General features: G+C 44.1%; 1 protein-coding gene across 2 annotated transcripts; it reads right to left on the reverse strand.

The window, feature by feature from the left end:
* Positions 1-9,591: 9,591 nt before the first annotated feature.
* Positions 9,592-58,323, reverse strand: LOC121578976 (fibroblast growth factor 11-like). 2 transcript variants are annotated; one of them, XM_045224409.1, is made up of 6 exons: positions 57,345-58,323; positions 43,671-43,712; positions 26,019-26,129; positions 23,835-23,938; positions 14,495-14,693; positions 9,592-14,336 (listed from the first exon to the last, which is right to left on the reverse strand). In XM_045224409.1, exons 1-6 carry the CDS (start codon positions 57,499-57,501, stop codon positions 14,128-14,130), a joined length of 822 nt encoding a protein of 273 aa, XP_045080344.1. In that variant the 5' UTR covers positions 57,502-58,323; the 3' UTR covers positions 9,592-14,127. The 2 variants fall into 2 exon arrangements, with proteins under 2 accessions (XP_045080344.1, XP_041749197.2); XM_041893263.2 differs by lacking the exon at positions 43,671-43,712 and having other exon boundaries at positions 57,309-58,323.
* Between the last annotated feature and the right edge of the window lie 13,766 nt (positions 58,324-72,089).

Here is a 72,089-nt window from a genome sequence, read left to right on the forward strand (position 1 = left end):
TTCACGTTTCGTTTTGTTATTGTTAATAGTACTCAATAAAAGATGTACGCATTTCACGCTGCGCCTTGGTCCACTCATTACGACGATCGTGACATCAGTCTGGAGTTGCACATGTGTCAGGGCAGCAGCAACACAGGTAGTGTAGACTCGAGCTAACCACCATATACTAAAATATCCACACAAGCCACTAGCCAGCCAGCCATATATCATGAGTTAGAAGATTATGAATATTATGAAGTTATTATTTAAGAGCAATGAAGATAAATCGCAATCAGTAAAAAATCAATATTGAGCTAGCTAACTAGTAGATTTACATCAACATCAATGATCAGCTGATACCCCACCCTCCAATCATGTCTTTAGGAGGCACTGTAACTAGCTTGCTTACCATTTGTGATGAGTGAGTGTGTTGTTGCAGAAATAAATAGGCCTATGCTCAATTTTTTTAAATGTTTCACTACAAAGGCAGTTAGTGTGTTATGAATTTCGAGAAATGAATTATGAAGGTCGATTGATGAAAGTCGGTGGGTGCCCTTTTTTCATTTTGAGCACCTACCCCCTACTAAGTCTGTGCATGGCCCTGTGTGTGTGGTGTGTGTGTGTGGGATATGTGGCAGAGAGAACACTGCCATGTTTTTACTGCTCTGTCATTTGTAAAACTGCTGCTGTTATCACATCTCTGAATTCCTAACATCATTAAGGTGTCCATGAGCTGTAACCCCCCTCTCTCCTCTCTCTTTCTCTCTTTCTCTCTCTCTCTCTCTCTCTCTCTCTCTCTCTCTCTCTCTCTCTCTCTCTCTCTCTCTCTCTCTCTCTCTCTCTCTCTCTCTCTCTCTCCCCTCCGTCAGTCAGTCAATAAAGAAAATGTACATCCTAATGAGAACATGAGCTGAAATAAGGAGAATGAGACAGGAGAGGAGAACTAGAGTGTGTTAGAGAGAGATAAAGGTGAAATGAACAGTGACACATTTGTCAGGGACAGAGAGGAGAGGGTGAGCAAGCACAATGAGGATGAGTACTGCATGCTAACTGTGTGTGTGTGTGTGTGTGTCCAGGTTGTTCTGTATTTTTGGTAAGCTACTGTTGATGTGGCAGTGGGACACTTAGAACTCATAACTGAATATCTTCGGGAAATTGGTTCTCAATACTGGAGACTGTCCATGAACCGGTAATGCTTAAGACTGTCCAATTAAGACATGCTCCGGACATTTGGCACTACTAAGTAGTTTTTAAACCTCCCGCTTTGGGCTGTATGTGTCAATGTGTAGTTCATACATTCATAATCTATGAGCGGAATTACTGTTTTACCTCAATTAGCCACGAAATCCCTAGTTTGAAAGCGACTGTTTTTCTGGAAGCAGTGTTTCCCTCCATTTTACCCGACGGGGGCCAGCCCCCTAACAATTAGAGTTCTAGCCAATGAGCTTCAGCCCTTCGCCATTTGAGTGACAGCTAGCAAGATGCACACACAGCAAAGCGAGAGAGAGAGCAATGACTTGGTGCACATATCTGCACATATGTGACATAGTAAGCAATTTTCGGGGACCTCTTTTGGCTCGTGAGCACTACTTTCAGAACTACTGGCTAAAAAGTATACAAAAGTACCTGAGAATCTCTTTCAACGTCTTTCAACCTTGACTGCAGTGATTGACCAAGAGTGCTGGTTTCTGAACAAACTGATGATGTGCTTATAAATTCAGCAGAGGGCAGCAGAAGGCACCAATATAGGAGTTAATCGATCTCATTAAAAGGATGAGCAACTGCAGTATGGACCTTGTGGTGTGCGTGTGCATGTGCGTGTGCGTCCATGTATGTGTGTGTGTGTTACATGGAGAGATATTACCCTTCTGAGACAGATAGTCTGTGTCCTCAGCCTCAGTGTATGTCAAGGTCAAGAGATGAGGACATCTGTGAGGGGGAGAGGTAGAGATGAGGTGTGTAAATGGTTTGAGGTGGCCAGAGAGTGTGAGAATCAGGGTTGGGGAGTAACTGATTACATGTATAAAAATGTAACTGTAACTTACTGTGTAATCTGTACCTGTGACCTCCTGAGTGGCGCAGTGGTCTAAGGCACTGCATCGCAGTGCTAGCTGTGCCACTAGAGATCCTGGTTCGTATCCAGGCTCTGTCGTAGCCGGCCGCGACCGGGAGACCCATGGGGCGGCGCACAAGTTGTCCAGGGTAGGGGAGGGAATGGCCGGCAGGGATGTAGCTCAGTTGGTAGAGCATGGCGTTTGCAACGCAAGGGTTGTAGGTTCGATTCCCACGGGGGGCCAGTATGAAAAATAAAAAAATTATGTATGGATAAGAGCGTCTGCTAAATGACGTAAATGTAATCAGTTACGTTACCATTAAAAAAACAATCAGATTACAGATACTTTTGAAAAACTAGATGATTGCTTATTGGATTACTTGTAAATCCAGAAAGGATGTTTGCGAATTTAAAATAAACTTTTGACACCTTTCTGTTCTCTCACTGACATTCAATTCAGCATTTAAAAAAGGCACACGTTTAAGTTTGTTCCACCTGAGCGAGTCTGACCACAAGTCAAATGTGTTTGATGGATCTTTTTTGTTTTCTTCTAATGATTAGCAGAAAATGCTAATATCGGTACCAGGACTTGAATGGGATTTGTGCCAAAAATGCTAAAAAGTTAGCATATGGAACTAGTGTCAGGAAAACTAAACCAAAGCATGGATTGCTGTCATACCTTGTCCATAGACTGCTTACAGACTAAGGAAATCAATGTGTAATTTTGTAATTTGCGTGGACTATCCCTTTTAAAGGGAAAGTAATCGAAAAGTAACAGAAAGTCATCAGAGAACATTACTGTGTTTGGATAATCCAAAAGTTATGTTACTGATTACAATTTTGGACAGGTAATTAGTAACTGTAACTTATTACATTTAGAAAGTAACCTACCCAACCCTGGTGAGAATGTGTGTAGCGTGTGTGTGGAGGAATGTTTGTGTGGAAGAATGTGTGTGTGGAGGAATGTGTGATGTTTTAATGAATGGTTTGTGAGGGGAATCCCAGCTCTGGCTCCAGATGGTAAATGTAATGAGGAAACTCAACAGCGTGCAAGGTGCATCTCCTGACACCAACGTCCCCCTCCCCTACCTCCTGGGAGGAATTATGAATAATTTATGAATGAATCATTACTTTTAACAGATCGTTTTCCTCTACAGTGAAAACAGCCAGCGGAAGGAAAAACCACTATGTATTTATGTCTCAGTGTGTATTTATGTAGATGGAATTACTTAGATCTGCAAAAGTACGACTTAAAGCTTGCATAGCATTATTGTTATGGCTTTGCTCTGAAGGGCACATGTTATCTGCAGATGACTATTTCTGGTAATGGGTTACCTCAAATACAGTATGACCATTGCCTCATATGTCTGATGAAATGCCTGAATCCATATTCGCTGTTTTAATCTACCGTAGCAGAAAATTGATTACATCTGTTGAAACATAGCTACTGCATTGAGGGTATATTTGTCCCATTGTAGTGCCTGTGCTCTACCCAGCAGTCACCTGGTTAGCTGACACCAGAGGAAAGCTGACCTTGACAGAGGTCAAAAGGTCAGCGGCCATTTTCAGTATTTCTGAAAGTCATTGACAGTCATGACTTGTAAAAATCCAACTGAATATCCTGCCTAGATCCCCAACCGGGGCTGCCAGATACCTAGAAGCATAATTCATGTTTCTCCCACTGCTTCTAATCCGTCATCCGGTTAGCATGGTTATCACTGAGAGACTGGGCCGTCTCATCAACCCTGGAGTGGCCAAAGATAAATAATTGCTGCTATTGATCTCTCTGATGTGTTTCTTAATAATCTGCAGGCTTTTGAAATGCAGGCTGATTATAAAGTCGATCTGATGGAGATGAGTGTGTGTTTAATCTCAGCCCTGAGGATCCTCTCGCACTTTGAATTTTATTTTTTACGACAGCGGATTAGTGATAATTTACTCATCTCTCATGCATTAAACACTGCATGATTGTTTGTGTCACAAAACATTCTCACTCTAAATCGTTCATTTAAACAGTCAATCACATCCAAAACATACATGGTTTACCACGCCAAGACTCATTAAGCATTTCTGTACTTTGTGGGTTATATGTGGGTAATTAGTTTGAATGGCAATTAAATGAATGTCTTGCCATCATACTGCTGACTGAAGGCCTTGGGAGGGTTTTGGACTTTGGGCTGCTGTGTGTGAGAGCTGTGGTGAATGTAGTATATTATGGAGGTAAGGCAATAAATAGGCCATAGTGCAAAATAGTTACAATTTCGTATTAACACTGGAATGATAGATGTGCAAAAGATGATGTGCAAATAGAGATACTGGGGTGCAAATTAGCAAAATAGATAACAATATGGGGATGAGGTAGTTGGATGGGGTAATTACAGATGGGCTGTGTACAGGTGCAGTGATCGGTAAGCTGCTCTGACAACTGACGCCTAAAGGTAGTGAGGGAGATAAGAGTCTCCAGCTTCAGAGATTTTTGCAGTTCGTTCCAGTCATTGGCAGCAGAGAACTGGAAGGAATGGCGGCCAAAGGAGGTGTTGGCTTTGGGGATGACCAGTGAGATATACCTGCTGGAGCGCAGACTACAGGTGGGTGTTGTTATGGTGACCAGTGAGCTAAAATAAGACGGGGATTTAACTGGCAGTGATTTATAGATGACCTGGAGCCAGTGGGTTTGGCAACGAATATGTAGTGAGGGCCAGCCAACAAGAGAGTACAGGTCACAATGGTGGGTAGTATATGGGGCTTTGGTGACAAAACGGATGGCACTGTGATAGACTGCATCCAATTTGCTGAGTAGAGTGTTGGAGGCTATTTTGTAAATGACATCGCTGAAGTCAAGGATCGGTAGGATAGTCAGTTTTACGAGGGCATGTTTGGCAGCATGAGTGAAGGAGGCTTTGTTGCAAAATAGGAAGCCGATTCTAGAGCTAACTTTTGATTGGAGATGCTTAATGTGAGTCTGGAAGGAGAGTTTACAGTCTAACACCTAGGTATTTGTAGTTGTCCACATATTCTAGGTCAGACCCGCCGAGAGTAGTAATTCTAGTCGGGTGGGCGGGTGCAAGCTGCGTTCGGTTGAAGAGCATGCATTTAGTTTTACTAGTGTTTAAGAGCAGATGGAGGCTACGGAAGGAGTGTTGTATGGAGTTGAAGCTCGTTTGGAGGTTTGTTAACACAGTGTCCAATGAAGGGCCAGATGTATACAAAATGGTGTCGTCCGCATAGTGGTGGATCCGAGCGTCACCAGCAGCAAGAGCAACATCATTGATATACACAAAGAATAGAGTCGGCCTGAGAATTGAACCCTGTGGCACCCCCATAGAGACTGCCAGAGGTCCAGACAACAGGTCCTCCGATTTGACACATTGAACTCTATCTGAGAAGTAGTTGGTGAACCAAGCGAGGCAGTCATTTGAGAAACCAAGGCTATTTAGTCTGCCAATAAGAATGCGGTGGTTGACAGAGTCGAAAGCCTTGGCCAGGTCGATGAAGGCGGCTGCGCAGTACTGTCCTTTATCGATCACGGTTATAATATCGTTTAGGACCTTGAGCATGGCTGAGGTGCACCCATGACCAGCTCGGAAACTGGATTGCATAGCGGAGAAGGTACGGTGGGATTCGAAATGGTCGGTGATCTGTTTGTTAACTTGGCTTTCAAAAACTTTCAAAAGGCAGGGCAGGATGGATATAGGTCTGTAACAGTTAGAATCTAGAGTGTCACCCCCTTTGAAGAGGGGGATGACCGCGGCAGCTTTCCAATCTCTGGGGATCTCAGATGTTACGAAAGAGAGGTTGAACAGGCTAGTAATAGGGGTTTCGACAATTTCGGCGGCTAATTTTAGAAAGAAAGGGTCCAGATTGTCTAGCCCAGCTGATTTGTAGGGGTCCAGATTTTGCAGCTCTTTCAGAACATCAGCTGTCTGAATTTGTGTAAAGGAGAAGCGGGGGGGGTATGCGCAAGTTGCAGCGGAGGGTGCAGAGCTGGTGGCCGGGGTAGTGGTAGCCAGGTGGAAAGCATGGCCAGCCATAGCAAAATGCTTGTTGAAATTCTCGATTATTGTGGATTTATCAATGGTGACAGTGTTTCCTAGCCTCAGTGCAGTGGGCAGTTGGGAGGAGGTGCTCTTATTCTCCATGGACTTTACAGTGTCCCAAAACCTTTTGGAGTTAGTGCTACAGGATGCAAATTTATGTTTGAAAAAGCTAGCCTTTGCTTTCCTAACTGATTGTGTATATTGGTTCCTGACTTCCCTGAAATGTTGCATTTCGCGGGGGCTGTTCGATGCTAATGCAGTACGCCACAGGATGTTTTTGTGCTGGTCAAGGGCAGTCAAGTCTGAGGAGAACCAGGGGCTATATCTGTTCTTATTTCTGAATTTCTTGAATGGGGCATGCTTACTTAAGATTGAGAGGAAAGCACTTTCAAAGAACAATGATGTTGCTCTTGCTGATGGTGACGCTCGGATCCACCTCTATGCGGACGACACCATTAGAATTAGTGTTAGGGTTAGAATTAGGTTTAGGGTTAGGGTTAGGGTTAGGAGATAGGGATAGTTTTAGGGTTAGGAGCTAGGGTTAGGTTTAGGGTTAGAGTTAAGGTTAGGTTTTTGGGTTAAGGTTAGGGTTAGGGTTAGGGTTAGGGGTTAGGGAAAATAGTATTTTCAATGGAACTGAATTGTATGTCCCCACAAGGTTAGCTGTACAAGATTGTGTGTGTGCGTGTGTGTGTGTGTGCATGTGTGTGTGTGGACGTGTTTAACTATACTATAGACCAGAAGTCCCCACAAGAACAGTAAACCAAGAGAAAAATGGCCAACTGGGGACATTGTGTTGGTCCTCACGAGGTCACATGCTATTTCTAGGGAGTGTATGGTTAAGGTTAGAATTAGTGTTAGGGTTAGAATTAGGGTTAGGGTTAGGAGATAGGGATAGTTTTAGGGTTAGGGTTAGGAGCAAGGTTTAGCGTCAGAGTTAAGGTTAGGTTTTTGGGTTAAGGTTAGGGTTAGGGGCTAGGGAAAATATAATTTTCAATGGAACTGAATTGTATGTCCCCACAAGGTTAGCTGTACTGATTGTGTGTGTGTGTGTATGTGTGTGTGTGTGTGTGTGTGTGTGTATGTGTGTGTGTGTGAGAGAGAGAGAGAGACAGTAGGGTGATGATGCGTCACATGGTTTCCAGGAGGAGCCAGGAACGTCTTTCACCTGTCTCTCTCCACTCACCTGTGATCACCTGCAGCTGTCAATACCATCTGGAACACACACATAAACAGACACACATTCGTGATTTGATTAGGTATGAGTGTCTGTGTTTTCTTCACCTTGAGGTCTTGAAGTTCCGCTGGTCAGTAGTCACACATAACTAGAACCTGTAATCACTTAGCTATAAGTAATTTTGCACATCACATAATCAAAAACACATGTCATCATATTACCTCTTTTGACCAGAGCATGAGTCATTACAAGAATCACCAAGGGACAATACATACAATCATACAAATATATCTGTTTGTTTTATTGAATAATATTCCATAATGAGACATCTCCCCTTGAGTCAGGTGTGAGTTACTATAGAAATGTACACAGGTCTGTGTCAAACTCAGAGAGAGGGTGAGGGGAGGGGCCTGTGTGTCTCTAGTTACTGAAGAGGAGGAGTCATCCCTTATCATGAGAGTTGGTAAATGGTGGTGCATGCATGCTTTGCAAAAATTCTCATGTCAACCTGGACATGTTGTCCTTATTGCGGCCTGCTGGACTGTTTTGCAGCTTGTTCGTCCTCCTTGCTAACTGTTAATCCTTGTTGAAGACTGTTTGTCTGGTTGTCCCCATTGCAGATTGTTAGTCCTCGCTGCATTGTTCATACTTTCTAGTTTCAGTTTTTGTTGTGGCTGGAGAGTTAGTAGACCCACCTGGTAAGTAATAACACTGTATTCATTGGCCCCCGATAACAGTGGGAGGGGCCAAAGGAGTCATCCCTTCTTTCATTGGCTCCATCAGTGCAAAGCCCAGTGTTATAAGTTATGGCTCTTGTTGGAAGACGTCTGTTTTTTTTGGAAGACGAGAGGAAAGGTAAGGAGATAAACCATGAGCCGAGAGGAGAAAGGAGAGGGCGTGGTTCGTTTTTGGAAGACTTGTGTGACCATAACGCTGAGCCCAGCGGGTGCTGGGGAAGTCTGGTCATTGCTGGGAAAGGTCATAACTGACTGACAGACAGGTGTTGGCTTTAGGAGGACAGATCTGGCCCTTTGCATGTTTCCACATGCTCTTTTGCACTTTGACAACATTTACAGTTTAGGGTTAAATCTCTGGCATACTGTAACTCATTCACACTGTAGGATTTCTTTTGGGTGGAAGCTCACACTGCATCATTTAGCATTCTGTGGGAACGATGAACCAGTGCCCTTACCACTTCACCCCACCATAACACTGTTGTTCACCTACAAAACCACATTGAAGGGAGGATTGGTATGATGAGAGAAAAATATTCCCTCCCAAGAGTCTGCATCAGAAAAACCTGACAAAGCAGAACAAAGTAAAACACAACAAGAAAAATGCTCACCACCGATTCTTGGAGATATTTTCTGAAAAATATCAATACAACACCTCACACACATATCACATATATTATTTATATATGGACATAGCTATATAGTAATATTTCTATGAAACAATGAGCCAGAAAAGCACCAACAAATGCTAGGTTTGTTGTCCATCCAAACAATTTCCCTGGGCTTTAGTTGTGTACAGTAGACTGACAGCCCTATACATTAAACTTTGCCGTTAAATCACACTTAAACAGTCAAAAAGGCTAAGCCAGACTTTGGTCTTGGCAGTACCGTCACATCCCTTCATAAGAACCCTATAAATATTCATTATTATTATTATTATTATTATTATTATTATTATTATTATTATTGTAACATTTTAACCCCTCTTTTCTCTTTGTATTATGATAGGGGTGCTCCCTGTTTGACCCCAGTTTGACCATAACCTAAGACCAAAGTCCTTCAAACAGAGTGCACTCTAATGGAGTTCTACAGCATTGTCCCCAGAGTCTCAGAAAAGGACGGTAAAGGACAGAAACCCAAGTAGCTCAGTACATGGTCACATCACACTGGCCAGTTGTTTGGGGCTGTTGATCTCTAAAGTGTGCCATAAGACGGGAGAAATATCTACCCCCACATTTGTTGTGAAATAGGCCACTTTGTCCAGTTTACACATTGGAATGGAACAACACTGCTCTGAGTTCATTATCAACAAACATGGGTTGCTCCCCCACTGCACCTAAGGGACATTACTGCTCTCAACGCTATACTATTGCTCTCCACTTTTGCTTTTATTGAGTCTATTGATCGTCTCTTTCTTTCTTTCTTTCTTTCTTTCTTTCTTTCTTTCTTTCTTTCTTTCTTTCTTTCTTTCTTTCTTTCTTTCTTTCTTTCTTTCTTTCTTTCTTTCTTTCTTTCTTTCTTTCTTTCTTTCTTTCTTCCTTTCCCCCTCTCTCTTTCTCTCCTTTTTCTCTCTCACACACTCACACACTCATACAGGTAGGTCATTACACTCACTCAGTCACTCTTTCACACACCCACACAGACACACATGTGCAAACGAACGCACACACACATACAAGCACACAGTGTGTAGAGGGAAGGTTAATGGGCAGTAGACTTATAGGACACTGTTTGGGGAGATTGGGCAGGAAATGGAATGTGACTTCAAAGCGGACATGAGCGGGCGTGTGTGAACCACATCCGTCTTTGTATTCTCAACATCACTACCCCTCCCCCTCCCCTCGTGGGACCTGCTCTGCCTTAAATTCTGCTCTAATTAAGAAAAGAGCTCTCTTTGCCTTACTTTATGATAGCCAATACATTATTTCTCCCTCAACCAGGTAAAGATCTCTCTGGCGTACTCTCAATATCAGAACCAAAGAGTCCTGCTTCACATTTAATATAACTTTTAATATCAGAACTAGTGAACTTTCACTGCCTCACATTCAACTAGTGAACTTTGCCTCACATTCTATTCCAGAACTAGTGAACCACTTTGTCTCACATTCTACCTCAAAACTAGTGAACTTTCTCTGCCTCACATTGTTTCTCAGAACTAGTAAACTTTCTCTGCCTCACATTCTATCTCATAACATTCTCTGCCTCACATTCTTTCTCAGAACTAGTGAACTTTCTCTGCCTCACATTCTATCTCATAACTTTCTCTGCCTCACATTCTTTCTCAGAACTAGTGAACTTTCTCTGCCTCACATTCTATCTCATAACTTTCTCTGCCTCACATTCTTTCTCAGAACTAGTGAACTTTCTCTGCCTTACATTCTATTTCAGAACTAGTGAACCTCTGTTTCACATTCTTTCTCAGAAATAGTGAACTTTCTTTGCCTTACATTCTATCTCAGAACTTTCTCTGCCTCACATTATTTCTTAGAACTTTCTCTGTCCAACATTCTTTTTCAGAACTAGTGAACTTTCTCTGCATCACATTCTATCTCAGAACTATTTAACTTCCTTTGGCTCTAAGTGACTTCCTCTTTCTCTGCTTCACTTTCTATCACAAAACGTGTTAACTTTTTCTGCCTCACATTGTATTTAAAAACGATTTAACTTTCTTTGACTCTCATTGACTTCCTCTTTCTGATAGTAAACTTTATCTGCCTCACATTCTATCTCAGAACAATTGAACTTCCTTTGTCTTACTTTCTTTCTCAGAACTAGTGCACTTTCTCTGTCTCACATTCTATCTCAGAACTTTATCTGCCTCACATTATTTCTTAGAACTTTCTCTGCCTCACATTCTATCTCAGAACTATTGAAATTCCTTTGATACTAAGTGACTTCCTCTTTCTCTGCCTCACATTCTATTTCAAAACTATTGAACTTAATTTGACTCTCATTGACTTCCTCTTTCTCATAGTAAACCTTCTCTGCCTCACATTCTTTCTCAGAACTTGCTAACTTTCTCTGCCTTACATTCTATCTCAGAACTAGTGAAGTTTCCTCCTCATACATTAGAACTCAGCAAGGAACCCTCATTCCCTAATATTAAGTCTAACCAAAAAATCTTCTCAGATAATCTACATCCCCAAAAACAGGCTTGATAATTTAAAACATGACTGTATCTCAACAACTGCCTACATACTCATACCCTCTTAGAACATTCTCTAGACCATCTCAGACATACTCTCATCCTCAATAACATGCCAAAAACATCCTTCCCACATTCTGCACATTTTGGGAACATGTAACATTCTCATTATGTATTCTCCCTCTCTGTGTTTTTTCCTCATCTTCTGTAATGTTGTGTAACATATTTACAAGTAGTCCACTGCTATTGCGTTTTTCTTATAGCGGAGCTCTCTAAGGGACTACAAGCTCACTTGTGTTGCCATCCCCTCTCAGTGACCCACTAGACAGGACAGGAGCTGGTCACACAGAGCACCCCTGCTATCTCACTCTGACAGCACAGCCGCCATGGCAGGAACAAGCTACGCATCAATGCCTTTGGGCATTTTACTGCACACATCCCCATGCTTAGAAAAGCAGCCTTCTGTACACCAGGATGTTCCTGTGTATGTTGTACTGTTATGTCCATGATTTGTTTCAGATGTTATTGCCCATTGCTATCTGCAGCACTCTCAGGCCAATAACAATGCAGTGGCAGTGCTGTGTTTGAAAGGTGGCCACTTGTCACCCAAATGTAATCTCCTCAGAGAAGGACATCACTAAGACACCCCTCACAGTGCCACTTGTCCAGTATGAAGGACATTGTAGAAGTCACCTCCCACTCAACACATAGAAACACACACTTGCACAAACACGGACACACACACTATGCACTCCCGAAATAAACTCACATATTCCCACAAACATCCATACACTGGGAGAAGAACACAATCACAAACAGCCACGCACACAAAGACATCCATATTTGCGAGTAGATTCCTCTGTGGTGATTTGATAACTCTGGTGAGTGGATAAGCAGTGAGATGTCTTTAGAATAGCAAGTAGGTGCTCCAGCTGTGTCTTATAAAAACTCATCCAGACTATCAGAAAGTCTCATATATCTGTGTGCTCCAGCTCAGAGCCTCCTCAGGCTTTGATGTTAGCTTTAAACTCTGCTTTATGTCGACAACAGTTGCCAAGCAAAGGATACACTCAGCGGTCACTAGCACTATCTTTCAGGTGACAGAGAATTTAATCAGATCTAGCAGTAACACTTCTTTAGGTCCAATCCTTATCTGAAATAGTTTAGTGAATTATGAGCACCACAAGGTGAGTTAGGGAGACTGGCAATTGGGAGTTTTTTAAGCATGAACATTCATAACCCCTGTCACTATCTCACTCACTTGTATAAAATGCTGACTGTTTCTTTTTTAACACAGCCCAGCTCTGACGGAGACTCAAACCTGTACAAACCATGTTAAAACATTTTACATAAATTTAAGCTAATAATTTAAGCAATTATGGCTGTATTCCATAAAATCCCCTGGAAAGAACCTTCAAAGAGTTGCGTCATAACAATATAGCCTCATTTTGGGGATAGAGGGCATTTAGCTCCATCACTCTGTCACATGCTCAGAGTCAGCCTGCTGAGCCCAATCTGAAATCATCTCTGTCAGGCTACTGTTATGTGGGCCACACATGGCAGTCATGTACCAGTCAGGCTACTGTTATGTGGGCCACACATGGCAGTCATGTACCAGTCAGGCTACTGTTATGTGGGCCACACATGGCAGTCATGTACCAGTCAGGCTACTGTTATGTGGGCCACACATGGCAGTCATGTACCAGTCAGGCTACTGTTATGTGGGCCACACATGGCAGTCATGTACCAGTCAGGCTACTGTTATGTGGGCCACACATGGCAGTCATGTACCAGTCAGGCTACTGTTATGTGGGCCACACATGGCAGTCATGTACCAGTCAGGCTACTGTTATGTGGGCCACACATGGCAGTCATGTACCAGTCAGGCTACTGTTATGTGGGCCACACATAGCAGTCATGTACCAGTCAGGGTTCTAATAGTCATTTGGACTTGGTGCTTTCATGGCTCCCGAAGGGCAAATGGCTATCAGCTTCAGATATTGGAATACCCTGAAATGTCTGTCTCCTTATTTTGTCTGTGAGCTTATTGCAAAGATATACAGTAGTTGAATCATTATTATCACCATAATCACCGTAACCATCATAATTGTCATCATCATTATCATCATCATTATCATTGTCCTCATTATCATCCTTTCCATCATCCTCATGATTTAATATTATAAACTTCTTCAGTTCCCTCCATTACCTTCCTCATTGTGATTGATCAAAGGAGAAATGGACTATGAAAGAGTGAGATAGAAAAGGCTGCTCACTGAAAAAGTTAGCCTGTAGCCTGTAAATATCTCTGATCCCAAAAGAGCTTGCTTGACTTTTCTCTTTCACCAGAAAATTTGGCCTTTTTGAAATTGATTGGCTGACTGCAGTTCAACAGACAGCCCTACTATCAAATATCAATAGATCCCCCTGATGTTGTCCAATAAAACATAATTTTGATGGCCCACGTCCAGCTGTGGAGTGTTTGATTTGCAGGTGGGCAGATGGTGATTGCCATTACATAAAGTGATTAGTGTTACACACTTTTTCTCAAACATACACACACACAATCGCACGCACATACATCAAAATACACTGATTAGAAATTACTGTGTGTGGGCGAGGGCAGGTGATTTCTGAAAATTGAGACAGGTGATGGAGGGCAGTAGATCAATTACAGAGATATGACACAGGCTGTGCTTTTGGTAGTGAGTGTAATAGAGGAGGAGGGATAGAGGTGATTGACAAGAAGGAAGGGTGGTGATGCTTACTCGGGCCCTGGTCCATCTCTCTTTCTGGTGACAGGTGAGAGGAATCCCTCCCAGAACCAGAACTGGTGAGCTGTTGACCCCTGACCCTTCAGCATGGTGCAGCCCAGTGCACTTCTGGTAAAGGGGGCCTATGAGGGCCAATCCTCCAGCCAGCCCAAGTGCATGATCGGTGATTGAGTCCCCATTGAGTTGTCAGTGTCACTGCTGCTCTTCCCCTCCCCTAGGTCCCCTATGCTACGAGGCGTCAGCCTTGGGGGCTTTTTTCTCTTTCCTGCAGTTCTTGATGGAGAATGTTATTTCGTGATGTTCTTCTGACATCTTCACTGTCTTCCGGGAAGGGCTGTCTTTATCTCTTTCTTTCTCTTTTTCTTTCTCTTTTTCCTTGTCTTTTTCTTTCTGTTCGTTGACTAGCTCGTGTAGCGATGGTTCCTTATACATGGCAACTGTGGAGCAGAAGAGAGAAACAGTTGAAGAGTGTCCAGTGGTGAACATAAGCCTCATGCGACGTCTATGATAACTTAATACGTTTCTGATATAGCCCTGTCTTATTTGTTCCTCTCAAAAATTCAGCCCAGCTTGGACAGGAGGGCACGTGACCAACCTTCTATAACTTTAGGCAGGAAGTGTGCGGCTCCTTTGGTCTTCTTCACCCGGTTGCCCTTCATAACCTGTCCGTCGCGGTTGATACCGATATACCAGGAGCGGCCCGACTGGCTCTGGCGGTAGAGCATGGAGGAGTAGGTCACGTAGTAGTTCTCAAACACACTCTCCTTGAATTTACACTCTGGAGTGAAGTGTTCCTAAAGAGAACAAACAAAACAAACATCATGAGAGGAACTACTATACCCATTAAGCCAACCCAGAAACACAAACAGACATTCCAATGTATGCATAGTATGTGCTCACACATACTGTAGGCACACACACGCTCAGTGAAAAACATATTCATTAAGAGAGTTGTGTCTAAAGGGAATGGAAGGGGTGGTATAAACTTAACACAGCCCTCTAAGGTACAGTGGAAGAAAGAAACCACTGGGAAACTCTCCCACATAAACAAAAGATTGACACATACCTACAAATACACGCACATAGTATGCAAATCAATAAATACACACACAAAAACACACATGCAGTTATTTTGGAAATACATGAAAGCACGGAGGCGGAATAAATGGTTCAGATGGAAGTCCCTTTCAACCTTCAAATTTAAAATGAAATACAGAGCACTCACACACTCTAATACTCGCTGAAAGTGAATGCACATAGCAGCACCCACCCCCTCCAAAGTTGGAGCTTATCCAACAGTTATGTTGCACCTCCACCTAAGACTTACCCCACACCAGTGTGTCCCCAGTGTCTTATGTTAATGTTAGCTCTAGTGTTATGGTGTTTCCTTGGGGCGACCAGAAACTTGGGGCGAGCAGAATCAACAACTACTGTTGCTTTGTGAGAAGGTGTCTCCAAGTTAGAGCAGGTCCGCCGAAGCCATGGCCCAGTGAGACACGGTAGATGGAAACAGAAAAGTCTGAGCCTTTTGGGTAAAACACTGGGGTAAATCTCAGATGGAAACTCGACATTAGAACCCAGTTATTGGCTTTTAGAACATCTCCCCAGTCCCCACATCAGTGTTTAACCCCCCTACCTCCAGCACTAACATAAGGACCACTAAACCCTGCATAATGTTGCCTGGTGATTGTAACCACTAGCGACAGGTATACATCTCTCTTAGTCACCGTCAGCCTCCTTCCCCTGTCAGAAAGCAAACCCAATCTTCACGATTTATTTAGTGAGAGCAGCAGGGCAGAAACAGCTGACTGGAGACTTTCTCTGGTGGAGGACTGGAGGAGGACGAGTCGGCAATAAGAGGGGCATTAAGGAGTCAGTAGTGGACTCGTTAGGGATGAAGGAGCTCCATGGTCACACGCTCACAGATCATCACCTCTCACCTTCAAGGTGCTGTGCATGTCTGGGAAAGTCAATCACATGCTGCATCTCCACGTGGTACCATACCTCCACCTCGCTCCGCCACGCTCTCATAGCCTTTCTCAGTTTCCCTCAACCCGTTTTCTCCATCGTACCTCCGGACCACCCGACCTGTGTTCTCTATCGTGCCTCCGGACCACCTGAGCCACCCTCTATAGGTAAATTCCACCCCCAGCCCTCCAGATAACAGAGTTATTTATAGGTCTTCTGTCAGGTTTGATATCTTAAGCTGTTCTTTCACACACACAGGAGATTGATAGATGATCTGCTTCATTCATTATTAATCAGGCTGGAGAGGGAGAGAGGAATAGAGAGGGTTTTTGGTATTTTATTAGGATCCCCATTAGCTGTTGCGAAAGCCACAGCTACTCTTCCTGTGGTCTACACAGAACAGGAAACATTACATAATACAGAACATTAATAGACAAGAACAGCTCAAGGACAGAACTACATACATTTAAAAACGGCACACATAGCCTACATATCAATACATACACACAAAATATCTAGGTCAAATATGGGAGAGGCGTTGTGCCGTGAGGTGTTGCTGTATCTGTTTTTTGAAACCAGGACTGCTGTTCATTTGAGCAATATGAGATGGAAGGGAGTTCCATTCAATAATGGCTCTATATAATTCTGTACAATTTCTTGAAATTGTTCTAGATAACCCATTACTAAGACCTAGATAACCTTCTATTCTGAAATGACCCTCATGATAACACAACTTGCTCTCTGAAATTATACCCTCACGAAAACCCACCAGTTGACTTCTGAAATGACCCTGACGATAATCCACATATAATCCTCAATAGATCCTGTGGAATGAGCCAAATTATAACTCACATCCTCATTATGACGTCTATCTAACAGCATATGTTAGCAGGATGTCTCCTGATGTTTCCTGGAAAGACGTCAGCAGAGAGGAAGTACCCTCATCATAACCCACCGCTAAACCCCTGAACTAATCATCCTGATAACATCCAACTCAGCTACCATGGCTGCTATAACTAATCTCACACAACCTAGCTTCTGTAATTACCATGCCTTTAATCCATGAGTCAGCCTCAAGGACTCAGGTAATCTACTATCTATCTCTGTAGAATGGAAGAACACCCCCCCCACAAAGTGACCTTTGAACTTCCACTGAATATTAGCCCCTACATTTGAGTCCACCTTTAGAACCACCAGTGGAGTAAACAATTGCTGAGTGTGTGTGGAACATGATAGGGAGGGTCATCCTTTTTAAGCGTAGAAGGGGGGACATTTTCATTTAAAGATGAATGCTTATATAAAATGAAATAAAAATCTCATCCTTCACTGGTGACTTATTGACTGACTCGGGCAGCCTCCTTTCCCTGCATCTGCAGCCAGAATGAATTCTAATGAAAGCTGGCGAGAGAGGTAATATCCAGTGTCCGTGCAGAGAATCCTGAGGACGGGAAGAACCTCTTTATCATGCAGAGCAGTGTCCTGACCTTCTCCTCACCCCTCCTCCCCCACTCCTTTCTCCTCCTCCTCCTCCTCCTCCCTCAGTGTCTGATTACATCTATTCTACCTGCTCCAGGAAGCTTAACTCCTAGCGCCACCATACATTTCGCTACGTGGCTCTCCTCTCCACTAGTCAGTCCAAGGACTCAGGCCAGGGGCTAGCACACCAGTTAGCTACTAGCTAAACTCAACAATGTTTACACAACCTTTCAGAAACATTGGTGTAACTGGTACCTCTTCCTCACCCATCAGCCATTCATGCAGTCAGGGCTATTCATGCAGATTCATAAGGAGAGTCTCAATGGCATATTCCTCTCTCCTCGCCTCCTTCTCAAAACCCATTGGATGAGAAAGCCAGAGGTCCCGCCTCTCTGACCTTCTCCTCCCATGGGCTTTGAGAAGGTGGTGGGGAGAGAGGGCAGAAGACGCGAGGAGTATGCAATTGAGATTCTCACTTTCAAACCTCCTTCTTTCACATGACAAAATGTAATCTTTATCACTTCCTGCCACCTCTGCTTTGTCTGTTCTTCTCTGATAAGTAAATCACCTCTTGCACTAGTGCAAATGCTTAGTAAATATGATGGGAGAGTAAAATACAGTATGTGTTGGGCTCATAGTGAGACCGAGGTCCTGTTTCCTTGGTGTAGTGCTCTCTATTGCCAGCAGGGGTCGTAATGACACATTAGGCAGCCCTGCCTGGGTCTGTTGACCATCCCCAGCAGTCCCGGGTAATCTAGGAGGTGCTGTGAAATCTGCCTAGCTGCAGTAATCCCACCATATTTCCATGGTGCTGCATTAACGCTGTAGCAGCAACCCCCTCAAAACTTTCACTGACGCTCCTATTAGGTATTTCCTCTGTGTGTGTGTGTGTGTGTGTGTCGGGTTGTATGTGTGTTTCGGAGTGTGCAGAGGCGGGGGACACCAGCACACGTTGTTAATGTTTTTAGAACCAGGTGCAGATGTTCTGTGCCATGGCCCATTACATAAGTTAAGAAGGCATACAGTGCTGTGAAAAAGTATTTGCCCCCTTTCTAATTTTCTCTACTTTTGCATATTTTTGATACTGAATGTTATCAAATCTTCAACCAAAACCTATATACTTATTTCATTTATTTCATAAACAAATGTATGCAACACCCAATGCCCCTGTGTGAAATAGTAATTGCCCCTTTATGCTCAATAACTGGTTGTGCCACCTTTAGCTGCAATGACTCCAACCAAAAGATTCCTGTAGTTGTTGATCAGTTTCTCACGTCGCTGGGGAGGAATTTTGGCCCACTGCTCTATGCAGAACTGCAGTGTTTGGTTTTCGCCAGGCATAATGGGACCCATATCATCCAAAAAGTGTAACTTTTGACTCATCTGTCCATAGAACATTCTTCCAAGTCTTGATGATCATCCAGGTGCTTCCAGGTGTTTTTTGGGAAACTTTTGAGTCAACATTTGGGACGAGATGGATCCCATTATGTCTGGCGAAAACCAAACCCTGCATTCCACATTAAGAACCTCATACCAAAGACCAAGCATGGTGGTGGTAGTGTGATGGTTTGGGGATGCTTTGCTGCCTCAGGACCGGGACGACTTGCCTTAATAGAAGGAACCATGAATTCTGCTCTGTATCAAATCATTCTACAGGAGAATGTCAGGCCATCCGTCTGTAAGATGAAGCTGAAGCGCAGCTGGGTCATGCAGCAAGACAATGATCCAAAACACAGAATCAAGTCTACATGAAAATGGTTAAAAAGCAACAATTTAGAAGTTTTGGAATGGCCTAGTCAAAGTCCAGACCTAATCTCAATTGAGATGTTGTGGCAGGACTTGAAACGAGCAGTTCATGCTTGAAAACCCACTAATGTCGCTGAGGTAAAGCAGTTCTGCATGCAAGAGTGGGCCAAAATTCCTCCACAGTGATGTGAGAGACTGATCAACAACTACAGGAGGCATTTGGTTGCAGTCATTGCAGCTAAAGGTGGCACAACCAGTTATTGAGTGTAAGGGGGCAATTACTTTTTCACACAGAGGAATTGGGTGTTGCATAACTTAGTTAATATATAAAAAAATATATTTATATATATTTTTTAGTTGTTTTTAAACTCAGGTTCCCTTTATCTAATATTAGGTTTTGGTTGAAGATCTGATAACATTCAGTATCAAAAATACGCAAAAATAAATACAATAAGAAAGGGGGCAAATTATTTTCATGGCCCTTAAAGAGAGGGGTTAACAGGGGTCACGTTGCATGCACGAGCGTTGCAAAATACATTTACACATACATGTTGTTCAATCATTTCACCCACACCACTCGCGCGCATGAACGAGCGTCTGCGTAGCCAGCGCTAAAATAGAGCTTGTTTCTATTTGAGATGTGCCACATGCTGCAAGTCCCCTCCTAATTGGTTATCAGGAAGATACAAACCCACGTGGATGCTTGAAAGACAAATGAGGAGAGATGAATTAAAGATAAATAACTAAAAACAAACTAGGTTTCCCTTTTTATCTGTGGATTAATCATTTTGTATGACTCCGGGTCAAAATTCTACAAAGAACCAGCTAAAAAGAGGACCATATGCATGTTAGGTAAAATAACAACCCAATGTTCATCTCCCAGGACAAGCTAGCTAAATATCCATGAATGTTTCATGTGTGTTTCGACCTGCCCCAAAATTAATATAGGTGATTCACAGTTGATTTTGGTATTTTAACCTGCGTGCCCAGATCGCGTCTGGTGTGGATGGACAAAATCAACATGCAAGCGATGGCACACGCACACGCGTGGCCTGTGTAGTCAGCATGTGAGCCATGCAGATGGTCCTCTGTCACCATAACTACATGGCCCTTCTCTATGGTTTATGATGCCACAGCCTGGTATGATGTCATATTGTGTGAGTGATAGCTAGGAGCAGAGTGAGTTGGGGCTAGGGGATGTGTAGTGGAGTCTACTGCCTACTGTACACTCATCTCTCGGTTGATTGACAGTCTCTGTTGATGTGATTCACATGCAGGGGAGCAACAGAGGTGACCAACCATCCACCTCTCATCCCTTCATACCTCAATTTGTCATCCCCCTTTCAATATCCACTTCATAGGAGAGAGAGAATGGAGGGAGATAGTGTACTTGTGATGTCTCTGTGTGTCATTAGATCAGCAGTGGTCTTTCTCGTAGGCTCAGGTAAATTACACAGCCGTGATACATCTGTCAAAACAAAGCTCTTTGTTCACAACACACCCAATACACATACAGAGATGTACACACTATCTCATGCTGGATGGCTGGAAAGACTACAACAACAGTCACTGGTGCTGCAACCAAGTCTACATCTCTTACTTATTAGTACCATCTTAGCAGAGAGCCTTGGTGCTGGGCTAATGATAAATGAGTAGAAAGAAGGAACCCTGCCTGCACACAGTATTACTTCCCCTAAGTGCACTTAACTGCCTGGCTGGCAACTTATCTCCCTTGTATCATTCCATTCCATTTCTCTCTACCGCATCCCTTCTTTCTCTATCCCTGCCGTTTTGCCCCATTACTCTTCTCTTCTTCCCCTTTCCTGTTTTCCAGATCTCTCCTGTTCTCTCTCCCCCATTGTGATGAAGGTGATGCTATCTGGCCGGCTGTGTTGTCCTGCATCTCAATGCAACCCTCACAGGTGGAGAATGGACTACCCAGCCATTCATCAGGAAAGGTCTCTCTCTCTCTCTCTCTCTCTCTCTCTCTCTCTCTCTCTCTCTCTCTCTCTCTCCACTCACTCACTCACTCACTCACTCACTCCCACTCACTCACTCACTCACTCACTCACACACACACACACACACACACACACACACACACACACACACACACACACACACACACAGATGCATGCACACAGACAAACACACACACACATACAGCACCACATACATATTACAGTGATTTATATGTATAACCTCACAACCAATTAAACACAGACAATAACAATTACTCATACAAGCAAAGACACCATACACAAACACAATTATTCACTCAAATATACACAACCACATGTGTAAAACCTGCCCACACACACATCAACCACTACACAAATACACAAAAGCACTGAACATATATTACATCAAAGACATTATAATTCAAGGTATGCATACATCCATCAACACACCCATTAAATATGCAATCATTGCGGTTCATTTCAGAGGCCTGATTGGCATGCATTAAAACTGCATCTGTGAAATCTAGTCTCTCAATTGTGCCACTTCCCACCCACCATACTATCTGTCTTTCTCTCACTCACTAACTTTTGCACACACACGAGCATGCACACACACACACACACACACACACACACACACAATCGGCCCCCTTCTCTCACACATCTCCCCCCTCTCATGGCCCAGGAGGGTTTTCCAGAGAACACAGATGATAAAATGGGTCAGGACAGAGCTGAGCACTATTTTTACTAGGAAGGAAGCCATTTTCCTGGAGTCTCCTACAGGTATAGGCTAGCTTAGGCTGAGGCTCATGGCAGAGACAACAGAGCTGTGACACGGAGTTCCCCCTTGTCATTAGCTCCTTACTGCCCTCCTGGGCTCTGTGCACTTCACTAGCCTGACAAAGCTGGCTGATCAGGTTTTACTGCAATGCACAGCCGACTTGAAAAGAGGAGGACAAAGAATCAAAGTCAGAGAGAGAGAGAGAGGCGAGAGAGAGAGAGAGAGAGAGAGAGAGAGAGAGAGAGAGAGAGAGAGAGAGAGAGAGAGAGAGAGAGAGAGAGAGAGAGAGAGAGAGAGAGAGAGAGAGAGAGAGAGAGAGAGAGAGAGAGAGAGAAAGAGTGAGAGAGAGCCCTGCAGAGGTTTTCCCCAATGGCAGTGTCCTCTGTGTCTCTTGTTGTCACTCACCTCAGCCTCTCTGAGTGACAGTGATGAACTTGTTTGTCACCGGTGAGAACATTTGTCTGCACTGTCATGTACCCCCCCTCCAACTGTTACACACACACACAGACATGCTCACACGCATGCACACAGTCACTCAACAGAATACATGCATCCGCACTCACAAACAACAGCTTACCAGTGTGTGACTGTAACACACACCACACACACAAGGTTACACATCATCAGCATAACATTACACACTCATGAAACAGTTGCATGAAAACACTACTTGTATAAAAGACACCCAGACACATCAGACATGTCAAGGTTAAATAGACATCTGTCTCTCTCTTTGTGTTTGTGGTTATCTATTCCAAGGGAAGAAACTCTGTCTGTCTGCTTGCAGGGATGTACAGAGCCATAGAAGGCCTCTGTGAGTTACTGAGGGTTTTGAATGTGTTCCCTTTGAACCCTATACTCCTATTGACTTCTGTGGAGAAAATCCCTTTCTCTCTCTGTTCACACAGAGGCAAGAGACAAAAGCCTTCTCATTGCAGAATGCTAATCTTCAGCTCAGGGATATTCTCTCTCTCTCTCTCTCTCTCTCTCTCTCTCTCTCTCTCTCTCTCTCTCTCTCTCTCTCTCTCTCTCTCTCTCTCTCTCTCTCTCACACTCTCACACTCTCTCACACACACACACACACACACACACACACACACACACACACACACACAGTGGTGTAGCTGCTACAACCTTACACCAATGCTCCAACGACTAATAAATGATTGTTCTCCGTGACTCTCCAAACGTTCATGCGTCAGCCCTATATGCACTGTATGCTGACAGACTTTATGTATGAAGTATCGCTGTGATTTAAAAAATGCATGCTGTGACATGCACACGCACGCTCACGGGTGCACACACACACACAGTGAGAGTGAGTGAATGTTCCACCACTCTGTAATGCTATTACTCTATGTCCTTTACTGTAGCACCAAACACAGTGTAGGTAATTGGTCACACAGTGGCTAATCCCTTGTTGTTATTCTGCTGTTTTTATGTTGTGTGGCAATCTAGACGCTCAGGGCACAGTAACCTTCCATCCTTAATCACACACAGAGCTTACACCCCATTACCTCAGCTCGGTAAAGAGACTCAACACTGAACAGTACATCCTCAGTGCAGACACTGTACTATAGCTGCACACTGTCCTCAACCCCCACAAAATTGTACATTGCAGATTCAACGCAAATGTATGCCTGCAGGCCAAAAAAAATATATATATATTTCTAAGTGGCTGAACTGCACCGCCGAATCAAAGCCCATGGAACAGGATGTGCAACTCCAGATTGAAGTCCATTTCAGCACCACAGACAGCAACAACAGATCATAATTGAGGAGATTTAGCAACAGCAGTCCACTCTTGATATGGCTGTTCCAGCCGTTGCATGGTCATTATAACTGTCATTTAGAGAATCAAAGCTTCAATGCGCTTCTCTATTGCTGGCGCTGGCCTATTGCCACACAGTCATTTCCCCCAGGTTTACTCAGAAACATAACTATAAAAGACATATTGTCCAATGTTGCTACTGGTTTATGTATTGTTGAGCATGTGGACTCACAGAGGTGTAGAGGTACCCCTCGCTGTTCATGCCCAAGTAGAGCCCTGTCTTCGCCCCCTGGATCGCCACGATCCTCAGACCCACAGGAATCAAGTTGAACTGTGCTGCAGAGAGACAGAAAGAGGGAGGAGAGAGAAACATTAGAACATCAGACTGACATTAGACCAATCCAGAGAGCAGCAAACAAGAGCTTCCCAGGCTGTCTTCTATAGGAAGTAATATGGCTGCTGTGTCACCTCTGAATAACCTACCAGGCACAAAGGTCACAACCTCACTGAGCCTAAGCCAGGGTGACATGAGCGAGATATGGAGTGGTGATGGAGTGAGGTGCTATCATCACGTCACCTCAGGTTTGTCATACTCTTGCTCTACTCTGGGTGCAACACCTCACTAAAGACGGCTAAGAGGACTGGTGAAACACAAAGGAAGAGAATGAAAGCATATGAGAGAGATAGTGGGAGAAAACAAGGGAGAATGTCACTGAGATGAAAGAGAGCGTGAACCACAGAGAGGATGGAGTGACAAAAAGATGACAGAAATAGATGGAAGGGGCAGAGACGGGAGGAAGGAAGAGAAAGGACAAGTCCATCCTCTATCTCTCCTGTCTCTTCTCACTCTCTCTGGGGTGTGCCGGGTTTCAGGTGTGTTACTGAGCTCTTCTACATAGAAACCAATGCAACCATCAGTACAGGACAACAGAGTGGAGAAAGTAGAAGACAGATCGGGTGGAAAAGAGAAAGTAGAGATGAGAGAAGTAAAAAAACAATTATTTATTCCATAGACTTTAAATGTGCCAACTAAATATCATTATCAAATCCACATCCATTCTGAAACCTATACCCGTTGCAATAAGAAGCACAACGTCTTTGTCAACATGTGATTGTGTAGTCTGTTTATTTGCAGACCTTGCTGTATGTGAGGGGGCATCTGGCTTTCCCAATCTCTAAATATATTTGAATAAGATCTTTGTCAAATACCTTGTGTATTTTCACTGTTGACAGTTTCCAAAGGTGCTTTTGGGAATCAAATAAGATTAATATTGAAAGTCAATACATACATCCAATCCATATTAGAAGTCAATAAACAATTCAATTAAACAATGAACCTGCAAAGTGAGTGGTACTTGAGGATCTCAAGTGGTTATTTATTTATTATTTTACAATGATGTCATCATATGTCAAGAAAGTAGGCATATCTATAAGTCTCCGATGTGCACTCCCCATTCTCTCCCTCACCATGCTGCTGTCAACTCTCTTTCCTATTCATCACTCTGTAGTGTCATAGTCACCCTGCACCAAACCCTCTGACAACCTCCAGCCCAATCAAAGAGCAGTCAATCTGTTCCACATGCTCCTCTCTGCTCCTCACACAGACAGACAGCTGGGCCAGAGGAGGAGAGCTGAGGACAGGCCCAGTCATCTCACACCACACACACACACCACACACACACACACACACACACACACACACACACACACACACACACACACACACACACACACACACACACACACATCCCTCTCTCTCCCCCTTCCTTCTCCCTCTTTCTGATCAATTCTCTCCCTTCCATCTCTCTTTCTCTATTTCTTTATTGCTCTATTGCTCCATCTCTCTCTCTATTTCTCCACTTCTCCCTCTCTCTTCTCTTCACATGACGTCACTATATGAAGGATTTCATGGATGAGGGAGTTTTTTGCACCTTGTCATGTTAGGCTTGTCATGCATTGTGTATAACACTGAATACTTCAGTGTTTCAAATTGTGTGTTTAGTGTCGTTTTGTGTTCTGTTGCCATGACCTGATCTGAATTGGTGTTAATGGTGATTGAGTTGTGTGTTGCGTATAGGTGTAGTTATTTCAGTAGGCTCAGTATACCAGTATCTAGTATCCACCTATACTGGAAAAGCATAGGCTCCAGTACCTCAGCCACAGACCAATAGCCTGATCAGCGGTTGTTGAATGAGCAATCAACTGGTGCCAGTGACCAGACACTGACAGAAGTATACAATACCTGGCTACTAGCCAGACTGGCAGGCCATGTGCCAAAACACAAACACACACACATAGACACCATACACCACACACAGACACACACACACACACACACACACATACATACACACACACACACACACACACACACACACACACACACACACACACACACACACACACACACACTTACAGAAGGAGCTGCCTTCGTCCCTTGTGCCGTCCATGGTGCCATCCGGCTGCATCTGCAGGTAGTATCCGTGCTGACTGTACAGCCTGGTAACGATGCCTTTCAACTGGGGCTCTGCAGAGGAAACAGTCAGCACACAGCTTTATTAGACAGGGCACATGGACAGGGACAGGTGGAATAGTAATGTAATAGATATTTAGGGTTGAGAGGAACTTGGAGTTGAATAGAATGGGTTAATAGGAGATTGTTAGTTAGGAAGGCAGGAAATACTTGTAATAGTCTGAGTTAACAACACACAACTACATTTGGCTTTTAGAAGGTTAAACAAATTATTTATTTGTCAATGCAATACATATTTGCAACATTATCTAATAATGATGAATAATAGTTGAATAACAGTTAATGACAAAAATAGACAAACTGATGTCATGAACAGTGGCTAATGGCTAGCTTTTAGAACTTGCCAGCACCTTATCTCTCTCTCCCATTATCATTGCCATTGGTATTTTAAGCAACGTTTTGGGTCATTGGAGGATTAAGTAAAGTGAGAGAGAGCGAGTCTGTCTTCTGCTCCATAAAAGATACATCAGCATCACACATTTATTTGTGATGGGCAAGAGAAGAGGAGGACGAGAAGTAGGAGGAATAAAATAAATTAATGTTTCATGAGCAGGGTCCCTGCCGTCTACATTGTGTTAATTTAAGAAACAGACAGATAACGAATCCTTGCAGCTCGGAGGCATGCAGCCACTGAGTCTGGTCCGGTTCACTCCAACAACCTTCCTCACTTTCGCTCTACCTGCTCTGTGGAGCTCCTAGTTGACAGTCCGCCAACAGGAGGCTGCAGGTGCCGTGGTACCGTGGCTTAATGCTCAGTCACTCTCAGTTAGAGAGGGAGGTGAAACATGGATGAGAGAGCAGTTTGTGAGGAACCCTCTGGAGGACTAAGGGTCAGATGTTAGTTCCCATGCCTATAACCTCCTCCTACTCTGCCCTCTCCTCTCTCAGCCTCCCCTGAGAGCCAGGCAGGCAGGGCGCTGTGCCATTCACTCGCCTTTTTTCTTCACATTGAGGACCAGCGCAGGATCCCGATCGATACACAGATCCTGATGAAGGACCCGGGATGGTCTCTCTCTAAGTGTTTGTGTGTGTGTGTGTGTGTGTGTGTGCGTGTGTGTGTACTCACTATGCGGGTGTGTGATTTGAAGGGCTATTTCCCATAAGGTCTGTAAAAATGTGACAGAGACTCCCATATTTACAACGTGTATCTACAACACTCCCTCTTTCCCCCTCTCTCCCTCTAATCTCTCTCCCTCTTTCTCTACTTCCCTTCCTTGCTTTCTGTCTTTTTCTCTTTATCACTCCCTATTCTCTCTCTCTCTCTCTCTCTCCTCTCTCTCTCTCATTCTCATATATTTTGAGTTATGTGGTATTCATCCTGCCCAATAACACCATACATCACCCAATCAGAGCAGGGAAGCCATTCATTACATGTCCTGCGGATGTCTGTGTGAGAGAGGGAGAGCAGGGAGACAACAAGGGATCTTAGAGAGAAAGAGATCTTTCATTCGGAAAGATGGCTGTATGTGCTGTTCAGCGGACTGCTCATGCAAGACCGGGCTAATCAACACCACTGCTTGCTGTCTGTCTGGTCCAATACATCTGATGTTTCACTCCCACACTGAACAGGTCCCACTGTCTCAACATACTGTACTATACACACTCAGGCTGCTTATAACAAATGGAAGATAGGAGCCATAACCACTCCTCATCAAACCAGATATGTACCAGACGTGAATGATGGGCCACTGTGGCTTTTACCAACTCTAGCCATTAGGAAGTGCCACTGGGAATCTCCCAGGTGCCATTAGGGTTCTTGTGTTGCTCTGCTAATGCTCTACATCCATCAATGGAAAAAGCATTGCAGCTCTCGTGGCCTCTTTATACCATGAAACAAGTGTGACTGTGTCTCTGGGATGAGGAACACTATAATATATTGCCACGAGAAAGTCAAGCCAGTTGGTGCAGAGGGAGGGTTTAATTTGTCTCTGACTAGAGTTCTGTTAAATTTTTGGTCAGAGAGAAAGAAAGAAAGAATAAATAAAAATATAGCTGTGAGCAGCAATGAACGGGGTTCACAGGATGACAGAAAGGACACAAGATCAGTTAGATAACACTCCACAAGATCAGTTGGATAACACTCCACAGGATCAGTTAGATAACACTCCACAAGTAAGTGGTTGGGCGCTAAGCCTATGTATAAATGTTTATTTAAATGGTGTAGTATGACAAATGTATGCACTCACTAACTGTAAGTCGCTCTGGATAAGAGCGTCTGCTAAATGACTAAAATGTAAATGTAAGATCAGTTAGATAACACTCCACAAGATCAGTTAGATAACACTCCACAAGATCAGTTAGATAACACTCCACAAGATCAGTTGGATAACACTCCACAAGATCAGTTGGATAACACTCCACAAGATCAGTTAGATAACACTCCACAAGATCAGTTAGATAACACTCCACAAGATTAGTTGGATAACACTCCACAAGATCAGTTGGATAACACTCCACAAGATCAGTTGGATAACACTTCACATTAGCATTCCAAAATACTTCAGTACACTCTCACAGCTGTCGTACACTGACTGCGCAAGCGGCAGGACTTCAGGTTTCTAATTTTCCAGAATAAAATATCCACTTTTCACAAGGGTCAGACCACATAGTATGGCAAAAATATGTGATTTTACAGATATACTAATCACGATATTTCACATTGTTTGCTGCATAATTTAAATCTAACATTTAATTTGCATTTGAGACAAAGTCCACTTGATCGATAGTTATTGCTCTAGTATACTATGGTGCCACTGGTGCCAATGACATCTATAGTGCCACCAACTGGTCTGGTGCAGCCATCTAAGGTTGCAGTGACACTATATTCACACAGCGTCTAAGGACAAATACATAAGGTTTACATACCAATTTCATGGCCCCATGTCTATCGGTTCAGTTCTTATTGCCCTGGTGTGATATTGTGCCATCTAGTGACGTACCGTGTCCGACTTTGAAAGCAGCAACTAATCATTCTCAGATTCATTGGAAGATAATTCATTGAGTCTATATACCAAATCTGGAGACAATCTGACTTATGGTTCATGAGACTCAATGTTTTAAGTATTTTTATCATTAGCATATGTGCTAACCTGCATCTATAGGTACACAGTGGCCATATTTGAATGCAGCAACAATTTTTTCTCAAAACCATTCAAGACTGATGTAATAACTATAAATACAAAATCTGGAGTGAATCTGGCATATGGTTCATGAGCAGAAGATTACTGCAGATGATTTTGAGCATTAGCATTACATATGCAAAGAACTTGTTTTGAATAGTTTCCTTGTTTTTTTTAGATACCAAATTCAGTGTGGTTCATCTTAGGGATGTCCATGATAGCATTGACAAGTTTCAAGTTGATAGGCCACTGTGGAGTGGTTTAAATGGACTTTTGATTTGTTAATAACAAAAGGTTTCAAAGGTTTTCCAAAATGTCAGAGATGGAGGCAAATCTATCCTGATGAACTTGATGGACAAATTTGTTCAGCATGAGGAAAGTCACCTACATACAACGTTTCAAGTCTCTAGATCAAACGGATTACAAAAAAGTTACCAATCTATGCTTGAGTTATTTGACCATGTCAATGAAAAAAATATATCTAAGAATAACACAGCTTTGCTGTGAACCCCTAAAAAAGAAAAAGAAAAAAAGAAAGACAGACAGAAAGAAAGAAAGATCACTGAAGAGAGAGAGAGAGAGTTAGTGCTAGAAAAAGAGAGAGAGCGAGCGCAGTCCCAGGGGAGCGCTTTACTAGGCAGCAGAGATAGAGAGAGAGACATGAGTGTTGGGGAGGCTGTGTCGTGCTGAGCTTTCAATCCCAGGCAGGCCTGTTACAGATGGCCATTATGTCATTCCTCCCCAAAGCAGAGCAGAGCAACCCTAGAGGGGATGACTGGGATGCAGCAGGACCAGAGGAGATAGTGGTTGGCTGGGAGGCAGCAGGACCAGAGGGGAGAGTGGATGGCTGGGAGGCAGCAGGACCAGAGGGGAGAGTGGATGGCTGGGAAGCAGCAGGACCAGAGGGGAGAGGGGATGGCTGGGAGGCAGCAGGACCAGAGGGGAGAGTGGATGGCTGGGAGGCAGCAGGACCAGAGTGGATGGATGGGAGGCAGCAGGACCAGAGGGGAGAGTGGATGGATGGGAGGCAGCAGGACCAGATGGGATGGATGGGAGGCAGCAGGACCAGATGGGATGGATGGGAGGCAGCAGGACCAGAGGGGAGAGGGGATGGCTGGGAGGCAGCAGGACCAGAGGGGAGAGTGGATGGATGGGAGGCAGCAGGACCAGAGGGGAGAGGGGATGGCTGGGAGGCAGCAGGACCAGAGGGGAGAGTGGATGGATGGGAGGCAGCAGGACCAGATGGGATGGATGGGAGGCAGCAGGACCAGATGGGATGGATGGGAGGCAGCAGGACCAGAGGGGAGAGGGGATGGCTGGGAGGCAGCAGGACCAGAGGGGAGAGGGGATGGCTGGGAGGCAGCAGGACCAGAGGGGAGAGTGGATGGATGGGAGGCAGCAGGACCAGATGGGATGGATGGGAGGCAGCAGGACCAGAGGGGAGAGGGGATGGCTGGGAGGCAGCAGGACCAGAGGGGAGAGGGGATGGCTGGGAGGCAGCAGCACCAGAGGGGAGAGTGGATGGATGGGAGGCAGCAGGACCAGAGGGGATGGATGGGAGGCAGCAGGACATTTCCCAGACAGACTGAGGCTGGCATGTCAACGCATATGCCCACAGTTTAACTGTTAGTTTATTCAGTTCATAGTCGTTCGTTGATATCAGTGTAAGCACACATGCTATTTTCCAAATTACCCTCTACCTACAGTGAGGGAAAAAAGTATTTTATCCCCTGCTGACTTTGTACGTTTTCCCACTGACAAAGAAATGATCAGTCTATAATTTTAATGGTAGGTCTTAAAGGGAATGTACACTCTTAAAGGGAGTGCTCCTAATCTCAGCTTGTTACCTGTATAAAAGACACCTGTCCACAGAAGCAATCAATCAATCAGGTTCCAAACTCTCCACCATGGCCAAGACCAAAGAGCTCTCCAAGGATGTCAGGGATAAGATTGTAGACCTACACAAGGCTGGAATGGGCTACAAGACCATCGCCAAGCAGCTTGGTGAGAAGGTGACAACAGTTGGTGCGATTATTCGCAAATGGAAGAAACACAAAATAACTGTCAATCTCCCTCGGCCTGGGGCTCCATGCAAGATCTCACCTCATGGAGTTGCAATGATCATGAGAACGGTGAGGAATCAGCCCAGAACTACACAGGAGGATCTTGTCAATGATCTCAAGGCAGCTGGGACCATAGTCACCAAGAAAACAATTGGTAACACACTACGCCGTGAAGGACTGAAATCCTGCAGCGCCCGCAAGGTCCCCCTGCTCAAGAAAGCACATATACAGGCCCATCTGAAGTATGCCAATGAACATCTGAATGATTCAGAGGAGAACTGGGTGAAAGTGTTGTGGTCAGATGAGACCAAAATCGTGCTCTTTGGCATCAACTCAACTCACCGTGTTTGGAGGTGGAGGAATGCTGCCTATGACCCCAAGAACACCATCCCCACTGTCAAACATGGAGGTGGAAATATTATGCTTTGGGGGTGTTTTTCTGCTAAGGGGACAGGACAACTTCACTGCATCAAAGGGACGATGGACGGGGCCATGTACCGTCAAATCTTGGGTGAGAACCTCCTTCCCTCAGCCAGGGCATTGAAAATGGGTCATGGATGGGTATTCCAGCATGACAATGAACCAAAACACACGGCCAAGGCAACAAAGGAGTGGCTCAAGAAGAAGCACATTAAGATCCTGGAGTGGCCTAGCCAGTCTCCAGACCTTAATCCCATAGAAAATCTGTGGAGGGATCTGAAGGTTCGAGTTGCCAAACGTCAGGCTCAAAACCTTAATGACTTGGAGAAGATCTGCAAGAATCTGACAGAATCCCTCCTGAGATGTGTGCAAACCTCGTGGCCAACTACAAGAAACGTCTGACCTCTGTGATTGCCAACAAGGGTTTTGCCACCAAGTACTAAGTAATGTTTTGCAGAGGGGTCAAATACTTATTTCCCTCATTAAAATGCAAATCAATTTATAACATTTTTGACATGCGTTTTTCTGGATTTTTTTGTTGTTATTCTGTCTCTCACTGTTCAAATAAACCTACCATTAAAATTATAGACTGATCATGTCTTTGTCAATTGGCAAACGTACAAAATCAGCAGGGGATCAAATACTTTTTTCCCTCACTGTGTATGTTTACCAATGTGGTTCCCTCAAGCTAGTTAGCCGTTTTTCAAGCTCCCTACAATACTCCATCCATGGCTGTCTCACGAAGACATATGCGTGCACACACAAATGTGAATGGGCATATGGCACAATGACATTGATGTGAATGTCAAACAGACAGCAGACTATATAGTGCAGAATCATAACACTGACTCCTTGTACTCCATGTCACATGATACTGCAGCCATGCACTACATTACCATGCATACATGAACTTCTGAAATCTCTCTCTCTCTCTCTCTCTCTCTCTCTCTCTCTCTCTCTCTCTCGCTCTCTCTCTCCCCCCTCTCTCTCTCTCTCTCTCTCTCTCTCTCTCTCTCTCTCTTTCATACACACACGCCACAGGAGGCTGCAGAGGGGAGAACGGCTCATAATAATTGCTAAAATGGAATGCAATAGTATCAAAGACATGGAAAGCATATATTTGATGTGTTCGATACCATTCCATCTATTCCATTACTATGAGCCCATCCTCTCCAATGAAGGTGCCACCGGCCGCCTGTGACACATGCATGCTTTATCATCCTGGTTAATGCTGTGGTAGCATACGGGTAGGGGTGAGAACCTCAGTGCCACAACAAACATGTTACACTGTCACAACAGTAACAGATCCATGCTCATTTCATTCATCAGACAGGGTAACACACACACACACACACCATACCCTCTACCCACAATAATCTCCTTTTCACCTCTGGCTCTGTCTAATTTAATCTCATGCATCAATACCCTTTAATTAATATGATTGGCTGAGAGATTTTCATTTTGTTTCCTTCTCGCTGCTGTCACCCACAGTGTGAGCCATTTAACTCACTCCCCTCGTTGGCACCTAAATGCTGAGCCATCCCCATTCCAGTCCAGGGTGAGGGTAGTCATACAGAGTATGTGCCATCATCAACCATGGATGCTAGTCAGTGGAACCAAAAAAGGGTTATCCTATGGGGACAGTGGAATAAGCCTTTTGGAACCCTTTGTGGGTGTGTGTGTGTGTGTGTTTGAATGTGCGTGTGCGTGTGCATGTGTCTTTGTGTGTGTGTGTCTTTGTGTGTGTGCCTGTGTATATGTTAGTGAGTGTGTGTCTGCCATGCTCTGTTAGTCTCTTGCTCCCTGGGAGCTGTAGCTTGCTGGGGTTATCTGTGACTTACCTCATCTTGATAAGTGTGGAGAGTAATAACAATCACTGCTTGACTTAGCAGCCAAGGGCATTTCCCATTCTGCTCTGTGACCGGGCTAAACTACACAGGCTTCCCTCTCCTTTCATTAGAAGGACTCCCTGCCTCTCCCCTCCCCTCTCATCATTCTCCCTCTCTCTTCCAAGTCCTCGCTCTCTGCCTTCCTCTTTCACCCAGATTGGGAGTGGATTTGTCAGTGTGTGTACATGTGTGTGAGAGAGAGAGAGAGAGAGAGAGAGAGAGAGAGAGAGAGAGAGAGAGAGAGAGAGAGAGAGAGAGAGAGAGAGAGAGAGAGAGAGAGAGAGAGAGAGAGAGAGAGAGAGAGAGAGAGAGAGAGAGAGAGAATAGACAAGAAACTGAACGATAGAGGACAGAGAGGAGAGAGAGAAGGAGGAGAAGAGGAAGGATGAGAAGAGGAAGGATGAAACATTAGGAGGAAGAGAACGGGAAGGAGAGAGGAGAAGAGATACATTAGGTAATTCATGCAGTAGTAGTGTGAGAAGGGCATTGTTTAATGACCTCTTCATCTTTCAATCAAACACTCCCCTCTCACTTTCAATTATACCACGGTAAAACGGTTACCCATGACACACACAATGACACACAAAGCAGTCAGCCAGCCAGGCGAGAGTTACTGCTACTTATTAATGACATTGACAAGGACATGTCAAACACACAGTGACGCAAATAGAGCTCCCACTGACTCCCTAGTTGACACACATTAAATATTCACATATTTAATATCTGCCTCATTGGCATTATGACAGATCCGTGTCATTAGTAATTAGCAATAAAGACTGTCTGAGGAGCTGTCAGCTCAGAAAGAAAGGGAACACCATAGTGCACCCCAAGGACTTCTCTTACTACCTCCATACACCATGGTTTCTTTCCTCCTTTCTCCATAACAACTAGCTACAGACTCTAATGCTTCCACCCTGCTTACTTGGAGAAATAAGGACCTGAGGCAGGTGAAGAAAACCAATGCAAAGCAGCAAGACTGGTGTTCAACATCATGCACACTATTCACTCTCCCTTCAGTCCTATCAAACAGCTTCCCATGACTCTCAAACCCTCATCTACCATGTCTTTCCCATGAACCCTCCAACAGACATGCACGCACACACACACACACACACACACACACACACACACACACACACACACACACACACACACGTCTGCATTCCCACACAAGTTCAGCCAGGCACCTCTGTTTGATTTACCAGAGAAGACAAAACACTGTCCCATGAGGGTTCATCCTCACTACAGAAAGAGGGTTTTCCTCCCCCTACAGCAGTGCTCAGCGTGGTGTGTAAGGGGAACAATCTGTCAACTGGAGAACTGGGCCATGATGTTTAAAGCAGAAGATCATGCTTATTTGCCAGTGTATATAGCAGATTATAAACTGGGTAGTTTGGTTTCTGGATGCTGATAGGTTGAAAAAGCATTCCAGCCGTGTGTAGATCAGACAATATACCACGGGTATGACACAAACATACTTGTTTGCCACTCTATATTTATGTTGGTAACCAGTTTATAATAGCAACAAGGCACCTCAGGGGTTTGTGGTATATGGCCAATATACCAGGGCTTTATCCAGGCACTCCGCTTCACATTGTCCCTAAGAATATCCCTTAGCTGTGGTGTATTTAAGCAATAAGGCGTGAGAACCAATAAGGCATGAGAACCTGGTAATTATCATGTGAATAATTCCTGACTAATGTCTGTTCATAGAAAGAGCCTTTAGGAGGATGTTATTCTCGATAATTCCCGAGTTAGAGGGCTTTACTGCTTTTATAAAACGCTTGCCAACATATAAAGATTAACAACATGTTTTCATTAAAAATGTTATTATATTGAGTAAATTCGTTTTATTTAATCCTTCCACAACACACAATTATCCAGGCAAAAGTCAGTTCTTATTTCTGAAATTCTGAAGTTGCTAGCTAAATGGGCTGGTCATTCTATCCATTCTATTTGCAATGGTTGCTATGTTAAACAAATCATTGCCATATAGCTATGCAGGCTATAGTAGCTACTTCTCCTTTGCTAGCTATCCAACTAAAGCAAACACACAATCACGTCAAGCAGATGAAATGACAGCAAACTATTTTAGTTTCTATTGCCATTTCTTTGGATATATCCATTATAATGATCCTGATAAATGAATTTGTCTGGTTCAGAGAAGCCGTCAGCTCGTCACGTTCATATGCATGGCACGGTGGAGATCGCAAAAAGAACTGCAGCATTGTTACACAGGTTGGAGAGGCAGACTGCAAGGTTTAGACCAGGGATGCTTTGATGGGGGAGGGGGCCACAAAAAATCAGAACTCATCATGAGGGGCCGCAGTGGTTCACGGGTCTGCGTACTGACATCCATACCCAGCCATGGGGTGTAGAGAAAATGTGGCAGTTTTAAAACAAGTTTGCTGCAATTCTACACATTTTGCTATGGGGCGGAGAGAAATGTTAGCAGTTTTTTATATGATATCTGACATAGTGACTAACAAAATCAATGTGGGCCCCTCGGTCGGTATTCAACCATGATTACTACAAGTTTAGATAGCTGGCCGCTAGACTAACTTACCAATCTAAAACATGTTAGCTGACATGGGCTAATTGAGTGACTGTCAGTTTCTGACAGAACAAGAGAAAAACTGGTGATGCACAACCACATTTCGAAATTGCACCTTGTGTTTTCTACTATTCTAACTCTCAACAGTAAATTGTGACCCCGAATGACTTCCCCAAAAAATGTAATAGTTATTTTTTGTTGTTGTGGAAATTGATCCGCTGGCCTGCAAAAGGGCAGCCAGTTGCCCATTCCTGGTTTAGACAAACTCGAACTGTTGCAAATGCTAGCCTAGTAGCATGGAGAAATATTGTCTAGATGCTTTTTTCAGGGGAGATTAAGTTTATAAATTGACTGGATGGGCTGTGGGACAGTGGATGCGCATTGATAAATCTAATGGAACTGCTAACAGGCATTATCCGGAGAATGCAGAGAATGTGGTGCTATAACTCCCTACTATCAACCAATCAGCATCCAAGATCCAAACAACCCGTTTTATAGTGGACCTGAATGCTGATTGGCTGAAGGCCGTGGTATATCACGGGTATGACACAAAATTACTTGTTTACTGTTCTAATTACGTTGGTAACCAGTTTATAATACCAATAAGGCACCTCCGGGGTTTGTGGTATATGGCCAATATACCACGACTAAGGGCTGTATCCAGGCACTCCGCATTGCATCGTGCGTAAGAAAAGTCTTAGCCGCGGGCTCAGTTCAGGCCCTCTCCTATTCTCGCTATACACCAAGTCACTTGGCTCTGTCATATCCTCACATGGCCTCTCCTATCATTGCTACGCAGACGACACAAAACTAATCTTCTCCTTTCCCCCTTCTGATAACCAGGTGGCGAATCACATCTCTGCATGTCTGGCAGACATATCAGTGTGGATGACGGATCACCACCTCAAGCTGAACCTCGGCGAGACGGAGATGCTCTTCCTCCCGGCGAAGGACTGCCCGTTCCATGATCTCGCCATCACGGTTGACAACTCCGTTGTGTCCTCCTCCCAGAGTGCGAAGAGCCTTGGCGTGACCATGGACAACACCCTGTCGTTCTCCGCTAACATCAAGGCGGTGACCCGATCCTATAGGTTCATGCTCTACAACATTCAGAGAGTACGACCCTGCCTTACACAGGAAGCGGCACAGGTCCTAATCCAGGCACTTGTCATCTCACGTCTGGATTACTGCAACTCGCTGTTGGCTGGGCTCCCTGCCTGTGCCATTAAACCCCTACAACTCATCCAGAATGCCGCAGCCCGTCTGGTGTTCAACCTTCCCAAGTTCCCAAATTTCTTTCAGCCAATCATCAGTCATTTGTATAAGTGCTGTGCTTGTTGAATGTCCTTCCCTATAAGCGTGCTGAAAGTCTGTTGTCAATTTGTTTACTGTGAAATAGCATTTTATCTGGTCAAACACAATTTTTCGCAAAAGTTTACTTAGGGTTGGTAACAGGCCGATTGGTCAGCTATTTGAGCCACTTGAGGGGGCTTTACTATTCTTAGGTAGTGGAATAACTTTTACTTCCCTCCAGGCCTGAGGACACACACTTTCTAGTAGGCTTAAATTTAAGATATGTCAAATAGGAGTGGCAATATCGTCCGCTATTATCCTCAGTAATTTTCCATCCAAGTTGTCAGACCCCGGTGGCTTGTCATTGTTGATCGACAATAATACTTTTTTCATCTCTTCCACACTTACTTTACGGAATTCAAAATTACAACGCTTGTCTTTCATAATTTGGTCAGAAATACTTGGATGTGTAGTGTCAGCGTTTGTTGCTGGCATGTCATGCCTAAGTTTGCGAATCTTGCCAATGAAAAAAGTATTAAAGTAGTTGGCAATATCAGTGGGTTTTGTGATGAATGAATAATCTGATTCAATGAATGATAGAGCGGAGTTTGCCTTTTTGCTCAAAATTTCATTTAAGGTGCTCCAAAGCTTTTTACTATCATTCTTTATGTTATTTATCTTTGTATCATAATGTAGTTTCTTCTTATTTTTATTCAGTTTAGTCACATGATTTCTCAATTTGCAGTACGCTTGCCTTTCGGTTGTACAGCCAGACCTATTTGCCATCTCTTTTGCCTCATCCCGAGTCTAAGCACTGCATCTCAGTGCTTGAGGCATCACTACAGACCCCCTGGTTTGATTCCAGGTTGTATCACAACCAGCTGTGATTGGGAGTCCCATAGGGCGGCCCAGCGTCGTCCGGGTTTGGCCGGTGTAGGCCGTCATTGTAAATAAGAATTTGTTCTTAACTGACTTGCCTAGTTAAATAAAGGTTAAAAAAAATATTTCAATTTAAAAAATCCCTCTCAACCATACAATTTTTAAATTCTTCATCAATCCACTGGGATTTAACAGTTTTTACAGTCATTTTCTTAATGGGTGCATGCTTATTAGTAACTGTGATAAGCAATTTCATAATTGTGTCAAGTGCAGCATCTGGTTGATCGTCATTACACACCACAGACCAACAAATATTCTTCACATCAACAACATAGGATACACTTTGGTACTTTGGTTTTCCTAGATATGGCTACTATACTGTGATCACTACATCTGATGGATTTTGATACTGCTTTCAAACAAATTTCTGTAGCATTAGTAAAGATATGATCAATACATGTTGATGATTTCATTCCTGTACTGTTTGTAACTACCCTGGTAGGTTGATTGTTAACTTGAATCAGGTTGCAGGCACTAGTTACAGTTTGAAGCTTTCTCTTCAGTCTCGTCCAAGACTGAGATTTGCGAGATGATTAGGAGAAAATGGTATGTCACAGAATTAAAGGAAAAATCCACAAAAAAACGATATATCCACTGTCGATACGGTCCCAAAAGGTTTTACATGCCAACAGTCAAGTTTGCATCATTATGATGATGTGGCAAGTGATACATTGTTCCTTGAAAGTCCAATATCTTGAAACCGTGACAGCTGACAGATTTATTTTACTTTCCTGTAGCCATTTACACTCATACCTGTATATGGGATGAAAATGGCAGATTTGGACACTGATAAGCACCTTATCTGGAACGTAGTGGCTGTACAGTAAGATTATATGAATTACAGTCAGAGCTCAGGCTCTGCGCTTCATAGCACTGTATGGGTTTTGACTGACAGCCTTTCTGAACTTGAGCACCACAAGTGACAATAAATTGCCCCCATCCCGCCTGCTAATTGGGAAACTTTTGCAATTTTTGGGTTGTCTGACTGAAGGAAACGCTGTAAATTAAGAGGATTCAATATATTTTGAAACATGAGATGTTGAGGATTATAATACATACTGCTTTAAAGTTATACATGCAAGCCAAACACCCATGAGTTCAAATGTGCACTTCACATTTCCATATCATAAAACTCATGTCATATTCAGTCAACATTTATGATCACTATGTTTGATGTACATGACATGGCGTCATACCATGGGTTGTTCTGAACAAACAGAATGAGCCTATGTTTGTCTCTTGTAAAGAAAATTCGCAGGAGAACACAAACCTGAATGCACTCCTGACTCCTTTCTATGCGCACCAAAATTACAATCTGTTTCTCTGAATTGCCTTGTGAAAGCCTAACACTGTACGGTCGTATTCTATAAGATAGGTAGTCATGTTGGCAATAGAACCAGATGATGCCCACCTGACCCAGATTGCAATTTATAATGGGACGTTTTTGGATTACGTAGACAACAACAGTAATTGTGTGATGGCGGGGATGCAGGGTTGTGTTCCAAACAAAACAACTACAAGTGTGCTTGCTCTAGTTCCTCAACAGCACAGCTAGGAGAGCTAAAAACCTATTTGAGTCATAAACAAAATATGAAATTACTCAGGAACTGTGCACACATTGGAGAGGTGTGTGGCCACTTGGAGACACCAGTTAGTCCTCTCACTCAAACCCTGGTCATTGTTTTGTCTTATGTTGCACCCACCCCGTATTTTCCAGGAATATTCTATCATGTTACTGAATGCATCCAGAGTATTTTCCGATATTTCTATTAACAAATGTGGCGAAGAGTACAGTAAATGTGAAATGCACATAAAATCAACAGTATAATGTTTGGATTCAGTCTTGTGTCAGGTGAACAATTGTGTCCTCAACTTTGGTCTAATAATTTTCCCATAATCTCCAAACTGTTCCCTTTCAATTGCTACCATGCTTATGCATATGCATTTTATATTTATTTTGTAAGAAACATTTACATTTAGCCCTATCCACATAGGCCAATTCCCATGAGTGTAAAGGGTTATTAAAGGTACACCACAGTTTATTTCAATAATGCCCACAGCTGGCAGCACCCAAGTAATCATCAATTCAGTGCGCAGCTGTATGTAACCTGATTGTGATGCCCATGGTAAATTTGGCTTGACTTTGGATATTCCTATGGGGCTAGTTAGGGACACAATGGATATGGGACAATATTTTTAAATGTCAGAAATTCATACAGTGAGGGAAAAAAGTATTTGATCCCCTGCTGATTTTGTACGTTTGCCCACTGACAAAGAAATGATCAGTCTATAATTTTAATGGTAGGTTTATTTGAACAGTGAGAGACAGAATAACAAACAAAAAAATAATGTTATAAATTGATTTGCATTTTAATGAGGGAAATAAGTATTTGACCACCTCTCAATCAGAAAGATTTCTGGCTCCCAGGTGTCTTTTATACAGGTAACGAGCTGAGATTAGGATCACACTCTTAAAGGGAGTGCTCCTAATCTCAGTTTGTTACCTGTATAAAAGACACCTGTCCACAGAAGCAATCAATCAATCAGATTCCAAACTCTCCACCATGGCCAATACCAAAGAGCTCTCCAGGGATGTCAGGGACAAGATTGTAGACCTACACAAGGCTGGAATGGGCTACAAGACCATCGCCAAGCAGCTTGGTGAGAAGGTGACAACAGTTGGTGCGATTATTCGCAAATGGAAGAAACACAAAAGAACTGTCAATCTCCCTCGGCCTGGGGCTCCATGCAAGATCTCACCTTGTGGAGTTGCAATGATCATGAGAACGGTGAGGAATCAGCCCAGAACTACACGGGAGGATCTTGTCAATGATCTCAAGGCAGCTGGGACCATAGTCACCAAGAAAACAATTGGTAACACATTACGCTGTGAAGGACTGAAATCCTGCAGCGCCCGCAAGGTCCCCCTGCTCAAGAAAGCACATATACAGGCCCGTCTGAAGTTTGCCAATGAACATCTGAATGATTCAGAGGAGAACTGGGTGAAAGTGTTGTGGTCAGATGAGACCAAAATCGAGCTCTTTGGCATCAACTCAACTCACCGTGTTTGTAGGAGGAGGAATGCTGCCTATGACCCCAAGAACACCACCCCCACTGTCAAACATGGAGGTGGAAACATTATGCTTTGGGGGTGTTTTTCTGCTAAGGGGACAGGACAACTTCACCGCATCAAAGGGACGATGGACAGGGCCATGTACCATCAAATCTTGGGTGAGAACCTCCTTCCCTCAGCCAGGGCATTGAAAATGGGTCGTGGATGGGTATTCCAGCATGACAATGACCCAAAACACACGGCCAAGGCAACAAAGGAGTGGCTCAAGAATAAGCACATTAAGGTCCTGGAGTGGCCTAGCCAGTCTCCAGACCTTAATCCCATAGAAAATCTGTGGAGGGAGCTGAAGGTTCGAGTTGCCAAACGTCAGGCTCGAAACCTTAATGACTTGGAGAAGATCTGCAAAGAGGAGTGGGACAAAATCCTTCCTGAGATGTGTACAAACCTGGTGGCCAACTACAAGAAACGTCTGACCTCTGTGATAGCCAACAAGGGTTTTGCCACCAAGTACTAAGGCATGTTTTGCAGAGGGGTCAAATACTTATTTCCCTCATTAAAATGCAAATCAATTTATAACATTTTTGACATGCGTTTTTTCTGGATTTTTTTGTTGTTATTCTGTCTCTCACTGTTCAAATAAACCTACCATTAAAATGATAGACTGACCATTTCTTTGTCAGTGGGCAAACGTACAAAATCAGCATGGGATCAAATACTTTTTTCCCTCACTGTATACAAATATTGAAAGCATTAAATGAGAAAACTAAAAGGTGTGTAACATGAAAATGGTCCCGAACTAGCCCCACAGAAAGGCAATCCAAGTCAAACCAATTTTCCCATGGTCGCACACTGGCTGGCTGAAGCTAATTGGTGAAAGAAGTTGGCTAGCTTGCTAGTTAGCCTAGGCTACTTCCAGCCTGGTTAGACTGTTTCGTTATTTAGAACGGTAAATAACTGTAACTGTGTACACATGTACAGTTTAGGCAGAGCGAATGTACAAACGTGTTCCACGTGCAAACACACACACTAGAGACAACCACATCAAAGCACGCCTCCAAGACCCAAATCTCGTTCTCATTTGCATTTCTTAATAAGGAGGATTGAAACCGTGGATAAATCAGTCAGTTTAAGTGTAAATGAATATTATGAAGAATGCAGGTTGGTACTGTTGGTATAGATATTACTAGGTGTGGATTGTTGTAGCATATAGAGAAACTAAATTGGTGTGAGAACATTGTGGGTCATGAATGGAGCAGTGCTAAGTAGCACTGGTGTGGTGTGAGAGGAGTTTTGTGTTGGTGCTGGCTGGGATCAGCCACTTTTCAGCCCAACATTGCCTGAGATAGATTACAGCTGACAGAAAGTAAATACTAACTACACACATGTACAGTTCACACATTCACATGTACTCGTGCACACAAGCACACACAGGAACGAACACACACGAACACACACACACAGAGGCACGTTGCTTATGCACAATTTGTGCAACTCCCCTCCATGTCTCCGACCACTACTTTGTATCCTTTTCTCTCTCGCTCTCCTCCAACACTACTCACTCTGCCCCTACACAGATGGTAATGCGCCGCTGCAACCTTCGCTCTCTCTCTCCCGCTACTCTCTCCTCTTCCATCCTATCATCTCTTCCCTCTGCTCAATCCTTCTCCCTCCAATCTCCTGATTCTGCCTCCTCAACCCTCCTCTCCTCCCTTTCTGCATCCTTTGACTCTCTATGTCCCCTATCCTCCCGGCCGGCTCGGTCCTCCCCTCCAGCTCCGTGGCTTGATGACTCATTGCGAGCTCACAGAACAGAGCTCCGGGCAGCTGAGCGGAAATTGAAGAAAACTAGACTCCCTGCGGACCTGGCATCTTTTCACTCCCTCCTCTCTACATTTTCTTCATCTGTTTCTGCCACTTTCTACCACTCTAAATTCCAAGCATCTGCCTCTAACCCTAGGAAGCTCTTTGCCACATTCTCCTCCCTGCTGAATCCCCCCTCCTCCCTCTCTGTGGATGACTTCGTCAACCACTTTGAAAAGAAGGTTGACGACATCCGATCCTCGTTTGTTAAGTCAAATGACACTGCTGGTCCTGCTCACACTGCCCTACCCTATGCTTTGACTTCTTTCTCCCCTCTCTCTCCAGATAAAATCTTGCGACTTGTGACTGCAGGCCGCCCAACAACCTGCCCGCTTGACCCTATCCCCTCCTCTCTTCTCCAGACCATCTCCGGTGACCTTCTCCCCTACCTCACCTCGCTGATCAACTCATCCTTGACCGCTGGCTATGTCCCTTCCGTCTTCAAGAGAGCGAGAGTTGCACCCCTTCTCAAAAAACCAACACTCGATGTCAACAACTACAGACCAGTATCCCTTCTTTATTTTCTTTCCAAAACTATTGAGCGTGCCGTCTTTAGCCAACTCTCTTGCTATCTCTCTCAGAATGACCTTCTTGATCCAAACCAGTCAGGTTTCAAGACTGGTCATTCAACTGAGACTGCTCTTCTCAGTGTCACGGAGGCTCTCCGCACTGCTAAAGCTAACTCTCTCTCCTCTGCTCTTGTCCTTCTAGACCTGTCTGCTGCCTTTGATACTGTGAACCATCAGATCCTCCTCTCCACCCTCTCCGAGCTGGGCATCTCCGGCGCGGCTCACTCTTGGATTGCGTCCCTACCTGACCGGTCGCTCCTACCAAGTGGCGTGGCGAGAAGCTGTCTCCGCACCACGTGCTCTCACCACTGGTGTCCCCCAGGGCTCAGTTCTAGGCCCTCTCCTATTCTCGCTATACACCAAGTCACTTGGCTCTGTCATATCCTCACATGGCCTCTCCTATCATTGCTACGCTGACGATACACAACTAATCTTCTCCTTTCCCCCTTCTGATAACCAGGTGGCGAATCGCATCTCTGCATGTCTGGCAGACATATCAGTATGGATGATGGATCACCACCTCAAGCTGAACCTTGGCAAGACGGAGCTGCTCTTCCTCCCGGGGAAGGACTGCCCGTTCCATGATCTCGCCATCACGGTTGACAACTCCGTTGTGTCCTCCTCCCAGAGTGCGAAGAGCCTTGGCGTGACCCTGGACAACACCCTGTCGTTCTCCGCTAACATCAAGGCGGTGACCCGATCCTGTAGGTTCATGCTCTATAACACAACGAGTACGACCCTGCCTTACACAGGAAGCGGCACAGGTCCTAATCCAGGCACTTGTCATCTCCCGTCTGGATTACTGCAACTCTCTGTTGGCTGGGCTCCCTGCCTGTGCCATTAAACCCCTACAACTCATCCAGAATGCCGCAGCCCGTCTGGTGTTCAACCTTCCCAAGTTCTCTCACGTCACCCCGCTCATCCGCACACTCATCTGGCTTCCAGTTGAAGCTCGCATCTGTTACAAGACCATGGTGCTTGCCTATGGAGCTGTGAGAGGAACGGCACCTCCGTACCTTCAGGCTCTGATCAGTCCCTACACCCAAACGAGGGCATTGCGTTCATCCACCTCTGGCCTGCTGGCTCCCCTTCCTCTGCGGAAGCATAGTTCCCGCTCAGCCCAGTCAAAACTGTTCGCTGCTCTGGCACCCCAATGGTGGAACAAGCTCCCTCACGACGCCAGGACAGCGGAGTCACTCACCACCTTCCGGAGACATTTGAAACCCCACCTCTTTAAGGAATACCTGGGATAGGATAAAGTAATCCTTCTACCCCCCCCAAAAAAAATAAAAAAATAAATGGATAACAGCGTCTGCTGGATAAGAGCGTCTGCTAAATGACGTAAATGTAAATGTAATTACTTTAATCCAGATGGACAGGAATGGTACATGCCTTCTACACCCACTCTCTATCCCGCTCTCTCTCTCTCTATACCCCTCTCTCTCTTTCACAATCCCTCCATCTTTATCTCTCTGCCTGTCCTCCACCACCCTCTCTCTCTCTCTCTCTCTGTCTTTCTCTTGTTAGAGGTTAAACTCAATCTGTCCTTGTCCGGTCTAATCAAAGTATCCACAAATTCAATTTCAGCTGTTATATGTGGGAGGCAATGACTGCGTTCTTTGTCTTTTGCGATATCTTTAGGGCGAGAGAAGGCAAAAAGGTGTTTCCTGTGAATACATATTTCCTCAGCTGAGCTGGGTGTCAGTAAATAAGCCTCAGGGCCAGTGGCAACACCCTCAAATCAGCTCAGCTCAGCTCAGTGCACACTCAGGGTCACACAGCATAGTCATAGAGTGAACTCTTACCACTGCACAGTACTGCTGCACAATACTAATACATGACCTGACTGGATTTTGCATTCCTGTTTGCAATGGATTTAGGATTTATTAGGAAGTTATGTAGTAACAGTCGTTTTTGGTACTTACTTTAATGAGTTCAACACAACCTGATGCCAAATGGTAATGGTGCTTGTTTTAATAAGTGTTATTCATACAGTATGATGTAATTACTATTTCACTATGTAACTTCTGAATAAAGGAGTAAGTATTTCATTATTTTACAACTTGATGTTAGATGGTTCCTCACCCTGAAAGTAGACTATGGGCCAGGAGAAACTGTAATCCATGGTAAACTTTTCTTTATACAGCCATTACAAACTTCAGCTAACTTTAGCCACCGCTAGCTAAAAACCAATGGAAGTGATGAGGGCATGTGAGCATGTTAAAAAAATAATGTCCAAATCACCTGAAATCAACTCCATATTTGGTTTGATATTAATTGAAGGTGGTTTCGCCTTTAACAAATACAATATGCCCCCATCACTTCCACAGATTTTTTGTTGGCCGTGGCTAAAGTTAGCTGAAGTTTGTAATGGCTGTTTAAAGAAAACTGAACCATGGATTACAGTTTCTCATGGTCCATATACTACTTTTAGGGTGTGGAACCATCTAACATCAAATTGTAAAATAGTGAACTAATCCTTTAAATACCAGGGACTAGCATAATACAGTGGGGGAAAAAAGTATTTAGTCAGCCACCAATTGTGCAAGTTCTCCCACTTAAAAAGATGAGAGAGGCCTGTAACATCATAGACAAATTGACAAATTGAGATTTTTTTTCTTCAGAAAATCACATTGTAGGATTTTTTATGAATTTTATTTGCAAATTATGGTGGAAAATAAGTATTTGGTCACCTACAAACAAGCAAGATTTCTGGCTCTCACAGACCTGTAACTTCTTCTTTAAGAGGCTCCTCTGTCCTCCACTCGTTACCTGTATTAATGGCACCTGTTTGAACTTGTTATCAGTATAAAAGACACCTGTCCACAACCTCAAACAGTCACACTCCAAACTCCACTATGGCCAAGACCAAAGAGCTGTCAAAGGACACCAGAAACAAAATTGTAGATCTGCACCAGGCTGGGAAGACTGAATCTGCAATAGGTAAGCAGCTTGGTTTGAAGAAATCAACTGTGGGAGCAATTATTAGGAAATGGAAGACATACAAGACCACTGATAATCTCCCTCGATCTGGGGCTCCACGCAAGATCTCACCCCGTGGGGTCAAAATGATCACAAGAATGGTGAGCAAAAATCCCAGAACCACACGGGGGGACCTAGTGAATGACCTGCAGAGAGCTGGGACCAAAGTAACAAAGCCTACCATCAGTAACACACTACGCCGCCAGGGACTCAAATCCTGCAGTGCCAGACGTGTCCCCCTGCTTAAGCCAGTACATGTCCAGGCCCGTCTGAAGTTTGCTAGAGTGCATTTGGATGATCCAGAAGAGGATTGGGAGAATGTCATATGGTCAGATGAAACCAAAATAGAACTTTTTGGTAAAAACTCAACTCGTCGTGTTTGGAGGACAAAGAATGCTGAGTTGCATCCAAAGAACACCATACCTACTGTGAAGCATGGGGTGGAAACATCATGCTTTGGGGCTGTTTTTTCTGCAAAGGGACCAGGACGACTGATCCATGTAAAGGAAAGAATGAATGGGGCCATGTATCGTGAGATTTTGAGTGAAAACCTCCTTCCATCAGCAAGGGCATTGAAGATGAAACGTGGCTGGGTCTTTCAGCATGACAATGATCCCAAACACACCGCCCGGGCAACGAAGGAGTGGCTTCGTAAGAAACATTTCAAGGTCCTGGAGTGGCCTAGCCAGTCTCCAGATCTCAACCCCATAGAAAATCTTTGGAGGGAGTTGAAAGTCTGTGTTGCCCAGCGACAGCCCCAAAACATCACTGCTCTAGAGGAGATCTGCATGGAGGAATGGGCCAAAATACCAGCAACAGTGTGTGAAAACCTTGTGAAGACTTACAGAAAACGTTTGACCTGTGTCATTGCCAACAAAGGGTATATAACAAAGTATTGAGAAACTTTTGTTATTGACCAAATACTTATTTTCCACCATAATTTGCAAATAAATTCATTAAAAATCCTACAATGTGATTTTCTGGATTTTTTTTTCTAAATTTGTCTGTCACAGTTGACGTGTACCTATGATGAAAATTACAGGCCTCTCTCATCTTTTTAAGTGGGAGAACTTGCACAATTGGTGGCTGACTAAATACTTTTTTCCCCCACTGTATAACCATTACAGCATTACCATAACAGACCCCTTTCATCATTACTGCTGCTACAGCTATCAGGGCTACTGTACTCTAATATAACTATGTGTTTGGCCAAAGGCCAAGTTTCCTCTGATCCATTCAAAGAGAATGATAATCTGATTTATGCATTCTGCATTTCTTTTAGATATCAGCATGATTCTGGAAGCTTTCCATCCACTGTATCCTGCAGCTCAGTTAGGAGCTCCAGCCTGGAGACTTATTTTAGGGACAGAAAATTAAGCCTCCATACCAAAAACATCAATATCTTCAGTTCTAATTGTGTTTTTTCCTTTTGAGCAAAAAAAATAATTCCTCAAAGATTATGGAACGGACCCAAATCTTTGCTGTTGCATTAGGCTGTAATCTGATGCATCTTGGGAATTCTCATTATCAAACAGTGGAATAGAGGAATTTATTCACCCTCTGTTCCTAAACTAATCGGATATGCTTACGCATGGATACTAGCGTCCTGGTCCTTGGATGCTATTTGCTAAGAGGTATTTTAGGCCTTGTGACGCAACAGGCGTTGTTCATGGACAAATTTGAAAATCCCCGGAAATTGGACGAAGCCAAGGTGATCTCTGCTCATTGTTTTGCCCAGAGACTGACAGACTCAAGCTGGGTGTCGACTCTTTCCCTAGGTTTTATTCCATAATACAGTACAGTCATGGTCAAAAGTTTTGAGAATGACACAACTATTGGTCTTCACAAAGTTTGCTGCTTCAGTGTTTTTAGATATTTTTGTCAGATGTTACTATGGTATACTGAAGTATAATTACAAGCATTCCATAAGTGTCAAAGTCTTTTATTGTCAATTACATTACGTTTATGCAGAGTCAATATTTGCAGTGTTGACCCTTCTTTTTCAAGACCTCTGCAATCCGCCCTGGCATGCTGTCAATTAACTTCTGGGATACATCCTGACTGATGGCAGCCCATTCTTGCATAATCAATGCTTGGAGTTTGTCAGAATTTGTGGGTTTTTGTTTGTCCACCCGCCTCTTGAGGATTGACCACAAGTTCTCAATGGGATTCAGGTCTGGGGAGTTTCCTGGCCATGGAACCAACATTTCGATGTTTGTTCCCCGAGCCACTTAGTTATCACTTTTGCCTTATGGCCAGGTGCTCCATCATGCTGGAAAAGGCATTGTTCGTCACCAAACTGTTCTTAGATGGTTGAGAGAAGTTGCTCTCTGAGGATGTGATGGTACTATTCTTTATTCATGGCTGTGTTCTTAGCCAAAATTGTGAGTGAGCCCACTCCCTTGGCTGAGAAGCAACCCCACACATGAATGGTCTCAGGATGCTTTACTGTTGGCATGACACAGGAGTGATGGTAGCGCTCACCTTGTCTTCTCCAGACAAGCTTTTTTCCGGATGACCAAAACAATCGGAAAGGGGATTCATCAGAGAAAATGGCTTTACCCCAGTCCACAGCAGTACAATCCCTGTACCTTTTGCAGAATATCAGTGTCCCTGATGTTTTTCCTGGAGAGAATTGACTTCCTCGCTGCCCTTCTTGACACCAGGCCATCCTCCAAAAGTATTTGCCTCAATGTGAGTGCAGATGCACTCACACCTGCCTGCTGCCATTCCTGAGCAAGCTCTGCACTGGTGGTGCCCCGATCCCGCAGCTGAATCAACTTTAGGAGACGGTCCTGGCGCTTGCTGGACTTTCTTGGGCGCCCTGAAGCCTTCTTCACAACAATTGAACCTCTCTCCTTGAAGTTCTTGATGATCCGATAAATGGTTGATTTAGGTGCAATCTTACTAGCAGCAATATCCTTGCCTGTGAAGCCCTTTTTGTGCAAAGCAATGACGACGGCACGTGTTTCCTTGCAGGTAACCATGGTTAACAGAGGAAGAACAATGATTTCAAGCACCACCCTCCTTTTAAAGCTTCCTGTCTGTTATTCTAACTCAATCAGCATGACAGAGTGATCTCCAGCCTTGTCCTCGTCAACACTCTCACCTGTGTTAACGAGAGAATCACTGACATGATGTCAGCTGGTCCTTTTGTGGCAGGGCTGAAATGCAGTGGAAATGTTTTTTGGGGATTAAGTTAATTTTTATGGCAATTCATTGCAATTAATCTGATCACTCTTCATAACATTCTGGAGTATATGCAAATTGCCATCATAAAAACTGAGGCAGCAGACTTTGTGAAAATTAATATTTGTGTCATTCTCAAAACTTTTGACCACGACTGTACACTCTGAAAACAGATACAAATGTTATTTTGAAATCATGTTTGTCATGGCTAAAGAATTTTTAAAATCTCAAATAAAACACCAAGCTTAAAATCAGAATTGCAAATGGTCTACTCGTGATAAAAGCACTTAATAATTGTGATTAATCAAGGCCTCCTGAGTGGCGCAGCGGTCTAAGGCATAGTATCACAATGCTAGAGGTGTCACTACAGACCCGGGATCGATCACAGGCTGTGTTGTAGTCGGCTGCGAATGGGAGACCCATGTGGCGGCGCACAATTGGCCCAGTGTCGTCCGGGTTAGGGGAGGGTTTGGCTGGCCGGGAAGTCCTTGTCCCATTGCGCTCTAGTGACTCCTTGTGGGGGGCAGGGCGCATGCTTGCTGACTTCAGATGCCAGTTGTGCGGCTCTTGACCTTCACTTCTCCCAAGTCTGTATGAGAGTTGCAGCGATGGGACAAGACTGTAACTAACAATTGGTGTAAAAAAAGTATTTATTGTGCAGATATGATGGCTATCGTTATGGCCTACTCAATGTACAGTAGTTTTCCATTAAAAGGTACTACTGTAAGATCTGATTGTGCTTGTTGTAATGCTTTATTTTGTCAAAAGGGAAAATAAGGTCTTAACGTGTAGAAATAAATAATTTTTTTAGTGACCGTGGTCTCTTTGCTCTCAACCTCATGGTATCCCTCTCTCAAACCCATCTCTGCATGCCTTCTCTCTTTGACAGGATCACTCACATCTTTCTCCTCCCGCCTCCTTCTCCTTTATCACATCAAGCTATCTCTCTATCTCTCCCTCCGTATCTCCACTGACATCTCTGTTAACTTTCCTCTTTCTTCCACTCTCACTCAGGCTCTCTCTCTCTCCCTCCCTCCTCCTCTCTCCCTCCTCTCTCACTCTTTCTCTCTCTCTCACTCCCTTCTTCTCCCTCTTTTTCTCTTTCTCCCTCTCTCTCTTTCTCGCTCTCTCTTTCTCTCTGACCCCTGTCGCAGTCAGTAAAGATCTGATGGAGGCTACCTAACACTGCTCAGTGTGATCAGGTGTTGTCCAGTAAGCGACTTTAGGGCCCTCATCTCTTGCGGTCAACTAAATGCTATCCTATGCTGGATCTCACCACGTTCCCTGATCTCCTGCTCGCCGATAGGGTCCCAGATTTGTGACCCGCAGCACTTTTCCAGGGTGCAGTCGATTGGCCCTACTGATGCCTACTCATTCTTTACAACAACCCACCTCTGCGCCAGAAGACATCTGGGACTATACTACACTTCTTGTCTGTCTGGCTGTCAACATGCACTAACTGCAGATCAAACACTCCTCTTTAGCTTTGGTTAATATTACTGTCTCATTCTCATCTTGCCCAGGTGTCATTGGCCAGGTTGTAGGTGTGTGTGAGCGTGCATATTTGTGCGTGCGTGTTTGTGAGAAAGCACATGTGTGTGTGTGTGTGTGAGAGAGAGTTAGGCAGAGTGTGTGAGGGGAGGAGAGGGTCACTGCTCAATATCCCACCCTTCCCAGGTCAGATTCCTCATTGGACAAACTAAGATGGTGATTATTGATTAATCAGTATACTGTACATTAATGCGCTGGATCAATTGGAGAGGGGAGAATCACCGCAGATCGCTGGCAGAGAGCTTTCATATAGCGGGCCAGCAGGGCAGCCATCTTAAAAGAGACCTGGACAGGAAGAGGTGGAGGGAAGGTGGGAACAGAGGCTGATGCTGCATTCTGCAGCTACCACACGTTTGATGGTAATATGACATCTTTAGCACTATACACCTAACACCATCATAGGAAATTTGTATACTGCAAATACTACAGTTTTATGAGAGTTGTAAATATTTCAGAGTGGCTGCGGATCTGATTGAAACAATACACAGGTATGCTACAGTATAAAACCATCTGCTCTAAAATTCACTCACTGTACATAATTAGAAACAACACTGTACATAGCTAAAAAGACCTAAATGCATATTCTTATGAAACTGATTGAGATCAAATGGTTTGCATGCAGATACTGCATGGATGTTTCACCTGTAAAATGTGAAGATTTATCATTTACGATTGGCAGTGAGAAATTTGAAGGGAGGGTGACCACATAAATGTGTGTGTGTAAAGTGAAGGTAAAGAAACACATGCGCAGAACATGATATGGTTATTTCCACGGGATCCAGGGGGGCGGGACAGGGGTTGGGCGGGGGTGGGGGCGGGACAAGGCAGTTACCTACGGATCTGCAGCCTCGGCCTATATATTTCCCCTGATGGGATTGTAAAAAATAAAAGTATTACCATGCCGATGCTGATGGCTTGATGGTAGAATGCACTTACAATGGAGGAATGGCGATGGATCACTTATATAACACTCCCCTAAATAAAAGACACAAACACTGGAACAAAGTGAGTACCTTAAAGTGCAGTGAACCCAACTATGAGACATTTAGTGGCCTGAAGCTGGGTTATGCAAATACGCAGTCATATGTGAGAACATCGAAGCTTTCCTGTTGTTTTTCACTGTTGTTTATGATGTCACTCACAGTTGCAACACCAATGGATATTACCATAACAAAGCTAAGAGGCATGGCAGCAGTGCACTCTGTAGCTACTGAAGGAATGGGAATACAGCACTGTGCTATTTCAGGTTCATGGGGAGGTTGTTATCATACATTACTCTGGGGCTTTCACACACAGAGACATAAACATGCACATAAACTCAAGCACACATATATGGGAGACACACACACACACACACACACACACACACACACACACACACACACACACGCACACACACACACACACACACACACACATACAGGTAACTGCCAAAATAAAGGAAACACCAACATAAAGTGTCTTAATAGGGTTTTGGGCCACCACGAGCCAGAACAGCTTAAATGCATCTTGGCATAGATTCTACAAGTGTCTGGAACTCTATTGGAGGGATGCGACACCATTCTTCCACAATAAATTCCTTAATTTGGTGTTTTGTTGATGGTGGTGGAAAACGCTGTTTCAGGCTCCTCTCCAGAATCTCTCATAAGTGTTTAATTGGGTTGAGATCTGGTGACTAAGACGGTCATGACAAATGGTTTACACAACAAGCTCACACAGTCTCATATCAGAATGAGATGTTCATCCATGTTTCTCAAATGTCACAGTGTTTGGTTGCTGTATGGTTCCAAGGTTAAGTTTAGGCATTAACACTGAATTCTTAAGGTTAGGCATTAACTAGGAATAGTTAAAGTAAGGGTTAAGGTTTGGGATAGGCTTAAAACAAAAACAAAAAACTTTGGAACCAGAGGGAGATGCTTATGCCCTAGCAAAACCAAAGCCTACTTGAAGGTAATAGTGATCACTGTTGCCCCTAGTGGCCGGTTTCCACTTTATCTCCCAACGTCCTCAGACATGGATGGACATCGAATATTGACTTGTGTTACGGGTGACCTGGCTGGGTTTACATCGTTTTCATGCTCATCAAACCATTCAGTGACCATTCGTGCCCTGTGGATGGGGGCATTGTCATCCTATGGGGGCATAGCCATGGTAGCCAAAATATTTGCCAAAATAATGACCTGCCCAGCATTTTGATACATGACCCTAAGCTTGGAAAAACACCTCTATGGAAGCACCTGCTTTCAATATACTTTGTATCCTTATTTACTCGTGTTTCCATTATTTTACCTGTACATACACAGACACGCACGTACACACAAACACACACACACAGTCTTCCACACTTGCATGTAAATTCTGATATACAAACACTTACAAAGACACACAAATAATTCATGTCACGCAAATAACTTATAGCTGAAACAGCAGATAGTTTTTTTAATCACTTTGGTGCAATTTTCACAAGTACTGTATGCGGTACATTTTTACAACTCTAAGCGCAAATATCAAAACAGATCATCAGAATGTTTCAAAACTCTAAGCACATTTTCAATTGACTGATTACAACAAACAAATTCACAAAGTCACTTGTTCACTGCAGCAAATTACTCCACACTGGGAACAGACGTCAGTTCAACGTCTAGTTTTGATTTACATTTGGTTGAGTTGTCAACTAACGTGAATTCAATGTGAAACCAATACAAAAATTCACCATGTCATTGGATTTAGGCAAAAAGATGGGTAAAAAAAAGACGAAATGCCCTTACGTTGATGACAAATTCAATCCATTTTCCACGTTGATTCAGCATCATCACATACATTTTTTGGGAGGGTTGAAATGACGTGGAAACAACGTTGATTCAGTCAGTTTTTGCCCAGTGGTTCTTTCAATTTGGATACATATTCAAGTATCTGCTTTTCAAAATGCAATATTCACTTTATTTTTGATATGATTTTGTTGTCATTTGTTAACAATACAATTAACTATCACTTAATCTAACTGCTCAAAACTGATAACTACTAAACAAAAATGATGTAGTCCATAGTTAACGGATATAGTTTGATAAGTGCTGAACACTGTACATTTCTATACTTTTACCTCATAAATGTATCAATTTGAGTCAAGTTATGTTGGAAGGTAAAACCAAATCATATATGGATGTGGCTGTAAATACTACATCATTGTCATCAGCCAGTATGCTTCAATAGGACAAAGTGGAAAGAGTCACTCTATGTGCCACCATTTGGAATTATAGTGTAGTCTACAATGCACTGCTGAAATACCTGGGTTATATATAACAATATGTGTACAAAACATTAGGAACACCTTCCTAATATTGAGTTGCACCCCCTTTTGCCCTCAGAACAGCCTCTACAAGGTGTTGAAAGTGTTCCACAGGGATGCTGGCCCATGTTGACTCCAATGCTTCCCACAGTTGTGTCAAGTTGGCTGCATGTCCTTTGGGTGGTGGACCATTCTTGATACACATGGGAAACTGTTGAGCCTGAAAAACCCAGCAGCGCTGCAGTTGTTGATAAACTCAAACCGGTGCGCCTGGCACCTACTACCATACCCCGTTCAAAGGCACTTCAATCTTTTGTCTTGTCCATTCACCCTCTGAACGGCAGACACACACAATCCATGTTTCAATTGTCTCAAGGCTTAAAAATCCTTCTTTAACCTGTCTCCTCCCCTTCATCTACACTGATTGAAGTGGATTTAACAGGTGACATCAATAAGGGATCATAACTTTCACCTGGATTCACCTGGTCAGTCTGTCATGGAAAGAGTGTTCCTAATGATTTGTACACTCAGTGTATTCCACTTACTATCTGAATGTCATTTATACATTGTAAGCTGATGAATTTCAAGCAGAGACAGGCGATACTGTATCAGTTGACAAGTCACGTAAAAAAAAAAAAGGTGATCTTGTACAGTTTTGCTTGGGGCAGAAAAATTGCATATGAAGTTATAGTAAAAAACTGTATGGAAAATTATAATAAATTATATTTACCATCTACTATTCTTTCTATTCAGAACTTAAAACATCTTGTATTTTTTGATATTGGATAAATGGTAGTTAAAATGACTAAATGGTGAGCCTATCATTATCTGATGTAATGGTAACAAAACGGCAATGGTATTTCATGGAAAATGTTGATTTTGCTTGAATGACTCAGGGGTGAATGCACAATCAAAGGTTCTGAACATAAGATGGGGGGGAGCATTACAAGTGTTATCAGTTTAGAGTTTTGTACTTAATGTTTAGAAAATATATCACTTTCATCTAAAAAATGTGCCCAAGTGATTGAAAGAAAACTAGAAGATGCCAGAGCAAAATAAATATGTCTGATAGTACAACACCAGGAAATAACAAGGATTACGTCGAGTTTTCTATTGTGAGCCCTCTCTGACATGTCCTTACTGTGTCCATAAAGTAGCAACATTATACAGCAACATCTTGCAGACAGCATTATCATGTAGCAGACATTTTAGCCTTTGTAGAAAAGTGGTGATTCTCCAAACAGGGATTATCTAGGGTTACAACAAAATATTTATGTAGTATGAAATACACTATGGGTTATATTCTCAATATGGCGGCTGCTATGATCCTTTACGTTCAACTCTTCACTATCCAGAAGCAGAATTCACAGAAACCAGACATTTTCTTTAATCAGGCGGCTCGTGAGGCTACATTTTCATGGCCACCCAATGGATTTTGAAGAAAACAATGTTGTGATCATTGTATTTTTTGCCAGTGGCAAGGTTACATAGATTAGAACACAGGTTAGATTGGTCTCTGAAATGTATTAATCATCTCTGGAGTGGGGGTGGAAAGGGTTGAAGGGTCTTTAACATAATTGAAAATGAACCGTAGGTGTAGTTACAGTGCACATTACCAACACACCTGCAGTATACACAAAACACACACAAGCAGGCACAGATGTACACACAGATGCACGCACACACACACACACTTAGACAGAAATAAGTGGCTCTAATTACCTCCCCAAAGGCAGGTCTAAAAGGTGCACTGAACTAAGAATAGTGTATGCATGTGGGATGTGGGTTTTCTCTTTGTAGTCTACTGCATCATGTGGTCCCTCCAGTATGGTCCGACAGAGTAATAATCCACTCCATATGACATACGCACTATCCAACTAGCCACTACCCAGGATGGGAACAGCAGTGTGGATTTGGGGAAGGCTGACTGTACACTATATAATCCAGCAGTGTGAGGGGAGACTCCTGCTCACCACTGCTGATGTAGCTCTGTTGTCTCTCTGTGTCCTCCCTCTGTAGAACTAGGGCATACACGCTACAACCAGCGGCATCTAATATGGCACTCCTTTTCATTCTGACATGGACTGACCCAAACGGACACATTTCATATTTTCACATGGATAGAATCTAATTCTCTAATCATTCATTCATTCATTCATTCATTCAAAAAACAAAACAAAAAATCCAACATGAACATCCCCACATTCTATTTGTTATGAATTAGGCAAAAAATTGACCCCCAAAATGTTTACCCCAAAAAATGACAGATAGGCTCAAAAGCATATATTGTGTTTACCTGTGACCACCATTCCACCAACCAATCAATGACTTGGCAGAGAGGAAGGGGAGGAGATGGAGGAGGAGGAAGAAGAGAGTGATGACTCACCCGGTCTCTTTTCGTTTCGACCTTTTCGACCCCCACATAGCCGTACTTTAGAAATAAGGACTAGGATCTGTTTCTGGCAGAGAGACTTGTTGCTCTTGGGACAGGGCTTCCTCTTGTTGGCTACAGGTCGGTTTTGTCCGTCGTCCTTGACCGCCCGTTTCTGTCTGATGAGAGAGCTGGCGAGAGCTGCCATCTTCCCCCCCTCTCACGTTTGGGAGGGGGGTGTCTTCTTACCCAACAGCCCCTCTCCTGGTGGGGCTATCTCTGTCCTCAAGCAGCAGAGAGAGATGGGAAGGTCCAGGGAGAGCCCCAGAGGGGGGAGAGGGGGTCTACGCGGTGTTACAGATATGGGGGTTAGGTTCAGAGCCCCCTGGAAAAGGAAAGAGCTGGAGAAGGTGAAAGTTCAACTGCAGTCACACATCCAATGTTGACACTCCAGTGTGATGAGAAATAAATACACCAACACTAAAAAAACACCCAAAATCAAAGACCAGTAAGGTCACATCGTCAGTCAAAATAAAGAAGGGTGATTGAGGTTAGAATGTCTGTTCTATAAAAAAACACGTAAAGATATCGCCATTTCTTACATTTCTAACCCCCCTCCCCACCCATCTTGTCCCTCACGACCAAATCACCAGACAACGAAGTTCACAATATTGCAAAATCACTAGCCTATCCTGTAAGTATACAACCCCCAAAAAAGAGACAGAGCTCTTTTCTCTGTCATATAAAAATATTTTTGAAGCTCAAACAGCATAAAAATATACAGGCAGTCACCATTTAGTTTCTGGATGCCCAACTTTGCCTGCCGTAGAAAAGCGGGCGTCAGGAATAATGAGCGGAGAAACAGAGCGGTAATCCAGCAGATTTAGATCCAGAGGCAGCATAGCAGGCGGGACAGTGACAGACTCACAAGAATGAAGCCGGGAACGGAACAGAGGGATGGACAGAGAGAGATTTCTCTTCCGCCTCTTCTGGCATGCTCTCTCTCCACACAGCCCTCACCTAACCCCCCTCCTTCCACCCAAAGCCAGCGAGCGAGTGTGAGAGTGTGTGTGTGTGTGTATGTGTGTGTGTGTGTGTGTGTGTGTGTGTGTGTGTGTGTGTGTGTGTGTGTGTGTGTGTGTGTGTGTGTGTGTGTGTGTGTGTGTGTGTGTGTGTGCGTGCGTGCGTGCGTGCGTGCGTGTGTGTGTGTGTGCGTGCGTGCGTGTGTGTGAATTCCAGCAGCCACCATCAGCAGAGGTGACATTCATGAGAGAGAGAGAGAGAGAGAGAGAGAGAGAGAGAGAGAGAGAGAGAGAGAGAGAGAGAGAGAGAGAGAGAGAGAGAGAGGGGGAGAGAGAGATAGTGGAAAAGAGAGAGGGGGGAGGGAGAGAGCGGCTGTGATGGGAGAGAATGAGATCGACTGGGAATGAGAGGAAGAGGAGAGAAAGGGAGAAGCAGATAGAGGCTGAGGAGAGAGAAACCATGCAGCCACCTCTCTCCTCAGAGTTAACGCTCTTAGAAGAGCTACAATTTCTCTGTCGCGCTCCCCTCACCATCCATCTGACTGTCCGTCAGAGGTGGAGAGCGAGAGAGAGAGAGAGAATGTGTGTGCATGTGTGCGTGCGCGTGTGCAAGTGTGTGTGTGCGTGGAAGAGAACGAGTGCTTAAGGTGCATGCATACACACACACTTTTGGATACATCTCTGCGTACGGTATGTGTTTCTGTTTGGTGCTCTTTGTCATTCACCATCTTCATTACACTAGTATGTCATGCTGACTCTCTCTGGAGACTCTGCCACATCCCTCTCTATTTCCTTCTCTATCCTCAAACTCCTCATATGAAATGGAGGGTAGAAAAAGCAGATTTGCTTACAGAGATGGTCATTGAGTGTCTGTCAAGGAAGGCTGCTGGCTTACGTTAACCGTGACAGATACACGACCAGGGACAGATTGAGTTAGACAGCCTCCCCCCTTTCTTCCCTCCTGCCACAACACACACCACCGGCCCTGGCGCTCCAAGCCCAGTCCATCGAATACACTCATCCAGGCGTATATGCAAACACACACCACACACACACCAGCACACACATTGACACTCACACTCACACACACAAATACATAAAGTGCATCGGGAAAGTATTCAGACCCCTTGACTTTTTCCACATTTTCTTAATGTTACAGTCTTATTCTAAAATGGATTAAATTGTTTTTTTCCCCTCATCAATCTATACACAATACCCCATAATGACAAAGCAAAACTGTTTTTTATAAATGTTTGCAAATGTATATAAAAAAAAAAACATTTACATAAGTATTCAGACCCTTTACTCAGTACTACGTTGAAGCACCTTTGGCAGCGAATACAGCCTTGAGACTTTTTGGGTATGACGCTACAAGCTTGGCACACCTGTATTTGGGTAGTTTCTCCCATTCTTCTTTGCAGATCCTCTCAAGCTCTGTCAGGTTGGATGGGGAGCGTCACTGCACAGCTATTTTCAGGTCTCTCCAGACATGTTCAATTGGGTTCAAGTCCGGGCTCTGGCTGGGCCACTCAAGGACATTCAGAGACTTGTCCCGAAGCCACTCCTGCGTTATCTTGGCTGTGTGCTTAGGGTCGTTGTCCTGTTGGAAGGTGAACCTTTGCCCGTCTGAGGTCCTGAGTGAACTGGAGCAGGTTTTCATCAAGGATCTCTCTGTACTTTGCTCCGTTCATCTTTCCCTCGATCCTGACTAGTCTCCCAGTCCCTGCCGCTGAAAAACATTCCCACAGCATGATGCTGCCACCACCATGCTTCGCCGTAGGGATGGTGCCAGATTTCCTCCAGACAAGATGCTTGGCATTCAGGCCAAAGAGTTCAATCTTGGTTTCATCAGACCAGATAATCTTGTTTCTCATGGTCTGAGAGTCCTTTAGGTGCCTTTTGGCAAACTCCAAGCGGGCTGTCATGTGCCTTTTACTGAGGAGTGAATGATGAGAATGATGGAGTCCACTGTGTTCTTGGGGACCTTCAATGCTGCAGAAATTTTTTGGTACCCTTCCCCAGATCTGTGCCTCTACACAATCCTGTCTCAGAGGTCTACGGAAAATTCCATTGACCTCATGGCTTGGTTTTTGCTCTGACATGCACTGTCAACTGTGGGACCTTATATAGACAGGTGTGTGCCTTTCCAAATCATGTCCAATCAGTTGAATTTACCACAGGTGGACTCCAATCAAGTTGTAGAAACATCTCAAGGATGATCAATGGAAGCAGGATGCACCTGACCTTAATTTTGAGTCTCATAGGAAAGGGTTTGAATACTTATGTAAATAAGGTATTTCTGTTTTAGTTTTTTATACATTTGCAATTATTTCTAAAAACTTGTTTTCGCTTTTTCATTATGGGGTATTGTGTGTAGATTGATGAGTAAAACAAATAATTTAATCAATTTTAGAATAAGTCTGTAAGGTAACGAAATGTAGAAAAGGGGAAGGGGTCTGAATACTTTCCAAATGCACTGTACTCACAGTTCCTGGGTAAACCCTTCCTGGAGAAATTGCTTAGTTGGTCATTAACATTGAACATATAGATGCAGTATTTACAGTTAAGAGGCTCATGAGGGAAAGCTCCCACCCCTCATGTTATCCTATTTGTCATCGTTGTTTACCTTGCATGGTTAGCAAAAGTGTTATTGAGCATAAAATTGCCCACAGTAATTAACTCGTCCCGCCACTGACACCCCAATAAAGCCTATCAATCACTTCCATTTTATTTGGCATGGCACCTCTTTTACAAGACAATCACCATGGAAACCAGCAGTGGAAGCAAGTTGAAAATGCAAGGTCGATTTACATTACGCCTCCTCGATGGGGAGCAAGGTCACCGCTGATTGACAGGTGACAGTAGACGTCCGGTCTCTACGGGGAGGAGGAGGGAGGAGGAGGAGGAGGAGGAGGGTGGAGGGAGTGGGGGCAGTGTGGGGTAAGACAGTTACCATTGACAAGGAAACAAGAAATATGTTTCCCCCCTTTTCCTTTCCTCTGTGTCTGTGTGCATGCAGCACTTTATGCAGACCCGCACGCACAGGCAGACCCACGGACAGGTGGACGGACAGATGGACAGACAGGCAGAACTCATGCCATAAGAAGAGCAGAGTGGAGAGAAGAGGCCAGAGTTAATTTCCTAATGGAGAAGACATTACACACATTGCCAAGACTTTTACAACTTCTTCATCTCTCTCTATCGTAAGTCTAATAATATTACAGTAACACCTAATGAACGCTAAGTGAGTGTTTTGTGGATGTAAGGTTGGGCTCAAGGTTAGCAAATGTTGGGAGCTTTCATTCATTTCTGATTAACATGATAATGTGATAAAAAAATGCAATATTTGTTTGTTGAATTCAGAAACACTTGTCACTTGTTGTAATGCAGAGAGATAGAGAGAAAGGTGGATGAATATTTGTATTTATAGATGAGTTTGTGTTTTTAATGTAGCTGCAGGGACTTTGTGTTTCTCAGTCTGTCTCTGTGGGTCTCATCATAGAGGATGGCTAAAGTGTGACCTTGATATGCTTTTTCAAAGCTATTACACTCCACAGAGGACCCCCAGACTTCCCTGACAAATGTGGACATCTCTTCCCTGTGTTCCCCTTCATTGTGGGGGGCCACAAAAACATGCGCACATAGACACACACACATAAACACAGGCACACGCATACACACAGGCACAAACACACACGTATACACACACACACACAAAGGCACGTCCAAACAGCTGGCCCAGTTCTGTCTCTCTGTCTCCCCGCTCTCTTTATCTCTCTCCCTCTACATTTCTCTCTCTCTCTCTCTCTCTCTCTCTCTCTCTCTCTCTCTCTCTCTCTCTCTGCTCCACACAGATGACAGGGGGTATTCTTCAGTAATCCCTCCTCCATTATGTAACCATGTGGAATATCAACCACTCTTTTTGGTTGCAGAGATGATATTTATAATGTCCATGACCTCCAGGTCAGCTCCTCATTAGCAGTGAGCTGCCGATATCATTTCCATTCTCTGGTATTTACTCAGACCGCCTGGTAATTATGTTTGAGGCCTGAGTGCCGCTCTACATTGTGTGTGTGTTTGTGTTTGTGTTTGTGTGTATGTGTGTGTGTGTGCGTGTGTGTGTGTGTGTGTGTGTGTGTGTGTGTGTGTGTGTGTGTGTGTGTGTGTGTGTGTGTGTGTGTGTGTGTGTGCGTGTGCGTGTGCGTGTGTGTGTGTGCTAAAGTATAGGGTCTGAGTTAGTGAGGCTTGCAGGCGGGCAAGCAGCTGAGGGGCTGTGGGGCCGTAGTTTGTATGTGTGTGCATTCATCTGTATGTACCGTTAGTGGGAGTGACTGTCTGTCCATGCCCAGCAACCAGATGTTTAGAATATTAGATCATGTCCATCAGAGTAATCATTAGGTTATGGTTATGGTGTGAGCTTATAAAATACAGTGAGGGAAAAAAGTATTTGATCCCCTGCTGATTTTGTACGTTTGCCCACTGCCAAAGACATGATCAGTCTATAATTTTAATGGTAGGTTTATTTGAACAGTGAGAGACAGAATAACAACAAAATAATCCAGAAAAACGCATGTCAAAAATTTTATAAATTGATTTGCATTTTAATGAGGGAAATAAGTATTTGACCCCTCTGCAAAACATTACTTAGTACTTGGTGGCAAAACCCTTGTTGGCAATTACAGAGGTCAGACATTTCTTGTAGTTGGCCACCAGGTTTGCACACATCTCAGGAGGTATTTTGTCCCACTCCTCTTTGCAGATCTTCTCCAAGTCATTAAGGTTTCGAGCCTGACGTTTGGCAACTCGAACCTTCAGCTCCCTCCACAGATTTTGTATGGGATTAAGGTCTGGAGACTGGCTAGGCCACTCCAGTACCTTAATGTGCTTCTTCTTGAGCCACTCCTTTGTTGCCTTGGCCGTGTGTTTTGGGTCATTGTCATGCTGGAATACCCATCCACGACCCATTTTCAATGCCCTGGCTGAGGGAAGGAAGTTCTCACCCAAGATTTGACGGTACATGGCCCCGTCCATCGTCCCTTTGATGCGGTGAAGTCGTCCTGTCCCCTTAGCAGAAAAACACCCCCAAAGCATAATGTTTCCACCTCCATGTTTGACGGTGGGGATGGTGTTCTTGGGGTCATAGGCAGCATTCCTCCTCCTCCAAACACGGCGAGTTGAGTTGATGCCAAAGAGCTCGATTTTGGTCTCATCTGACCACAACACTTTCACCCAGTTCTCCTCTGAATCATTCAGATGTTCATTGGCAAACTTCAGATGGGCCTATATATGTGCTTTCTTGAGCAGGGGGACCTTGCGGGCACTGCAGGATTTCAGTCCTTCACGGCGTAGTGTGTTACCAATTGTTTTCTTGGTGACTATGGTCCCAGCTGCCTTGAGATCATTGACACGATCCTCCTGTGTAGTTCTGGGCTGATTCCTCACCGTTCTCATGATCATTGCAACTCCACGAGGTGAGATCTTGCATGGAGCCCCAGGCCGAGAGAGATTGACAGTTCTTTTGTGTTTCTTCCATTTGCGAATAATCGCACCAACTGTTGTCACCTTCTCACCAAGCTGCTTGGCGATGGTCTTGTAGCCCATTCCAGCCTTGTGTAGCTCTACAATCTCGTCCCTTACATCCCTGGAGAGTTCTTTGGTCTTGGCCATGGTGGAGAGTTTGGAATCTGATTGATTGATTGTGGACAGGTGTCTTTTATACAGGTAACAAACTGAGATTAGGAGCACTCCCTTTTAGAGTGTGCTCCTAATCTCAGCTCGTTACCTGTATAAAAGACACCTGGGAGCCAGAAATCTTTCTGATTGAGAGGGGGTCAAATACTTATTTCCCTCATTAAAATGCAAACCATTACCATTAAAATTATAGACTGATCATTTCTTTGTCAGTGGGCAAACGTACAAAATCAGCAGGGGATCAAATACTTTTTTCCCTCACTGTAAATATCACATTTTCAAACAGACCAAATGGCAGTCACACAGATCCATAAACATTTCCATTACTGTTGTATAAAACATTACGTAAAAGATCCATGTCATATAGCAGGGAAAATTGCATTGGAATTGTCATTTGGTTTAGCTCCCTCATTCTGTGAATGTCAGGGGATTTGTATCGAAAGCCATTTTGACTTCAAGGATATTTGAGAAAGTGATGTTTTGACTTCACTCCTGAAATCCAGCACAATCCTCTCTTTAGATTTCCCCAGGAACGAATGTAAAAACAAATATCAAAGATAGATTAATATAACCCTAAATCTGATGGATTAGGAGAGGAGTTAGGATAGTATTCTGCACACAATGACTTGTGTGATTTCAGAGTTAATCTACTGAGAACAGCTTCTCATCCTCCCAAAACCTCTCAGTAAATACAGACAGAGACAGGAAGGACAAGGGGCCCTGAGGACAGAGACATGTGTGTGTGTGTGTGGGTGTGTGTGTGTGTGTGTGTGTGGGTGTGTGTTAGTGCATGTGCGCCTGTGTGTTTGTTTTGTCTCTTTTAAAGAGAGGAGGAGGGGACAGAAAATCAGTGGTGGCGAGAAGTAAAGATGTAACTCAGATATCCCAGGAGTCTCTGGGCCATAAAGGTCACAGTAATATCTCTGAAAGACATGCAGAGATAGGGACATACTACTGTACAGCAGAGCGCCTCACTACATTTACTGGCCTGAGTGGAATAGAGTGGAAAGAAAAAGAGGTGGTAAAACAGATAAGTGGAGAGAGATTTGTGGGCTCTATATTGAATGATGTTATTTCATGTGAATTTATTAACTTTTTTGGTGAATGTGGGTTCCTCTCTGTCAAAGAAAATTGAGGAAACTGATTGGAATCCCGTGGATTACATTAAGGGACATTTCCCTTCTCTGCTTCAGTTTGATCCTCCTGATGTAATGGAGGTGATGGAGGTAATTGGTAACTTAAAGATATCAGCAGCTGGTCATGATGAGATTGGTGCCTATTTGGTGAAATCAGTCTCTTCCTCGATTATTGAGCCGCTAACATGTATCTTCACCAAATCTAAACAAATTGGTATTGGTTCCTAAAGATTAGAAAATTGCCAAAGTTATCCCCCTTGATAAATCTGGGGATCCAAGATGTTTTACAAATTATCGCCCAATATCTGTACTACCATGTTTTTCTAAAATCCTTGAAAAGCTGGTGTATTAGAAAATGTTGAAACATTTAAATCAACACTATATTCTATATGATCACCAATACGGTTTTCGAAAAAAACTACTCCACAGATATGGCTCTTTTGGAACTTGTGGATACAATATTTACAGCCCTTAACAACAATGAATATGCTCTTGAAATCGTTTTAGATTTATCCAAAGCGTTTGACACGGTTGATCATGAAATATTACTTCCTAAATTGCATTATTACGGTTTTCATGATTATACATATAATTGGTTGCATACAGTAGTTATGTTTATGATATAGAACAATTTGTTTATGCAAATGGCTGTGCATCTACCAGGGCCAAGATATCCTGTGGCATGCCACAGGGTTCGATAATTGGACCTTTGTTATTCCTAATCTATATCAATGACCTTGCTGCTGTGTCTTCTACCGTACTTCCCATTCTCTTTGCTGATGATACCAATTAGATTTTATCACACAATCATTTTGATTCACTAATTAATGAAGCCAAATCAGGCATGGCCACATTTTTTGAATGGTCTCAGATAAACAAATGTTTAAAAAAAGACAACTTTATTGTATTCACCAGTAAGAATAAGATTTCTTTTTTATATATATATAATAATAATAATAATAATAATAATAATAAAGAGCCAGAATCTCAGTTGCTAGGAATGAAATGGAACAAGCCACATCCACTAGATTCTTCTGAGTTCTAATTGATGAAAAATTATCCTGGAAAGATCATATTCAATACGTCTGCAACAAAGTGATGAAATCTGTTGGTATCATCAGAAAGATTAGTGGTTTGCAAGACTAGCCACTTCCTCTAATTACCCAGCTCCATCTGCACCTTTGTTTAAGAAACTCAATATCTTGTCTATATACGACATTAATATACGCCAATTATGCACTTTCATCTACAAATACTCATACTTCCCAGACAGTTTACCTAAACCCTTCAATGTATTCTTCCAGGTTAATTCTGAAATCCATCTATATAACACAAGACACTGCGATAACCTTCACCCTTCCCACTGCCATACCTCACATAGTCAATTCTCTATCAGATACGGAGTCACAATACTCTGGAATTCTTATCTTCACATTGCTAAAACATCATCATCCCTCAATAACTTCAAGAGAAGACTGGGGGTCAGCCTGATTAACCAAACTACTCAGTAATCTCCTCCAAATAGCCGAACTCTCACACACTCACATTCACACATGCACACACAAACATTTAAACAAAACAGATACTGTTTATTTTTCCGTGATTACTGATCAATTCATTTATACATTTATAATTAGTAGGTTTTGTTATCTATTTGTATATTGTTTTTTTGTGGTGTGGTTTTCATATCAGCCCTTGGGCTTCCAAACACACCTACACACCGTTTTGTTATTTTTTATTTGTTTTTATCTGTATTGCTGTTTATCACTTGTTTTCTTTGGTGCAAATAAATTAAACTAAAATTAAACTAAACTAAGCGTTGAATGATTTGAATCAAGAAGGCAATAAAATATCTGCAGGGCCAGTAAACAGATATCAATGACGTCAATTACTGGAGGCGCCACAACCATCCATTATTAATCAGTGGTTGACCAAGCTGTGTGAACTCATCACCGCTGCAGCCAGTGCTAATGCTCCCAGGCATTCCGATGACGGCTCTGAACTAGTCATGCTCGTCAAAACGTTACCATGTGATGATCCATTGGGCTGTTTATGCAAAGCTCAAGACTGTAATAGCCCACTGAGCTAAAGCTTAAGCATCAGTGCTATTTGGGAGCTAACTGTAGTGACTGGTGGATGGTCTGATGTATTGTAAATAACCATCATAGTAGATTTCAGAACCATGGACAGCGATACCATGGACAGTGATACCATGGACAGATCCTGAGCTCTGAAGTTCAGCACCACTGAGTTGTGGACAGCGGCCATCTCAGGGACAAGTAGTATGTCTTTGAAAGGTTATACCTACAAGTCTATTGATCCTCACCAAAAAGTTCTCAGCTCTCTCCAGGAGAGGGTTTGCAGAGTGTCCATCCTGTTAGCCCCCCTTGAGCCACCGTAGCAACAACATAACCAGAAACACTTCCTCAGAATAGTCTGAATTAATCTAAGATAAATCAAGAAATCTTTCATTAATTTTGACGTTTTTGCCGAGGAGGTCTTAGTAGTGCAATTTGACATCTAGCTAAGATGTTTGGTGCAGTATTTCTAAAGTGAAAAAATGTGCGTGAAAACTAGTCTCTTGTTTAATGACAACAAACACTTCATGTTCCCACTCCTAGTAGGAGAAGAACTGTTGACCAATCACCAATAAAGGTGCTTAGACTTCAGCAACCAAACTTCGACTTGCCTCAAGAAAAAATTGTGTGTGCAGGAACAGCCAGAAAAAGAACCTGCCGAAGACCAAAACGTCACAAAATTGTGTCATAATATACGTATCCAAGAACTGTTTAGGCTGGGAAGCATACGGTAAGCTTTAGAGCGTCTGCAAAATGACTAAAATGTGAGGTGGGACAGTCTGTGAGGGACAGAGGATTAAACGTAAGGAGGAGAGGGCTCTATTCTAAACACACCAGGTAGTCAAGAGCGCAGGAAACAGCACACACAGCCAGACAGGGAACACACGCCAGACAGGGAACACACGCCAGACAGGGAACACACGCCAGACAGGGAACACACGCCAGACAAGGAACACACGCCAGACAGGGAACACACGCCAGACAGGAAACACACGCCAGACAGGGAACACACGCCAGACAGGGAACACACGCCAGACAGGGAACACACGCCAGACAGGGAACACACAGCCAGACAGGGAACACACGCCAGACAGGGAACACACAGCCAGACAGGGAACACACGCCAGACAGGGAACACACGCCAGACAGGGAACACACGCCAGACAGGGAACACACGCCAGACAGGGAACACACGCCAGACAGGGAACACACGCCAGACAGGGAACACACGCCAGACAGGGAACAACAGCAGGGCAAAAACACAACAACTACAGATAAAGGGAACTCAGAGGGTTGGTCTCATGGACCACTGATGTATGTACATTGTAGCTGTACTTAAAGTACACTCAACGTAACTTGTGCAACATAATCATTAGGAGCAATGTGTTGTTATGAGACTTGTTTTAATGACTTGTTTAAAAGGGAGGACTGATTGCTCTTGGATGTGACGTAGTTAACAGCTTACATTAGTCTCCTTTACTCTAATGTTATTTGACTGTGATTAAATATCACTGATAAACAATGGGGCTATGAATACTCTATAAATAGCATCCCGGTGCTCCCATTCTATCCAAAGCTATCTGCTTTTTGGGGAGGCATTAACCACCACTCCAAATGATGCTTTAATTTTTGCTTTTAATTAAAATATTTTAAGAGCCTTACATAAAAGCATTAGTGGTCATGAGGCTTAGCACAATAACCATTTATGTGAGATTATGGTAAGGGACATGATGTCGCCATGCAGAGTGAGATAGATACACAGCACTGGTGAAAGCAGAGTGATACTGACAGACTGAGAGCTAAATAATCTCACAGTGAGGGCAGTGTGTGGGGAGATGTGGAGAGAAGAGGGCAGTGTGTGGGGAGATGTGGAGAGAAGAGGGCAGTGTTTGGGGAGAAGTGGAGAGAAGAGGACAGTGTGTGGGGAGACATGGAAAGAAGAGGACAGTGGGTGGGGAGACGTGGAGAGAAGAGGGCAGTGTGTGGGGAGACGTGGAGAGAAGAGGACAGTGTGTGGGGAGATGTGGAGAGAAGAGGGCAGTGTGTGGGGAGAAGTGGAGAGAAGAGGACAGTGTGTGGGGAGACGTGGAGAGAAGAGGGCAGAGTGTGGTGAGATGTGGAGAGAAGAGGGCAGTGTGTGGGGAGACGTGGAGAGAAGAGGGCAGTGTGTGGGGAGACGTGGAGAGAAGAGGACAGTGTGTGGGGAGACATGGAAAGAAGAGGACAGTGGGTGGGGAGACGTGGAGAGAAGAGGGCAGTGTGTGGGGAGAGGTGGAGAGAAGAGGACAGTGTGTGGGGAGACGTGGAGAGAAGAGGGCAGTGTGTGGGGAGACGTGGAGAGAAGAGGGCAGTGTTTGGAGAGAAGTGGAGAGAAGAGGACAGTGTGTGGGGAGACGTGGAGAGAAGAGGACAGTGTGTTGGGAGATGTGGAGAGAAGAGGACAGTGTGTGGGGAGACGTGGAGAGAAGAGGACAGTGTGTGGGGAGACGTGGAGAGAAGAGGACAGTGTGTGGGGAGACGTGGAGAGAAGAGGACAGTGTGTTGGGAGATGTGGAGAGAAGAGGACAGTGTGTGGGGAGATGTGGAGAGAAGAGGACAGTGTGTGGGGAGATGTGGAGAGAAGAGGACAGTGTGTGGGGAGACATGGAAAGAAGAGGACAGTGTGTGGGGAGACGTGGAGAGAAGAGGGCAGTATGTGGAGAGAAGAGGGCAGTGTGTAGGGAGACGTGGAGAGAAGAGGACAGTGTGTGGGGAGACGTGGAGAGAAGAGGGCAGTGTGTGGGGAGACGTGGAGAGAAGAGGTCAGTGTGTGGGGAGTAGTGGAGAGAAGAGGACAGTGTGTTGGGAGATGTGGAGAGAAGAGGACAGTGTGTGGGGAGACGTGGAGAGAAGAGGACAGTGTGTGGGCAGACGTGGAGAGAAGAGGGCAGTGTGTGGGGAGTAGTGGAGAGAAGAGGACAGTGTGTTGGGAGATGTGGAGAGAAGAGGACAGTGTGTGGGGAGACGTGGAGAGAAGAGGACAGTGTGTGGGGAGACGTGGAGAGAAGAGGACAGTGTATGGGGAGAAGTGGAGAGAAGAGGACAGTGTGTGGGGAGAAGTGGAAAGAAGAGGACAGTGTGTGGGGAGACGTGGAGAGAAGAGGACAGTGTGTGGGGAGACAAGGAGAGAAGAGGACAGTGTGTGGGGAGATGTGTAGAGAAGAGGACAGTGTGTGGGGAGACGTGGAGAGAAGATGATAGTGTGTGGGGAGTAGTGGAAAGAAGAGGACAGTGTATGGGGAGAAGTGGAGAGAAGAGGACAGTGTGTGGGGAGAAGTGGAGAGAAGAGGACAGTGTGTGGGGAGACGTGGAGAGAAGAGGACAGTGTGTGGGGAGATGTGGAGAGAAGAGGACAGTGTGTGGGGAGACGTGGAGAGAAGAGGACAGTGTGTGGGGAGACGAGGGGAGAAGAGGACAGTGTGTGGGGAGACGTGGAGAGAAGAGGACAGTGTGTGGGGAGACATGGAGAGAAGAGGACAGTGTGTGGGGAGACGTGGAGAGAAGAGGACAGTGTGTGGGGAGATGTGGAGAGAAGAGGACAGTGTGTGGGGAGAAGTGGAGAGAAGAGGACAGTGTGTGGGGAGACGTGGAGAGAAGAGGGCAGTGTGTGGGGAGACGTGGAGAGAAGAGGACAGTGTGTGGGGAGACATGGAGAGAAGAGGACAGTGTGTGGGGAGAAGTAGAGAGAAGAGGACAGTGGGTGGGGAGACGTGGAAAGAAGAGGACAGTGTGTGGGGAGACGTGGAGAGAAGAGGGCAGTGTGTGGAGAGAAAAGGGCAGTGTGTGGGGAGACGTGGAGAGAAGAGGGCAGTGTGTGGGGAGACGTGGAGAGAAGAGGACAGTGTGTGGGGAGACGTGGAGAGAAGAGGACAGTGTGTGGGGAGACCTGGAGAGAAGAGGACAGTGTGTGGGGAGACGTGGAGAGAAGAGGGCAGTGTGTGGGGAGACGTGGAGAGAAGAGGACAGTGTGTTGGGAGATGTGGAGAGAAGAGGGCAGTGTGTGGGGAGACGTGGCGAGAAGAGGGCAGTGTGTGGGGAGACGTGGAGAGAAGAGGACAGTGTGTGGGGAGACGTGGAGAGAAGAGGACAGTGTGTGGGGAGACGTGGAGAGAAGAGGACAGTGTGTGGGGAGACGTGGAGAGAAGAGGACAGTGTGTGGGACTAGAAGGTAAAGGCAAATAGAGGAAAGCACGAAAACAAACATGACAAACAGAAAAAACATGACAAAAACATTATGAAGAGATAGAGAGACAGAAAGGTTAGAAGAGGGATAAAAGAGAAGAAGATAAAGAAAGTAGAGAGCGAGAAAAGGAGCCGTGTGAGTTTGCAGCGAAGTCCCAGTCCTGTGCTGAGTGAGCGAGAGAGCTGAGGAGTGGGCTCATCTTCACAGAAGGGCTTTCCAGCTAGCCCAGGCGTGAATCCCTGAGGAACAGTTCCTGAGCCCAACGCTCATCTTTTCCCCTTCCCTCGGCTTCTTTCATTCGGTCTCTCTTCGCTCTCTCAATCACCAAGCTGGCTTCAGCTCTGCATGGCTCTCCAGGAAAGAGAAAACAGCCCTTTAACTCTGACTCATATATGAATAATGCATGGTGAATGTGCATAATCACCAGGTGTCTCAATTATCACCCCCATGCATTGAACCGTTTTCATTATTCCTCCCTTCCCCCAGCATCTCCACACTCAACTCTCCTCCTGTATCCTCCTCCTCCTCCTCCCTCTCTCTCTCTCAATTCAATTCAATTCAATTTAAGGGCTTTATTGGCATGGAAAACGTATGTTAACATTGCCAAAGCAAGTGAAGTAGATGGTAAACAAAAGTGAAATAAACAA

The sequence above is a fragment of the Coregonus clupeaformis genome, chromosome 13, assembly GCF_020615455.1.
Source record: "Coregonus clupeaformis isolate EN_2021a chromosome 13, ASM2061545v1, whole genome shotgun sequence".
NCBI lineage: Eukaryota > Metazoa > Chordata > Actinopteri > Salmoniformes > Salmonidae > Coregonus > Coregonus clupeaformis.

What these genes read in the sequence shown, in the direction of transcription:
- LOC121578976 (XM_045224409.1), bottom strand. Translation starts at nt 57,501, where the DNA reads ATGGCAGCTCTCGCCAGCTCTCTCATCAGACAGAAACGGGCGGTCAAG. An exon ending in TATTTCTAAAGTACGGCTAT is followed by an intron (nt 43,713 to 57,344) that starts GTGGGGGTCGAA and finishes AGGTCACCGGAG; the next exon opens with ATGGTCTGGAGAAGAGAGGA. An exon ending in AGGGGTACCTCTACACCTCT is followed by an intron (nt 14,694 to 23,834) that starts GTGAGTCCACAT and finishes TGTTCTCTTTAG; the next exon opens with GAACACTTCACTCCAGAGTG.